Below are 72,089 nucleotides of genomic sequence, written 5' to 3' on the forward strand. Positions count from 1 at the left end.
ATTCCTTGTCCCAAGATTTCCTTTTATTATTATACCATCTGATACTTTGTCCATATAAATATGATTTTAAAGCATCCCAAACATAAACAATGGAGACTTCAGGTGTATTGTTTAAGTCTAAGAAATGTTGCACTTCTGAAAGTATATAATCTTTATAGTCTTTTAGTTGAGTTAAGTATGCTGGTATTCTTTTGATCTGAACATTGTAAGTACATTTTATCATAAACTCAAAGACAATTGAATTATGATCTGATATAGGACACAAAATGATTTAAGAATTAATTAAGTCTGTTACCATCTGGTTAGAAATAAAGACTCTATCTATTTTTGAATAAGTTTTATATCTGTTAGAAAAAAAAGTGTATGGTAATGATTTTGAATCTATCTGATTATTAATATCATTCAAATGATATAAATTAACAAAATCCTTTAAATGTTTTGCATTAGATGTAATTTTCCTTTTCCTATAGTAGTAGTATCTTTTTCATGTAGGATACAATTAAAGTCACCTGCTAAAATAATATCTCCTATAGAAAATGATATGATCTTATTGAGATGGTGTTTCACTGTATTAATGCCAATTCCTGGTATCCAATATAAATTGATGAATGTATATGTCTTTCCATTAATCTGTTTTGTAACCATACAAAACATTCCTTTATCATCTTTATAAGACTTAATAGTTTTAGGTATGGGCATACTTTTATTCCATAAAATAGCCACTCCTCTTTTTTTCTGTGTGTGTTCTGAACTAACCAAGACTGTATATTTATTAGTGGCTAATTTATCAATATCCTTTTTCAGGAGATGTGTTTCTTGAAGGAATACTAAGTTGGCCCTATGCAAATTAATATATCTCATTAAACTTGCCCTTTTACATGGGTTATTCAATCCATTAATGTTTAAAGAAATTCCTTTTAGAGAAATCATTTAGCTTTTATAAACATATAAAACATATAATCAGAATATCAATTAACAAAATAAGTGATATTATGTCTCCTCCTTTAGGTGTACCATTAATTATAGCTGTATTTATTGAAAATCTTATGGGATTTTGTATAAGTTTCACTTTTATTTGTAGTGACAATGAGTTTATAAAATGTGATGTGGATGTCAGAACTATATACAAACAACAATAAACAGGTGAAAATAATATTAGGATTAAACATTGCACCCAGCCTGGAGTTAAGAACTCCAACTTTGAGTAGCACATACCACTCAAGTTATCCCCCTATCCTAAGCAGCAGTACCTCAGCTGCCACCAAATCAATTCAATACTAACTATTATTAACTAAAGTTAACCTCATTTAATTAGATTATCTAGTAAGACAAAGCTAAACAATTTATAAATCAGCTTCATATAAACAAGTAAGAACATTTAGAAACAGCTCATATTACTATGTACATCTATTTTGTATAATACACTCATAATCAAAATAGCATTCTAACAAACTTGATAATGGGAACAGAGAAGAGAGAGAGAAAAAAAAGGGCATATCTATATATTAGTTTATTAAAAGTTTGTAAGAATAAGTTCTTATGTTCATTTGGATTCAATAACTTAGGCTATTATGGTTCAGACATTACATATATTAGGGTATTCCTACTTTCTGCCATAGAAATGCAGTTAACAGTTTTAAAAACTTTAAATTACTTGCACCAAAGCTTTCTTCTCATACTTATTATTGCCAATTAAATAAAATATTTATACTCATACATATGTTTAAAAATCATACTACACAGCAATGTTAATTCCTAGTTATACATAAATCATTGTGATGAAAGCCATCTGTATTTTATATATCTGAACTGCAGCTTTAAAATATGTCACATGACAGTTTCTTCTAAGATATAATCATAATGACACTTGTGTTTGTCAATTAGTTAAGTCAAATGATTTATAACATTATATATGTTTAAATCATAAGTATTTATATACATTAATATGTTGCAGTCATGTAAGCTTTCAAAAACATGTGTATATATGTTTTACCTTCTATGCCTTCTAAAATATCTCACTTGCTTACTATGGCATACTGAATCATTTAAAATCATTATAACTTTTATATTTTATAAATTACATCTTAAATAAGTAAGTTGTTATAAAGAATAACTCACATTTAGATGTCATAAAGTTCGTTTTTCACCACAAAGTCGTATTTACAGCAGTTCTACTTCCTGAAACAGTGTTCTTCTTGAATCTGCGATGTGTCAGTGTGAAATCAGGGGTCAAAGTTCAAAATGACTGCATTCAGCTTCTCTGCGTGTATTCTGAGTGTTGAAGCTTTTAAAATGACTCGAGGACACTATTCACGAGGTAACCCATATCCCAAATTGTCTCCCTTAACATTCTGGCGGGAATTTTAGTAAAAGCAAGTGACTGACATTCATTTAGTAATACAAATGAATCTAAACAGTGCAAAACCTTCGCGAAGTATTTTACAAGTCATTACGGTCTCTATGACAGTGAAACCAAGCCTACAGTTATTTAACATATTATACAACTTATTTTTATATGCCCCATTTCATTTTCTCATACAAATCTTATTATATACATATATCAGTATTATCAGAAGCATATAACTGTACATATAAGAGAGAAAGAGAGAGAGAGAAAAAAAGAAAAAGAAGAGAGAGAAAAAAAAAGAAAGAGAGAGAGAGAGAAGAAAGAAAAAAAGGAAGCTACAAAGAGTATCTACAAAGATATATTACTTGCTGTTTGTATTAATAAAGTTAAACATGAGACATATTACTTACAACTATTTTAGTTCTAATTATTTGCAATTATATAATGACATATTATTTGAAATCATGTATAAGCAATTAAGTCATGGTATAATATTTAGCAACAGTGTTTAAACAGCATATATAATTTTAAAGAACTAATAAGTTATTATTTCACTTATTCCATATTTTTCATCATACTTCTCTCCTTGCCCTCCCCCACCCCTCACTAAATGCATAGTTTAGAAAGAATGTCATTATTTAAAACAAGAAGAGAAAGGAAATGTATCAAATTACTAACCTTAGGTCTCTTTATCACAAAGAGAAACAAGTTGATTCATAGCATGTTATTTGTTCCTCAGAGAGTTTGACTATTTATGAAACAAAAACAGTTCTTTGCACACAGAAAAATAACTTTGAATAAATCTTTAAAATATTTGTGGCTTTCTGGAGATGCAGTAACTGTATTTGAAGAGTTTAAGAGAGAAGAAAAAAAATATATAGAACATGTCATTTGTTTTTTAGTCTTTTTTGCTTCTCTGAAGTCTTCCAAGAAGTTCCTGTTGTCATCCTCTTTAACGAAGGACTTGCCCATTCCATATCTTCTATTTTATCTAATATCTTATTTTTTTTAATATACAGCAAAGCAGAGTCCAAGTCTTCAAAAATTCTAGGGCCATCAGGTAAAAAGATTTTTAGTTTGGCAGGAAATAAAAGGTGAGTTTTGAACTGTGCTTTCTTAAGCTCTCTTATTAATGGCAAAAAACTTTTCTTTTAGTTATTACCAAGGAGGAATAGTCATTGTCAAAATGCACAGTTGCCTCATTAATTTTTATAGGTGCTTTAGCACATGCAAATTTTAATACCATCTCCCTGTCATAAGATGATAAAAAATCTTACGATAACTGATCTAGGATACTTTTTGTTAGAGTTAAAATTAGATAAGGACCTATGGGCTCTTCCAATACCAAAAGAAAATGCTTCTGACAAGTCTAAAGTTTTGGGAAGCCAAGTATTTAAAAAGGAAGTAATGTTGTTACCTTCTATATTTTCTGGCAGTCCAAAAATCCTAATATTATTGCGTCTAGATCTGTTTTCCAGGTCATCAAGTTTGGATTGTAGGTGTGTGTTCTGTTTCAGCAAAAACTCAATGTTAATTTCTTCTTCCTGGATTCTGTTCTCCATATCATTAACAGTCTCTTCTATACCTGTAATCTGAGCCTTCTGATGTTGCAAGTCTTGATGTAACAAATCCATTTGTTTTGTAGTTTTTTCTATGAAGTTATCAATTTTAGTATCCAGTTTGTCCATTTTGGTTGTTAGTTGCTGAATAGTTGATATCAAAGACTGAAGCTCTTTCTTGATGCTAGAATCCTGACTGTTTGCCTTACTGGAACTCATTTTGAACAGAGGTGATGAAAGAGAAATTTCCAAGATGATTTCTGACAGGAAAATTATTTAAATTTTCTTTCTTTTTTAGATATTATTCAAGAAACTGATAATCCAAACATATTTAGAAAGAAAATTATTTCATTAGTTGAATTTTAAAGTAATTATTTCCTGTCAGTGCAGTTAAGTTGGTGGAGCTGAAGAAATCTGCTGCTATCCTGTGTTCATCCTTGGCCACGCCCCCCGGTAGAGAGCGAGCCTAAGCCTTTTGACAGAATCAAATTCTGTCTTCACATCTCAAACAAATGTTCATATTTGGATCTTTAGGATCCATGTTAATGTTATTATGATTAATTTTGTGAAAGTGATTTCTAAATTCATCTAATATTTCTGGTAAACTAGAAACATTCTTCTTTTTCCTTGGAGAGAAAATTTCTTTGATATGATTTTGTTTATTCAACCTTTTTGTTTTATTTTTAAGTCTATGTAAGTATTTGGGACTTATTGAGTAAGACAAAAACTTATATTTCTCTAATGTTATTTTAACTTTATGAGTTAAAATTTCTTTGTATTTCTCATTTAATTTATTTCTTCAATCACTTTTTTGTCCATAATATTTTCTTTATTATTATGTTTGTATGAGTCTAATTTGCTTTGAATATCTAGTAATTCCTTGTCCCAAGATTTCCTTTTATTATTATACCATCTGATACTTTGTCCATATAAATATGATTTTAAAGCATCCCAAACATAAACAATGGAGACTTCAGGTGTATTGTTTAAGTCTAAGAAATGTTGCACTTCTGAAAGTATATAATCTTTATAGTCTTTTAGTTGAGTTAAGTATGCTGGTATTCTTTTGATCTGAACATTGTAAGTACTTTTTATCATAAACTCAAAGACAATTGAATTATGATCTGATATAGGACACAAAATGATTTAAGAATTAATTAAGTCTGTTACCATCTGGTTAGAAATAAAGACTCTATCTATTTTTGAATAAGTTTTATATCTGTTAGATAAAAAGTGTATGGTAATGATTTTGAATCTATCTGATTATTAATATCATTCAAATGATATAAATTAACAAAATCCTTTAAATGTTTTGCATTAGATGTAATTTTCCTTTTTCCTATAGTAGTAGTATCTTTTTCATGTAGGATACAATTAAAGTCACCTGCTAAAATAATATCTCCTATAGAAAATGATATGATCTTATTGAGATGGTGTTTCACTGTATTAATGCCAATTCCTGGTATCCAATATAAATTGATGAATGTATATGTCTTTCCATTAATCTGTATTGTAACCATACAAAACATTCCTTTATCATCTTTATAAGACTTAATAGTTTTAGGTATGGGCATACTTTTATTCCATAAAATAGCCACTCCTCTTTTTTCTGTGTGTGTTCTGAACTAACCAAGACTGTATATTTATTAGTGGCTAATTTATCAATATCCTTTTTCAGGAGATGTGTTTCTTGAAGGAATACTAAGTTGGCCCTATGCAAATTAATATATCTCATTAAACTTGCCCTTTTACATGGGTTATTCAATCCATTAATGTTTAAAGAAATTCCTTTTAGAGAAATCATTTAGCTTTTATAAACATATAAAACATATAATCAGAATATCAATTAACAAAATAAGTGATATTATGTCTCCTCCTTTAGGTGTACCATTAATTATAGCTGTATTTATTGAAAATCTTATGGGATTTTGTATAAGTTTCACTTTTATTTGTAGTGACAATGAGTTTATAAAATGTGATGTGGATGTCAGAACTATATACAAACAACAATAAACAGGTGAAAATAATATTAGGATTAAACATTGCACCCAGCCTGGAGTTAAGAACTCCAACTTTGAGTAGCACATACCACTCAAGTTATCCCCCTATCCTAAGCAGCAGTACCTCAGCTGCCACCAAATCAATTCAATACTAACTATTATTAACTAAAGTTAACCTCATTTAATTAGATTATCTAGTAAGACAAAGCTAAACAATTTATAAATCAGCTTCATATAAACAAGTAAGAACATTTAGAAACAGCTCATATTACTATGTACATCTATTTTGTATAATACACTCATAATCAAAATAGCATTCTAACAAACTTGATAATGGGAACAGAGAAGAGAGAGAGAAAAAAAAGGGCATATCTATATATTAGTTTATTAAAAGTTTGTAAGAATAAGTTCTTATGTTCATTTGGATTCAATAACTTAGGCTATTATGGTTCAGACATTACATATATTAGGGTATTCCTACTTTCTGCCATAGAAATGCAGTTAACAGTTTTAAAACTTTAAATTACTTGCACCAAAGCTTTCTTCTCATACTTATTATTGCCAATTAAATAAAATATTTATACTCATACATATGTTTAAAAATCATACTACACAGCAATGTTAATTCCTAGTTATACATAAATCATTGTGATGAAAGCCATCTGTATTTTATATATCTGAACTGCAGCTTTAAAATATGTCACATGACAGTTTCTTCTAAGATATAATCATAATGACACTTGTGTTTGTCAATTAGTTAAGTCAAATGATTTATAACATTATATATGTTTAAATCATAAGTATTTATATACATTAATATGTTGCAGTCATGTAAGCTTTCAAAAACATGTGTATATATGTTTTACCTTCTATGCCTTCTAAAATATCTCACTTGCTTACTATGGCATACTGAATCATTTAAAATCATTATAACTTTTATATTTTATAAATTACATCTTAAATAAGTAAGTTGTTATAAAGAATAACTCACATTTAGATGTCATAAAGTTCGTTTTTCACCACAAAGTCGTATTTACAGCAGTTCTACTTCCTGAAACAGTGTTCTTCTTGAATCTGCGATGTGTCAGTGTGAAATCAGGGGTCAAAGTTCAAAATGACTGCATTCAGCTTCTCTGCGTGTATTCTGAGTGTTGAAGCTTTTAAAATGACTCGAGGACACTATTCACGAGGTAACCCACATCCCAAATTGTCTCCCTTAACATTCTGGCGGGAATTTTAGTAAAAGCAAGTGACTGACATTCATTTAGTAATACAAATGAATCTAAACAGTGCAAAACCTTCGCAAAGTATTTTACAAGTCATTACGGTCTCTATGACAGTGAAACCAAGCCTACAGTTATTTAACATATTATACAACTTATTTTTATATGCCCCATTTCATTTTCTCATACAAATCTTATTATATACATATATCAGTATTATCAGAAGCATATAACTGTACATATAAGAGAGAAAGAGAGAGAGAGAAAAAAGAAAAAGAAGAGAGAGAAAAAAAAAGAAAGAGAGAGAGAGAGAAGAAAGAAAAAAGGAAGCTACAAAGAGTATCTACAAAGATATATTACTTGCTGTTTGTATTAATAAAGTTAAACATGAGACATATTACTTACAACTATTTTAGTTCTAATTATTTGCAATTATATAATGACATATTATTTGAAATCATGTATAAGCAATTAAGTCATGGTATAATATTTAGCAACAGTGTTTAAACAGCATATATAATTTTAAAGAACTAATAAGTTATTATTTCACTTATTCCATATTTTTCATCATACTTCTCTCCTTGCCCTCCCCCACCCCTCACTAAATGCATAGTTTAGAAAGAATGTCATTATTTAAAACAAGAAGAGAAAGGAAATGTATCAAATTACTAACCTTAGGTCTCTTTATCACAAAGAGAAACAAGTTGATTCATAGCATGTTATTTGTTCCTCAGAGAGTTTGACTATTTATGAAACAAAAACAGTTCTTTGCACACAGAAAAATAACTTTGAATAAATCTTTAAAATATTTGTGGCTTTCTGGAGATGCAGTAACTGTATTTGAAGAGTTTAAGAGAGAAGAAAAAAAGTATATAGAACATGTCATTTGTTTTTTAGTCTTTTTTGCTTCTCTGAAGTCTTCCAAGAAGTTCCTGTTGTCATCCTCTTTAACGAAGGACTTGCCCATTCCATATCTTCTATTTTATCTAATATCTTATTTTTTTTAATATACAGCAAAGCAGAGTCCAAGTCTTCAAAAATTCTAGGGCCATCAGGTAAAAAGATTTTTAGTTTGGCAGGAAATAAAAGGTGAGTTTTGAACTGTGCTTTCTTAAGCTCTCTTATTAATGGCAAAAAAACTTTTCTTTTAGTTATTACCAAGGAGGAATAGTCATTGTCAAAATGCACAGTTGCCTCATTAATTTTTATAGGTGCTTTAGCACATGCAAATTTTAATACCATCTCCCTGTCATAAGATGATAAAAATCTTACGATAACTGATCTAGGATACTTTTTATTAGAGTTAAAATTAGATAAGGACCTATGGGCTCTTTCAATACCAAAAGAAAATGCTTCTGACAAGTCTAAAGTTTTGGGAAGCCAAGTATTTAAAAAGGAAGTAATGTTGTTACCTTCTATATTTTCTGGCAGTCCAAAAATCCTAATATTATTGCGTCTAGATCTGTTTTCCAGGTCATCAAGTTTGGATTGTAGGTGTGTGTTCTGTTTCAGCAAAAACTCAATGTTAATTTCTTCTTCCTGGATTCTGTTCTCCATATCATTAACAGTCTCTTCTATACCTGTAATCTGAGCCTTCTGATGTTGCAAGTCTTGATGTAACAAATCCATTTGTTTTGTAGTTTTTTTCTATGAAGTTATCAATTTTAGTATCCAGTTTGTCCATTTTGGTTGTTAGTTGCTGAATAGTTGATATCAAAGACTGAAGCTCTTTCTTGATGCTAGAATCCTGACTGTTTGCCTTACTGGAACTCATTTTGAACAGAGGTGATGAAAGAGAAATTTCCAAGATGATTTCTGACAGGAAAATTATTTAAATTTTCTTTCTTTTTTAGATATTATTCAAGAAACTGATAATCCAAACATATTTAGAAAGAAAATTATTTCATTAGTTGAATTTTAAAGTAATTATTTCCTGTCAGTGCAGTTAAGTTGGTGGAGCTGAAGAAATCTGCTGCTATCCTGTGTTCATCCTTGGCCACGCCCCCCGGTAGAGAGCGAGCCTAAGCCTTTTGACAGAATCAAATTCTGTCTTCACATCTCAAACAAATGTTCATATTTCTGGAATCATAGGGTTACAAAAGAAGTATAAATGGAAAACCTTCAGCGCAAACTATTTTTATAGTGATATTATTATTTAGGTTCTAAGCCTTAACGTAATTTTTATAAGTCACAGTAAAAACAGTAACAATTACATTTGTAATATTTGTAAACAACTTACAATATCTCAGCAACCACTCAAGTTACACACATACTGTCAGCAGCAGTTTATTCATCTTGGTGAGAGCTTTCATATGAGGATACAGAGTTCTGTCTCTGTTACATGGTTGTTGAAATATTTAAAAAAAGGTGAAAATTATATCTATATAAATTAATATCACAAAAACAACAGTTAATTAATTAATTAATTAATTAATTAATTAATTTTATTTATTTTACATTTGTTGACCGGGAATATCTGACTGAGCCAAAGCCCTTTTTCAGTAGAGTCCCGGGGAGAAAAGCTCCAGTATTTTACAGATTACATTTAGTTATTATACAAATATTGTACAAGCAAAAAGTGGCAAAGCAGCTTGATGTCAAAATCAGCATTTTTTTTAAGTAGTAGTAAATTTAAAAATCTTGGTAGAAGCTGCAACATTTGAGTAAGGTATAATTTTTTCAATTTGTTGATAGAGGATGACAGTACAGTATTGGAGTGAAGAAAGGAAAACATTCATCTGTAGAGTGTAATCAAGGTGGGTTTGATCAGTGGCAGATCCATTGCCCTTTGATATATTCTTTTAAAGTTAATTTGAATTGTTTAGAATGTTTGAGTATTTGAATTTCAAGAGGACGTTTGTTCCATTCAGTAGAGGGATGGTAGCTATATAAGTTGCACCCTGCTTTAGACTTAGGCTTATAGATGTTTAATAGGTCTTGGGAAGAGCTGCGGACATTTCTTGAAGGGGCATAGTGGGAGATTACAGAGTGTAAGGCTGGACAGAAAGATGACTGGTATAGAATAGAGTGAATGGTTTAAAGTTGAGTACGAAGGAGGAGGTTAGGCAGTTCAAGCCAGTTTAGATATTTAAGAGAGAGACAGTGGTGAGTTCTATAGGATTGTTGAGTTGCAAATCTAGCTACTTTGTAGTATGTAGTCTCAAGTCTAGTAAGGGGAGAAGAGTTAAAGTTTGGTAAGGATGTGTGAACAATATGCTAAGCAGAGGAGAAGGTAAGCATGTGTGAGAGTAATTCTTGCTTCCTGAGTGAGAAATGTTTTATTTCTATATAACAGACCTAATTTAAGGTGAGTTTTCCTGATACAGTTATTTATATGGAGATCAGATTTTAGTTGATCATCAATAGTGATACCGAGGAGTTTTGAGCTAGAATCCGCTACTATAGGGGTATTGTTAAGTGACTGGATAGTAAAATAAGTCTTTATGTGGTTGGCTGTTTTTGGGAGGAAGAGTAGGAGTTTTGCTTTTTTAGGGTTGAGGATGAGCTGGTTGTTGGACAGCCATGTTTCCACTGAGTTAAAGGAAGACTGGGTAGCTGATAAGAGTTTGGAGGGAGAGTTTGCTATAGTTATGACTGTAGAGTCATCAGCGTATTGGATAATAGAGGAAAGTAGACAGGAGGTATAGAGCAAGTTGGTAAAGATATTGAAGAGTATTGGTCCTAAGATGGATCTTTGAGGGACACCCATTTTTATTGGAAGGAGAGTAGATAAGGCAGTGTCCCATCTTACTGATTGGAATCTATCTTTTAGATAGCTTGAAAACCAAGCCACTGTGTTTGGGGAGAAGTTGATGTCAGACAGTTTGTTTAATAGCAGAGAGTGGGAAACAGTATCAAAGGCCTTTGAGAGATCTAGGAAGAGACAGGAGATAAGTTTATGGTCATCTCTGGCCAGGGAGATAGTATTGAGAAAGGATAGAAAAAAAGTATAGGTGTTGTGTTTTGGTCGAAAACCATGTTGTGTAGGAGTGAGTAGGTTTTCCTTAGAGAAATGTTCCATGACTTGAGTATGTATGCATTTTTCTAGGATTTTTGACAGAGGAGAAAGGATGGCAATGGGTTTGAAATTAGAGATTTCAGTGGAGTTACCTCCTTTGTGGATAGGTAGGGTGTAGAAATGTTTCCAGATTGATGGCACTTATATCTGTTTACCTGCACTAGACAGATGTCAAATATTAATGCTGTTGAGCTTGCCATTTTGTAAGTTTTAAGAAGAAATCTTTTAAAACCTTGTACATAGCATGGTTTTGGAATTTTTGATGCAACTATGAACAAGCAATATTTGATGCCTAGAGATGTCATTAGGAACTAACTTCAGATGCACCTCGAGGCATCACTTGGATGTAATGCTCTACACAAACTGGTTGATCTCACTGCCAGCATAATTGTAAAATCCATAAAAACACTTGCTGTACCTCACAGAGCCATACCTCTTATCCCAGTTACCCAACAATTCACAAAGCCAGACGTCTTTCACAAAATATCTGTGTGATCACTGCCAGCATTACTGTAAAACCAGTAATAACACATATGTCATGGCACCATTCCTCTCATCCAAACTGTCCATAAAAATCAGAAATCCAGAATTGTTGTCTAAAATATCTGGTTGATGACTGCCAACATTATTGTAAAAACAGTCATAACACTTATCTCTTCATACCATTCCCTCATCCTATCTCCTCACACAAATCACAAAGACAAAAAAACTACCAAAAATATGTTATTGGTTACTGTCAGCAAAAATATTGTAAACAAAGTACTATAAATGCATCTGACTAATACCACTTCTTTGTGTCCTAGAATTCTGCAGAATGCCCTTGATTTTGACCTCTGTTCAATGGGCATTACTTTCACCATGTGTGTGTGTGTGTGTGTGTGTGTGTGTGTGTGTGTGTGTGTGTGTGTGTGTGTGTGTGTGTGTGTGCCTCTCTCTCTGTCTCTATACACATATATATATATATATATATATATATATATATATATATATATATATATATATGGATCTACTTTTCTTTGTCAAAATTGCATTATTTCAAAAAAGAAAAGTAAACGACTACTTATTTGAAGTGTTTACCCTGAGAGATGGGTAAGGATGCCTGTAAACCAGTCCTCACATTATTAACCAAATCATGGCTGATACATTTACAAAACCATTTCAGAATAAATTTGATTTTAAGCCAGAATATAGATAGAACTTCTTTGCAGACATATCTCTTCCACAGGTAACAGACTTAATGAAAGCATAACTCATTAAACCTGTCTCATTGGACAAAGTCAAACAATCCATACTAAGTATGCCGAAGGGGAAATTTGCTGGGCTTGAGGGGTTATCAGCTGAGTTCTACTGTCAATATGTCCCTGAGTTTGGCCCAGATTTGCACAAGTTACTTACTCAGAGACAGCTTTTAGATTCCCATTTTCATCTAGAAGTACATCTATCATATTGATAACAAAAAGGAACAGGCTCTTTCTAATCCATATGGGTGTAGATCAATTTCCATCCTTCCTCTAATATCTAAAATGAATGCTAAAATTCTGGTTAGGCAATTGGAGGTCTTTCTGCCAACCCTGAGCCCTCCACAATCACCCAGGTTTCAAAAAAGGTAAGCAAAGGGGGGGTCCAGATTTAGTTAGGGTTTGGCTCAGTCTGATTCAATGGGCTAAGTTCACCTCAACTTATGTTGGGTCCTTTGAGCTAAATCTTCCCAAGGCATTTGATACGTTAGATTGAGACCTTCCCTGGGACAGTCTAAAAGCATATGGTATTCAAGGGGCTTTTATAGATAAATGCAAACTATTATAGTCTGACTCATGCTTAAATCAACACTAATAGTCTAGTGCCAGTGGCATTCCCTACTTCAAAATGCACCAATCAAGGCTGCCAGCTATCTCTAATGCTATTTGTCATGGCTATCAACACATTAGCTTTTTTTATTCAACAAAGAAACTCTAGGTCAGCTGTTACCTTTCCAGGTGGTGCAACATTCTTTTCCATGGGGTTTGCTGATGATGGGATAATATGGGTATCCGATCTTCACAGTAACTTGAAACATATATTGGAACAGCTAGAAATTTTTGGGAATCTCTCCAGCCTTTGTCTTAACAAGGGTAATTGTTTTTTATTCTAATTAATTTAAGTTGTTAAAGAGGTTAAACATGCAGTAGAAGTTTTAAGGGTAAAAACATTGAGGGGGATTTAATAAAGCCTACATGGTCTCGTTTTCCATGTAGGCATTGTGCAACGCTGTTTACATGAAAGTAAGCAGGTTTTAGATACAGTAAACACAGCTGGGTGGTGCGCATGCAAATGCCAACATGGAAATAACCCTGGCATGCAAATCACCTCATAAGCAGGTGAATTCCATGCAAATGTGTCAGGTAGAGTGATCCAGAAAGCAGATTGGCAGCTCTTCAAATCCCATATCAGTGTCCGTAATGTACACAAAACAGTCCATGTTCAGGAATGTAGACAGACAAAAGGGGTTTGTAAAAATGTAGGTAGATGGACAGAAATGGCATAGCACATACAGATATGAGCGAAACTATCCACTGTGTGTCTGAAACAATAAGAGAAATAAGTTAAAATATTTTTTTAATAATCTGTCCATGTTTGCACAGTTCACCACAGGACCCTGCATGAAGTATCTGCAATGGTGTATTGGTGCTGTTTCCAGTGCAGTAAGGGCTTTGAACCATGTTGTTTCCATGGTCTGAGCATGGATCCCTATGCAAATAAGGTAGAGTTGCTGAATAGCACAAATGGGTATCCATGTCCACATATCCTTTCTGTGTAGGCACAGAACCTTATTGGTGTTCACACAAGAGGTTACTGACATCAAGGGAGGATGTGTCCAATAGCCTCTAAACTAATTTGAGCTTAGCTGCGCCTGTTTGCATGGCATGCCACCATGCTGAGTGTGGAAGTTGGGGTGGGGTGTACACTAAGTGCAAAGCTTTCTTTACCTATGGGGCACATGTTTCCATGTGTTTGCATGGTGCACCACCATGCTGAGCCTGGAAGGATGCAGGGTGTGCACACTAAGTGCTAAGCTCTGATTACCTATAGAGTGGGTGTTTGCATAGTGTGCCACAGTGCTGAGTGTATCTAAAAGGCAATGATATATTAATTTGGTTTGAACCCTGTTTAACTTAAACTAGGGCCATTAAATGATGTTAATGATATACTAGGCAGGTGGAATGCATCATAGGTAGCCAATCACACAGTCAGCAACTACAGCAGAGCACTATAAAGTATGCATACACCCTACAATCTGATTTCCCCCCCATACTCTGCACCATTGGAGTACAGACTTGGGAATTTTAACTGGTATAATGCTAGGGGTTGCTGCAGTTCTGCTACATCTGTATGTGCTGGATGCTGAAGTCAATGTTGCTGCTGCTGCTGACAATAAGCCTAGGGAGAAGGAGAAGAATGTTCAGGCCCAGGGTAACCTTCTAGGAGCTACATGAGCTGGAGATTTTAGAGAGCTACAGGGTGGACAGGGACATATTACAAGAACTCACTGAGTTTTGCCACCCTCAACTCATACCCAGAGCCAAAAGAGGGAATCCCATCTCAGTGGAAACAATGGTATGTGTAGCGCTTAGGACAATATCCACAGGTACCTTGCAAAGACCAACTGGGGACATGATGGGGGTCTCAACACAGGCATCAGCATCCAGGTTACTCCACCATTTCCTGGATGCTGTACTATCACATGCCAGTGAGCACATTTATTTTTCCCTCACCCCTGAGGCGAGGGCCAGCAATATGCAACACTTCTACCATGTAGCACACTACTCTGAGGTACTGGATGCCATAGACTGCAGTCATGTACACATCAAGGCACCACCCAGTGAGGAAGGTCGAATCTATGTCAACCACAAGGGTATCACTCCATCAACTGCTAGGTCATGTGCAATGCCCAGGGCATTATCACGAATGTGTGGGCTGGCAGCCCTGGCAGTTATCATGACTCCCTATCTGGCATGCATCACAGCTGCATCAGATGTTTGCTAGGGAGAACATCCCATACAGTCATTTACTGGGATATGCTGGCTATGGACCGGAACCATGAATAATGACACCCATCAGAAATGCACACACACTCATGGAAGAAAACCATAATGAGGCACACGCACAAACTAGTAACATCATAGAGTGTGTGCGTTTGGGCTTCTGCAGGCATGCTTCCGGTGCCTCGATATATCTGGTGGAGCCCTGCAGTACTCACCAGCCACATGTGCACAAATATTCACAGTATGTGCCATGCTACACAATATGATCCTGTGGAAACAGCTGCAGCAGGATCAGCAAAGGGAAGGGATAAACAGCCTCCATCAGTGCCTAGGTCACCATAGCCATACTCCAAGAAGGACCCCCTGATGATGTCCCTGTATGCAGATGCAGGCATGCCCAATATGCCCTGACTTTGACTAAGAGACAACACATAGCACATGCACTGACAACCTAGGGCCCTAGGGACTGACACCTTACTCTAACTCACATACATATATTAAAAATGATGTCAGGCAACCCACACAAACTGTACTTAATCATGTATTGGCTGTGCACTATGTGCATCAGACAGACTCAGCCCTGAACTACAGTTCTGTCAACTGCTGCATTCACAGAGTAAGTTACTCACCTACACACCACTTGTAAGGAGTACTATAATATGGTATCACATGTATGGACCTGCTGGATGTATGCAAGGGAATATAGTGGGCTATTTGGAGAGATGTAATATCCAGATGAGACTACAGATACCCACTCCAATAGTATGTGTTCTGTGATATTCAGTAGGCCTCATGGTTGGAGTATTCACTATACAACAGTCAAGGGAGATGTTAAACAGTGGGGTCACATGATATTTGCACTACTGTCTGTACCAGCAAATCATATGCTGATATTCCCTCACCCCCAACACATCAGTGTTCCCATAAAAATGCTGTAACAGTAAGTCAGCAATGGTATATCAGCAGACCAGGCAATCTCAGGGCTGTGACATAGAACCCAATCACACAGTGTATGTCTCACATAAAGCAGAGATAACAACATACATATGCATGCTGTTGATTGTGTGATGAAGGACACATCTCTGGCTGGCATTCTGTGTGGCTCAGTGGGCTAGGGATGTTAGTATGGGTAATGGTGCTGATGGTTCAAATCTGGAAGTATGCACAGCTTTTGCATCTGAGGTATTAGTACGCTGGCATTTCCACAGACTGTCATACCTCTAAATATGTTAGTGCAAGAAATTTGGACTAATCCAGGAAGAATGTAGGGACAAAGGCCCAAAAATAGAGACAGACAGTACAGATTTTTCCTATTGACATAGAAAGTTGCTAGTATGAAATCGAGTTGTATTATTACAGAAAATCTGAAGGATATAAAGTCCGACACTCAAATGTTTGCCTGTAGTTAGTACTACTAAGTTACTTTAATGTACAATAATTTACCAGAACACCACAAGTGTATGAGGAACAGACCAGAAATATGAGTCAAAATTCTGGACATTCTGCAAAAATCTGTGCAGTTGAGATGTATGCAGACTGTTAGTCTGTGTGTGGAGTAACAGTATGAACCTCAGTCACATATTAAGTACAGCAGACAGCTGGGGAATGCCATGGACAATTTGAGGGAAATACAGTACTGCAGAAACAGGTGCAGTTGGCAATGTCTGCAACACATAGAATTCTGAACTGGAGTACAGGTAGTTCTTGCCCGGAGTCACCTTGTAAGTACTGACAGTCCCACTGGGCATGTTTCTGCACTTAGTTAAAATGAGGATGATTCTGTTGCCTCATCATCAAAATGACCTGCAGTGTGTAAATTTGTCTGTACATACAGACATATACATATACATATCCATCTGTCCCTATTTTTCTCTCACATGATTAGTATATCTGGTGCTATGTACTGTCAAATAGGTATATACTGATATATATAGTTATATATATTACAGTGATACATAGACTATCCACATATATCTACATAACGCATATACATATATAACATGCACACACAGCTACATTTTTAGAGACATCCCTGTTAAAGACAGAAATATATGTAGATGTATGTATTATCCCACATACCCTATTAATGGTGAGTAAATCTGCACTCACACATCCATACAGTTGCTCAAAGGAATCAAACTAAGGGCGCAACAGTACATAATCCACTCACCTATAGAACCCTGTGCCTGCTGAATGTCACCATGTAGACAGAAACATGTGAGCAGGTGGTGTAATGTATAATGTTTCAACACATGAATGGACAGGGCACAATATCCATGGCCACATGTTTGCCTTTCTAACTGCAATCAGACACATATAGCCATACTGTTAACTGTACACACATACCAAGGATAATAATGGTTATCTTACTGCTAGGATACTAGATGCAGATAACAGTATGAAGCAATATTACTCTGCAGGCCACACATGCTGTGCAACACAAGCCTAGTTTGCATAATTCACAAGTGGTATGCCTGCAATCACTTATACAACATATGCAACCTGTGGCTCGTGGAATAAGTACCGTGAGCTATAGTGTATGACTAGATAGGTAGGGGTCCTAATCTCACTCCAGCCAACCTGGTGTGTGTTACTATGAGCTACAGTGTATAACACCAGATAGGTAGGGGTTCTAACCTCACGTCAACCAAATTGGTGCATATGTGTGTTACTATGAGCTATAGTATATAAGACTAGATAAGTAGGGGTTCTAGTCTCATTCCAGCCAGCTTGGTGCATATGTGTGTTGCTATGAACTATAGTGAATAAGACTAGGTGTGTGTGTGTGTTTTACTATGAGCTATAGCGTATAAGACTAGATAGTTAAGGGTTCTAATCTCACTCCAGCCAACTTGGTGTGTGTGTGTGTGTGTGTGTGTGTGTGTGTGTGTGTGTGTGTGTGTGTGTGTGTGTGTGTGTGTATCCCTCCGCAACACAACAGACATGTCCTCATTGGCTATCCACCTGCAATGGTTATGTACTTTTTGGCCCTGTAGCTGCCAGCTTCCATACTGCTCTCCTCTACAAGGCCTGATGATGTCATCCACCTTAAGACCATTAGCTGACAGTCTATCATCAGACAAAAGCTGTGGCATGTGCAATAATTACTGTGAGATAGGGAGTGGTTCTAATCTCATGCCATTCAACTTAGTGGCATGTGTATAGCCATAAGGCATATGTATACTTTTGTAACTTAAGACATCAGCAGGGTTTAGTATTCTTTTATTTGTAGCAGGTTATGTGGCTCCCCAAATGACTGACCACAACAAGGACTGCTGATATCAACAAGCATTATATGTTCTAAACTGACAGTACTAGCAGACATTAGGTGTGTTGCGTACATCAGGTACTGTGATCTGTAGTGTGTATCAGTACATAGGTAAGTGTTCTAATCTACATACAGCCAACGTGCACTACATGCGTGGCTTTGGTGTGTCCTGTATGCAGTAATTGGAAGTGGTGCTAGCCTGAATGTGGTCTTGTTTGTGTGTGAGGTTGTTACAGCATTTTACAACATGTTACACAGCCATAGAACATGTGAACTTAACTAGCAGGCCAAGAGGTACTCAGGCAGATGCTGTCTGTTGAGATGACATTCTCCCACCTAGTCATACAGATGGCACATACTGAGGTGCACTGAGTTGCTCAGTGTGCCATTAGTTAGGGTCTGTTTCAAATGTGTGATTAAGTCTGCTAGACAAATGTCTCCCACAAGCATGTAGTACTAACATCATATAGTAGGTTAATGTCCTCACAGTGTGTCATCCATCTACTATGCTTCTTACAGATAGGCAGCATATGCACTCCACCAAGGTCACACCTTGCCCTGTATGCAAGGCACAGATCATTGCAGACGATCAGCAGTGAGCACATACTGAAGATGTGAAGTGACCTTGTGAGGAACCATACTGTTGTGTGCAAGTGCCAGTACAGCTTGGAAAGGTACATCAACAAATGGCCACTGCACTTGGATACTGGCATGCTGAGGGAAGAGTATGCAGAGGTTATGAGTATGTCACCTACTGGTGACGGTGGCCTGAGCTATTCCATATGATTCCTGCCATACCACTTGTAGAGACATGGTGATCTGAGGCACATTAGATGTAAACCTGTGTGGCCAGGTCTGTGTGCCCACTTTTCACCCCTGAGTATGTACATCACATGTTGGGACTGATGATGATGATGAAAATTGCATCTGCTTTTACTGTACTTGTGTTTTTACCTACTTTATTTTACTTTTGCATCATCTTAAAAGTACTCAATTGTATTTATTGCTGCTTGGTGTAACTCACTCTAAGCCTTTTGGTTTAAACACTTGGGCTTCGGACCAGTTGTTTTGCACTGAGAGGGTTTGGCCTGCACTGTAGTGGCAGAACAGGTAGCTTACATCCTTCTAGGTTGGGAACTGCTGATTGAGGGCTCAGTGTCTGTTATTCTAAAAGTGTATTAATTCTGGTTTAAGCACTTGGGCTTTCAGGCCAGTTATTTTACATTAAGAGGGTTCGTGGTCTGCACTCTTGTGGGAGGAGAGGCTGGACTCTGCCCTTCTGAGCTGGGAATTTCTGGTTAAAGGCTTATAGTGCATGCATATCTGAACTGCTTCTTACTGAAGTTGGTGCACCTTGTTTGCTGTGGCATAGACTGGATTCGGGCCTGCTGGATCTAGCTTTGTTTGTGTAACTTGAGCACTAATCCAGGCATTCTCTAAAGTATTCAATTGTATTTATTACTGCTTGGTAGTAACTTGATTAAAGTGTAGCTATCATTCTAAGTCTTTTGTATTAAGCACTTGGGCTTCAGACCAGTTGTTTTACATTAGGAAGGTTTGTGGCATGCACTGTGGTGGCAGGACAGGTAGCTTTCATCCTTCTAAGTGGGGAACTGCTGATTGAGAGCCCAGTGTCTGTTATTCTTAAAGTGCATTAGTTCTGGTTTAAGCACTTGGGCTTCAGGCCAGTTATTTTACATTAAGAAGGTTCGTGGTCTGCACTCATGTGGGAGAAGAGGCTGGACCCTGCCCTTCTGAGCTGGGAATTTCTGGTTAAAGGTTTATAGTGCCTGAATATTTGAACTGTATCTTACTGAAATTGGTACACCTTGTTTGCTGTTGCATAGACTAGATCCAAGCCTGCTGAATCTAGCTTTGTTTATATGCTTGTTGTTTGTTTGCTTGTTATTTCCCTGGAACGCTAATTCCACCTAATATGTAGCTTCTCAGCGCTTCTGTGGATCACTAGTGATATCTGCATTGCTTACTGTACTTATTTCCTTGTTTCACTTGAAAGAAAGTTACTGTTTGTCGTTTTTGCATTTAAGTTACCTGTAACACATTGCACTTAAGTTACCTGGCACTTGCTCACTAAAGCAATTATATAAGTCAGCACTAAAAATTAAAAGCACTGCACCCTCACTCCCCACTGGCCCTTGTTTTCAATTATAAAGGAATTCCCAATATTATTCTAGCATGTCCAAAGGTCAGTTGTCAATCTCCTCTCCGGTCCAGCTGGTGAATCTGGGAATCTTGAGGCAATGTTACAACTGCCTCATGTACACAGACAACCCTCTCCTCCTCCCAACAAATTCCAACATATGTGAGAGATGCAACCATATAGCTAAACTGGAGGCTAAGCTCTCTCAACTCAGTACTGGCATAACCAGTCAGAAGGAGAAGGAAACCACACTCACTACAATTCCAGTCTCACATAGACCTACCATGACAGCAAACCAAACACATAATCACACAAAAACATACTCGGAGGCTCTAAATAAAAATCTGCCTAAGCAGCAGAGACCTCCAAAGCAGACACCCAAGCAACCGCTACCCCAAAACAAAACACGTGCAACACATATCTCACAAAGCCAGTGTGCCAAACTGTCACAGCCCTTAAAACTAAACAACACACCTGATACACTTGGAATAGGTGACTCTATCGTCAGGCACACTGACGTCCTGCTCACCAGGCTGAACATGGAGAGGGTCTTGGTGAGCAGCCTATCGGGCGCTAGGATCTGCCACATAACACAAGCACTCAGGTCACTCCAAGGCAAGTACAAATATGACTCAGTCATTGTCCATGCTGGTGTGAATGACCTGAGACGTACCTCCCTGGACTACATGAAAAGAGACATAGAGGAGCTCTCTGAGCATGTAGCCCAGGCCGGTATGACCCTGACCTTGTGTAGCATCTTACCCTCACCAAGAATGATGCCACAATATGAAGACAAGATGATCAATTTCAACAATTGGCTTAAGTACTGGTGTCATTCAAAGGGGATCCAATGCCTGTCAGCTTGGGATGATATGCTCGACAAGCCACGATGCTCTGCTAGGGACGGCTTGCACCTGTCACCCCTGGGCTTTCAGATATTGGCAAAGGCTCTTGCTACCCCCATAGTGCCTTTTTTAGGCAAGGCTCAAAAGACAAACCCACCTCCATAGGTATCACAAGGGATAAGAAACTAAGAGTAATGCTACTCAATGCCAGAAGTCTAAACCTCAAGATGCACGCACTCGAAACTCTCCTTAGCATGGAGAACATCGATATCTGTGCAGTAACAGAAACCTGGTTCAGGGCTCCCAAGAGCATCCCAGCACTACCAGGTTATACCTCATACCATGCTTTTCGGCTGCAAAACTTGGACTGAACCACAAAAGGAGGGGGAGTATCGATAGTCATCAAAGATACCCACACCTCCAGGTTGGTGGTAAAGCACGAAGCATCAGAAACTATCCATGTGCAACTAACAGTGGGTAAAACTGCCTTCCAGTTTATAGCCTGCTACAGACCACCCTCCCAAACCCAGGAACCCCACTCGGCCTTCCTGAGAACACTGGCAAATATGAAGGTCTCTCCAAACACCATTATATTGGGCGACTTCAACTACCCAAACATAGACTGGGAGCATTACTCTAGCTCCAACACCCTAGCCCAAAGGTTCCTAGAATTTATAAACTCAAATGCTATGGAACAACTTGTTACCACTCCCACAAGAGGGGAAAACATACTGGACCTGATCATCACCAACATGGGGACTCTATGCTCCAGACCAGAAGTGTATCCCTCACTGGTAAGATCAGACCATAAACTAATCTCACTGGATATTCACATCCCAACCCTACCCCCTGCCCAGAAAACCACAGTGAAAAACTTCTCTAAAGCAAATTTCACACTCCTCAAAACTGAGGTGGAATCCTTCAAAGCACCCGGGCCTGTGGAAAATATGGCCCAGATCGCAGAATCCTTTATAAACGCATTCTATGAACACCTTCAGGAATGCATGGATCATGCGAGCCCAAATAAAACCAAGACCCAATCCTCCAAAGGCAGACATCCTGTCTGGTGGACCCCAGCCATAAACAAACTATACAATAGAAGGAGGAAGCTACTAAATGATAGAGCAAAATCCCAAAAAGGGAAGGCATCACTGATCAGTATTAGCAAAAAACTACGGGCACTCATAAAATTGTCTAAGGCCAGCTTCAAGAGAAAAATTGCACAGGACACTAAGGATAATTACAAGGCTTTCTTTAGTTATGTTAGGAACCTGGGTGGTAATTCCCAGATATGCTCAGAATTAGTCCAAAATGACAAAAAATACAACGAACCCACAGACATTGCCAACATTCTAGCTGACAGGTTCAGCGCAAACTTCTCTCCCCCCTCCCACCAAAAGGGAAAATATCTATCCCAGCAGAGTGCTGCCCCGCTGACATCTCAGATGCTCAGGTAAGAGCCGCCCTCTCCAAAGCAAAAAACACAGCATCAATGGGACCAGACTGTGTCCTGGGCTGCATCCTACATGAACTCCAAGAAGAGCTAAATCCAAACATAAAACTACTGTTCAATCTCAGCCTTACTACAGGATATGTGCCCAAAGAGTGGCGTACAGCAACAGTGGTCCCTCTCCATAAAGGTGGTGCCTCAACGGATCCTGGAAACTATCGCCCCATAAGCCTGACTAGCTTGGTCTGCAAAGCTATGGAAAGGATCATCATGGACCTCATAAATAAAGATATTGGGGACCTACAGACACTGGATCCTACCCAGTTCAGCTTTGTTAAGGGCAGATCCTGCCTCTTAAACCTGGTTGATTTCTTTGAAACAATCACCAAGGCCATTGATGAGGGGAAGGTGGTCCACACAGCCTACCTGGACCTCGCAAAAGCCTTCGATACAATACCCCACTCGGGCATTATAGATAAGCTCACCAGCTTAAATATAAACCCCTATGTCACTAGATGGATTGCAAACTGGCTCAAGGACAGAACCCACATGGTTAGAATTGCTGGAGCCATGTCAGACTCCAAGCCAGTTACAAGTGGTGTCCCAAAAGGCTCAGTCCTGGGACCTCTCTTGTTCGATATATATTTCTCGGAGGTACAGGCCAACACGGAAGGACTGTGGCTGACCAAGTTCGCAGATGACTGCAAACTGGGCACCATAATCGACTCTCCAGCCGACACAAGCATCCTCCAAAAGGGCCTCATAGAAACAGACAACTGGTGTCAGAGCCATGGCCTCAAGCTAAATGCCAAAAAGTGTATAGTCATCCCCTTTGGCAAAAACAAAATGCCCACAAATTACCACATAGGTGGTAATCCATTAAGTACAGAAGAAGTAATTAGGGACCTGGGGACCCAAGTTGATAGCAATCTCTCATTTGACAACCACGTGGCAAAAGTGATTAGAAAAACATTTTATATAGCCCACCTAATCATGAAGGGATTCACATCTAGATCAGGGGAGGTCATCATGCCTCTTTACTCATCCCTCATCAGGCCCATAATTGAGTACAATGCCCCTTTTGGGATGTACCTTACCAGACACCTGCAGCAACTGGAAAGACCCCAAAAGTACCTCACCAAGAGGATCAAAGGGCTCAAACAGATGCCATATGCTGCCCGGTTAAAGAAACTCCAGCTCTACTCAGTGGCATACCATCTGTTCAGAGGCGATCTGTGCCTGACGTATAAAGCCATGTCCAACCCTGAATTAATGGACATGCTGCACCTCAGAAAATCCAAATCCCATCGTGCTACGCGCTCGACAGACTTGAACCTCAGCACTGAAATAAATAGGACATGCTGGAGGGACAGATTCATAACCCAGAGGCTCCCTTCACTCTGGAATAAAATCCCAGTCCAGGTTAGGCAGAGTCCCTCATTGACTCTCTTCAAGAGGAATCTTGATGAGTGGATGGGAGATCGTAGGTTTACCCCGGGTATCACTTCTGTGTCACTGTTAGTCAGAGGCACAGTATACTAAGCTCAAAAAAGGGCATAGCAAAATATATTTAAAATGGGTGGCGAAAGCCAAACACATTCTGGCTAGGCTTATAAATGCCCTAGGGCAGATAGCCTAGTATGAACCTATGAACCTATGAATCTATGTGCTACTAACTGGGGACAATATTGTAGTGTCCCCACACTGCACACACTTGAGCCATTACACACAAAGGTATGGACACACAGTACTCTACCCTTTGATGGTCACTGTTCATTAGGATATGGGGATGCATTCACTGTTGTACCACCTATACAGACAGGTTTTGGGTGTAAATCTCAGACTGTCACTGCTATACTGAATGTGGCAGCCAGCACACCTATCATTGTGTGAAATGGCACCCTTGCCATGTCACCACACAGGCATATCGTAAAACTGTAGAAGCCACATGGGTGCCATGGTACACCAATACACAGTGTAGATAACATGTCCTATGGAGTCTGTGTCATGACTCTACAAATGTAGTCTCCTAAATGCTTTGAAGCAAATGTGTATGTCCCCATAAGGGGAGCTATCAGATCCCACTGTGTATCTCCCACATTGCCAGCAAAGGAGTCACACATGTCTCAAGTGTTCTACAACATCAACATGGTATACACAGTACATACTGGAGAGACTGCTTTGTAACACAGACAGGCCCCCATGCATGTAAAGCATACATCTGCTGTGGCACACATCATGTGCAGTTAACAATGGAATGCAGAACATGACAAGCATCAGTGATGTTGGCCAACTGTCTGAACTGGACACAGGATATTTGTCGATGGGTCAACTCCATCACCACAGCTTGTAGATGTGTAAGTTCCAAAAACCCAGGTGACACATATCAAGGGTAGTAGACCTTATCACAATTATGAATGCATGAGTATGCTGACTGCTGCCATTGTCCTTGTTAGACTGTTATAAACATATGAACCTAAAGAGCCATGCACATATACTGCTGTATGTTGCTGAAGTTATATTTCTGCTATGCTGCCATGCCATCCTGTGCCACTTTATTGCCACCATTTGTCCATAGGTTATCCCCTCAGACTCCTGGAACAAAAACATACATATGTCAGTGACACAGCTGTCATTGTGTAGCAATACTGCCAGTACAACATCATACAACATATGGTACACAAACGTATGTTGCATTCTTAAGACACATACCAGCATAGCATCTCTTGGTGACCACTACAAGTGTCATGGAAAAACAATACTGCATTACACAAGTATGTGACAAGTAATATAGTCACCCTGTGCATCAGAAACATAGCATAATTTCCCTCCATTGATGAGAAGCATGACAGCGATATGGCACAGATATAATTTGCGCAAGGTGTTGTGTGGAGGTGCTGGAGGTCTTGGCTGGCTCAAACAGTTGATAGCATGTGTGTGAGTCAGGAAGGTGAGCATGATAGATGGACCATGGAGAGGTGCCATGTGTGTCTGTAAGTGACCTACATGTGACAGTGGTGTGTGTGTGTGTGTGTGTGTGTGTGTGTGTGTGTGTGTGTGTGTGTGTGTGTGTGTGTGTGTGTGTGTGTGTGTGTGTGCATGTAGACAGTCAAGCTCAGTGGTAGCCCTGCACATGTGTATGTTGGACAGCTGTGGACCATACATGGTAGAGTTAACAGTTCACCATCTCTGGTTCTGAACATGGGAACTGGCTCTGCGAGGAGTTGCACTGACACCACCATGCTCAATGTCAGATGCAGTGCTAGTACCTGAAGATGACTGCTGTCTACTGGTACCATATCCCCCATAGGACCACACAGGAGCATGAGCCCATGGCCTGCCATGTTGTGGTGTGGGCAGCACATTCCCCTCTGTAGCTCTGAATGTACTGCCACTACAGGAATGCATGGCCACATGGATTCTCAGCAGATGGTGTTGCTGACCTATATCCACAGGTCTGATGCCAAACTCCAACCAGACTGTACAGCATAGACAATGTGCGGTCCAAGACAGACACTGTTTCAGCCCACCGTCTGTCCACTGCATCAGTGAACCATCCAGGGTGTCAACAAAGTGATGGAGGCAGTCATAGATGTCAGACTGTGTTGCATCCATAACGCTAAACATACCTCTGTTGTTCCGTTCAGAACATGCCTGTTCCTCCATGATAGCCCAAAACATGCGCCATGTGACCTATGATGTGACACCTGCAACAGATGGTGGATGGACAGCAGTCCTCCTACAAGCACCCCTGTCAATCTGATAGTGTGGGACCTCACCAGCTCTCTGGCTATGGCCAGTGTATACACTCATTGGAGCCATAGTTGTAACACTTTCTTGTGCAATATCTCCACCCTCTGACTGTCCAATATCTGTGGCCTGTGGGGACTGAGTATTTGTAGGCATACTGACTGTGTACAGTGACAATGGGGCAGAAGAGGGATGTACACCTCTGGAACAGATTCAGCCCCTGACAACCCCACCTATGCATCACTGTAGCCACCATCATCATCACAGTATGAAGAGACATTGACATCAGATTGTGTGGGGGAGAGACTCCAACCCCCCACCCCCCGGTCACCTGGGAAAACCAGGACACATGCAGTACATTACCACCTGCACTATTATGTATGGAAAATCCACCAAGAGTCATAATAATAAGAAGCAATAGCTGTATTATCAGTGTTACATCTTCTCACCTCCACCTTCATGCACAACAGACTTCCTCACAACAAAATACATATTTAACTCAAGGCCTGTATAACAAGCACATCAGGGAAATCAAGTGAAACTTGACCAGTACAATTTACCTTTTAGTTATTTAGTATAAGATTATACTTGATAAACCACCACATAACACCTAGTACACCTGTCTTAACAAATATATACAAATACAGGTTTAAATGCTTAAGGTATATACCATAAACCTTTCGGTTTTTAAAAGGCATGTTGGATTAAATGCCTCATGTAAACCAGGAGACTTATTCACTCTTAACTATAACTGCAAAAGTGTTTCTGTTTATTCAGCTACACTCCTGTGATTACCCACTCTAAGAACCTTAAGTAAAACTTCCAGAATGGAACATACAAACATTCTACTCTGGTTACACACAAACTTAAGTGTACACAGGGCATTATTCTGGCCCTTAACTTTAATAGCATATATATGTTCCATAACAAAACAGTATCAACCTTACCAGATGCAGGGCCATAGCCTTAGGCAACACCTGACAGACCTGTAAAAAGTTGAGGGTGAGGTACTGTCAGTACCCCTGCAACAAGGTAATGCATGCATATATCTCACTTGTACAGTAGCTACTGTTTCACTTGATGTATTGGTGACGTTCTATGCATGAGTGTACAACTGAGCTTAAACCCCACCCCCCAAAGCAGATAGATCTGACACCCACATAAAAGTATGTACAGCCTGACACAATGGCTGGTACAGTATTACAATGGTGATCACAGTAAGCTTACCTGCACGCTCCTCTGCTGTGGACACTGTGGCACCCATCACCACAGTATGGTGTGATGGATGCCTGGGAGCTGTCGTGTGTTCCTAGGTTCACCAGGAATTCCTCAGTGGCTGAGAGTGGTTGTCCCACTGTAGGCCCTCCACTGGTAATGGCACAGTCCTTGGCTACATCACCTGCCCTTCATCATGCAGCAGTCACCATATTTGTTGTGTGGTGTTGGTCCTGCTTATATGTCCTGTCCTGTCCTGGTGGCCCCTGGCATCCATATCCTGGACAAAGTGTCCCCACAATACAGCCCACTGTTCCCTGTTTTACCTCCCCCCAGGATAGCAGAATGTGATGATGCTGCCTTAGTCCTTCAAGTATTATTTCATTCTCTGCATCTGAGAGGAGAGCATGGCATCTACTATACATTAATCTTGAAGGACAACACAAGAGGAATACATTACAGGATCAGATACATGGACATCCAGTATGTAGAAATACAGCAAGGACAAAATAGCCAGTACTATCAACTGCTTGCTCACACATCATACCCCAAAGTATGACAACATAATAGGTGTGTGGCTGCAACTGAGATAGTATCAATGCTGAGGTATTTCCCTGTATGCCATGAGAAATTCTGCTGTATGATCATACAGCCAAACTCCAGTCTATTGTGGTGTGTCCCCTCTGGCCAACCTTCCAATAATATGTCATAAGACCAGTGCCAGACACATAGCAGTGTGCTATTACAACCACTATAAAGGGACAGTCCAACAACACCGGTGTGCCACAATGACAAAAGACAATGCAACCTTGAAGTATTGTGTGTCCTATTTAGGTGTAAAACAGCAGGATATCAATGACATGTCATTACCACAAGTCTAAGAAAGGCTAACTGCTGTAATCCCTATTATCCATACCTCTATCCTCCAATCTGTGTTCTATTATACACAAAAGACAGTTACATACCTGGTAGAGTGCCGTACTTCTCTGTTCAAATGTGTTACTAGCAATGTTTCACAAAGGTGTGCTCTGTGTGATGAAAGTCTCATACAGAATGTTTATTCATAGACAGCTGCTTGCATTTTTAATATGCTTCTCATTAACAGGTAATTGCCTCTAAACCAATCTGTGGCTCTGAAATGCTAATTGTAGCCAAAACAGATGAATTGAACTATCATTAGCCAATGATATGCAATTGCAATATATAAGTCCTTCATGTAGACCAGGGCCCCTTTTTTAGCTGTTGAGATGGACATTACTGGGGTGAGGAGACTACATTGTTGCTGAGGGTAGGTCTGTAGCAGAAACTTTTACATAGAGCTGTGTGTACCACAGGCTGTAGCTGCTACTGCAAGTAATAGGCATAGGCAGAGAGTTAACACTTTGGAGGACAACAAGCTGTAGGTGTATCTGTGTTAGCTGTGTCAGTCTTGCTGTAGAGGTAGAGCCAGGGTGAGGGTACCCTTTACACTCCAATTAAGGATTGTATTTAAGGTACGTATGTAAGGTAACTGTGTCAATAACAGAGTACTAGGCGACATATAGTATTGCTATACAGATATGTAAAGTGTGTCCTTGCCTGCAGGCCTGTGACTTCCAGCACTGAAAATCAGTTATTTAATTTGCAATAATATGTATGGATAAAGAGTCAGTCATTAATTCCTGTCTTCACAATAATGTAATTGAAATGCAACACAACACTAGATTTGAACCCAGGACTATGTGGGGCAGAATGTACTACATGCAAGGCATTTAACAGACTGAGCTACTGAGTCACTGCTGTTGCAGCTGTATTTGCAAGATATATGTGCACACATACAGGCTGTGGCAAACATTTTCTATATCCATCAATATGCACATGGCTTTATATGGATGTATTTCTGCACCAGACTCCTAGTTGAACATGTATTTTCCATTAATACTTTAGCAGGTGACTTTCTACATGTTGCTGACAAAAGGGCACATTTATCTGCTATTACAGGCCTCAGTTACATCCATTATCATATCTTTGGCTGTCTATTCACCAAGGATATTCACACCACCAGGCTAGTTGCCCAACACAATGCGTCTGAAATTCTTCAGGTGCAACTAATACTAGGTAAGACTGCAATCCAAATTGTAGCTTGCTACAGATCCCCCACCATGACCCAAGATTCTCACTACACCTTTCTAAACATACTGGAAAATATTAAGATACAACCAAACACCCTAATACTGGGTGATTTCAACTACCCTGCCATTAACTGGGAAAACTACATATGTACCAACACCTTTGCCCAGCGGTTCTTGGAATTCATAAATTCCAACGCCCTGGATCAACTAATCCATAGTCCCACCAGGGGCTCTAATATCCTAGACTTGGTCATTACCAACATGGGAAATCGATGCTCCACACCTATGGTCACCCTCGTTGGTCAGGTCTGACTATAAGCTAATCACCCTTAACATCCACATCCCACCCCCACACCCCAGTAAGGAAACCTCCATAAAAAACTTCGCCAAAGCCAACTTCATGCTACTCAAGTCAGAAGAGACAAACTTCATAATACCCATGCAGATGGGAACTGAAGGTTCAACTGCTGAATCCTACACTAAGGCACTGTACGAGCACATCCACTCATGCATGAATCATGCCATCCCGATTCCCAAATAGAACCAAGATGCTCTCCTCCAAAAAAAGGAAGTCAATCTGGTGGTCACCTGCCATAAACAAACTTTACAACAAAAGGAAGAAACTGTTGCAGAAAAGAGGAAAATCCCAGGATGCAAAAAACTCCCTTACCAGCCTCAGTAAGAAGCTGAGATCCCTCATAAAATCCTCCAAAGCTAGTTATGAAAATAAAATTGCCAAAGATTCCAAAGACAACCACAAGGCATTCTATAACTATGTCAAGAATCTAAATGGCAATGCTCAGATCTGCTCTGAGCTACAACAGAATGGCATTAAATATACTGATCCCAAGGATATTGCCAATATCCTGGCAGACCAATTCAGCACCAAACTCACCCCCCTCTCACCCCCTAAACGGCCCATCTCAATATCGGAAGATTGACATATTCCGGTAATATCCACACAGATAAAAAACACACTCTTCAAAGTTAAAAATACAGCATCCATGGGACCAGATGACATCCCAGGCTGTGTATTACATGAACTACAAAATGAACTGGCACCTCACCTAAGTGTCATGTTTAATCATAGCCTCACCTCAGGCTTCATGCCCACTCAGTGGTGCATAGTTACATTTATCCCACTCCACAAGGGGGGATCCACCTTGGATCCTGGGAACTACTGCCCCATCAGTCTGACGAGCCTGATCTGCAAGGCTATGTAGCATATTATCATGAAACTTATAAACAAAGACATTGGCATCCTTCAAACACTGGACCCCACCCAGTTTGGATTCGTGAAGGGCTGAGCTTGTCTCCTAAATCTAATTGATTTCTTTGACTCAGTCTCCAGAGCCGTGGACGAGGGTAAGGTGGTCAACACAGCCTATCTGGACCTCGCCAAGGCCTTGACACCATCCCCCACTCTGGAATCATAGATAAACTTACTAAGCTGGGCATTAATTCCTACATCACTCGATGGGTTGCCAACTGGCTTACTGACAGAACCCACACTGTAAAAGTAGCCAACTCTAAATCCAGCTCCAGACAAGTGACAAGTGGGGTACCTCAGGGTTCAGTCCTGAGACTGCTCTTGTTTGGCAACTACTTCTCTGAAGTACAAGTCAACACTAAGGGACTCTGGCTAACAAAGTTTGCAGATGACTGCAAACTGGGAGCCATTACTGAATCCACAAATGATGTGGATACTCTACAAAAGGGCCTTACAAAAACAGATGCTTGGTGCCACAGCCATGGGCTCAAGCTCAATGCCAAGAAATGTATAGTTATCCCCTTTGGGAAAAAACATGTACCTATGAATTACCACATAGGTGACAATACACTAAACACCAAATGTGTGATAAGAGACTTAGGGACACAGGTGGACAGTGGTCTCACCTTCGATAACCACATCGCCACAACAGTCAGGAAATCCTTCTATGTGCCACACCTCATCACTAAGGGCTTTTCATCCAGAAAAAAGGAGGTCATTTTCCCACTGTACTCATCCCTCATTAGACCCATTATAGAATACAACACCCCGTTTGGTATGTTCCTCTCAAGACATCTGCAACAACTGGAAAGGCCACAGAAATACCTCACTAAAAGAATCACAGGCTTAAAGCAGATGCCCTATGCTGACCACCTTAAAAAACTCCAGCTATACTCTGTTGCATATCGTCTACTCAGAGGCCATCTCTGCTTAGCATACAAGGCCATGTCAAACCCAGAGCTTTTGGACATGCTCCACTTCAAGAAATTCCAATCAATCAGAGCCACACACTCCAGGGATCTAAACCTTGTCTCCACAATAAACAAAACATGCTGTAGGGATAGGTTGGCTTAGTGCAGGGATTTTGCCAGGTTGTCCTACAATATTCAAGGCAATGACAAGCTGGTGATAGCTTAGTAGCTGGGGAAGTTCTAGCCATTGTAATTCCCTTAAAGCCTGGCAGTGATGGGTTATGAAGGTGGAGTTGTTAGCAAACTTGACTATTTTATTATAACATGACTCAAGTCTGGCAAGGTCAAGTTTTCTGACCTGGGTAAGATTTGGCACGGTATACATTAGAGTGGCCAATAGGTGACTTTGGGCAAGGTTAATCCATGCTTCATTTGTGAGGAATTTCCTGTGTCTGTACAGTGTTCACATTTTTTGGACCTTTTTTATAGTTTGTGAAATATGGACATCAAAGAGTATTTTTTTGTCAATTTCTACACCTAGGAGTTTGGTGTGGTCAGAGGGAGAGATGATAGTACCATTATTGGAGGAGATAGTTAAGGACAGAGAGGTGGACATGGTTTTGTTGGGGTTGAAGAGTAGCAGTTTAGTTTTGTTAGGTTTAGGATTAGTTGGATCTTATTGATTCAACTTTCCACAGAGCTAAAGGATTCCTGGGTGAGTTGTAGAAGGGTGGCTAGTGAAGGAGCAGCACAGATAAGAGTTGAATCATCTGTGTACTGTATAAGTGAGGCCTGCTGTGTGGTGGTATGGAGATTGTTAGTAAATATGGAGAAAAGAAATGGACCTAATATTGAGCCTTGTGGTACACCTATGGTAATTGGAAGTAAGGGGGATAATGCACTTTGCCATATGACAGATTGCTGCCTGTCTGACAAATAGCTTTTGAACCAGGCTATAGTGGAAGGGGCGAAGGACAGGGAAGCTAGGGTGTCTAGTAGTATGGAATATAAGACCATGTCAAATGCCTTGGAGAGGTCTAAGAATGTAGCAGATACAAAGTAATTGTTATTTCTGTGCTGGTTGACTTGATTAGTAAAGGACAGCAGAGCAGTTGTTTACTATGGTATTGCCAGAAGCTGTGTTGTGTGGGAGAGAGGAAATTGTGTAAGTTTAGGAAATGCATAACTTAAAAGTGTATACATTTCTCGAGTAGTTTAGCTAAGGGAGATAGAATGGTGATGGGGCAATAATTTGAATATTCCTAAGAATTTCAACCTTTATGTAGTAGAATAATGTATGATACCTTTCAAAGTTGTGGGATATATGCTTCCTGTATTGAGTGGTTGATGAGAATAGAAATAGGGTAACATAAGGATTCAGCAGCTATTTTTAGGAAGTTGGCTGGTAAATTGTCAATGGCAAGGGTGGTAGGTTTTAGATTTAGGAGGATTGTTTTAATTGTGGAAGTAGGGACAGGTAAGAGAGTAAAGGAGGGGATGTTGTCGGGGCATTTGTTTGGGGTATATGTAGGGTTATTTTTGGTTAGATGAGAGGACAAAGTTAAGATAGATTCAGTGAAGTGGTGATTAAACTGGGATGCTATGTCCTTAGTATTGATAGAGTTGGGAGCAGGAGTGGTAGTTTTGCCTGGTTTAAGTAAAGAGTTAGCAGCATGCCAAAACTACTGGGGATCTTTTGAATGCTTATTTTGGATACCAAGGAAATAATTCTGTTTATCAAATTTGGTTTGACTCTTGCCCTGGTTTCTGAGGTGTTAGTAGTTTTGTTTGGCTAGACTAGTATTATCCCTCTTCCAGATTGTCCAAGCCTTATCTCTAGATTTTAGCAGAGCTATAGTATCCCTACTTAGCCACGGTGCATAGTTTGCCTTGGTTCTGATTTTCCTGATGGGTGTGACTGTATTAAGGACATTAGTGAGAGTACTGTTAAAGTAGTCAACAGCTTGGTCTAAGCCTAGGGTTAGTAATGGCTTCCAGTTACTATGTTTTAAAACATTGTTAAGTTCCTGTATATTTAGCTTGTGATCATCTCTTACTTGTCTAAACATGATGGGCTTGGCTTTGTTGGTCCGTTTGCGTAGAAGGAAAGTGGGGAGATGGTCACTAAGACCATCTGGTAGGCAACCTGTCTGGTATTTTTGTTTGGGACAGTTGACTAGTGTCCAGTCTAGAATAGATTGTTTATGGGTTCTTTTATCAACTTTAGTGGGTACTTGAATAAGTTGGGAAAAAACTGAAGAGATTAATATGTTTTGGGGGGTTGTTAGTGCTACAGGCTAACCAGTCAGTATTTAGGTCACCAAGTAAGATGGTTTCTTGTGGAAGGTTATCTGTGGTCCATTGTAAGATTTCTTCAATGATGGGAGGGCTATTACCCGGGGGGATGTAACAGCAGAGAATATTGATATTTTTGGTGTCATTGATGTTTAAGGTTGAACCTAAGGTTTTGGCATTCTGAAATTTAGGTATGGGGGATTCTAGAGGTTTAATGTTGAGTGTGTTTTTAAGAGAATAGCAATACCACCTCCCTTTCTACCCACTCTAGCCAGTCTTAATATATTATATCCTGGTGGGAGATTTCTTTGTTTTGGGTACCAGGTTTTAGCCACGTCTCAGTAATGGTTAGTGTGTCTGGGGAGTAATATTTTATAAATGAGTGTGGTTCAGGAAGTTTGTTGAAAATACTCATGATGTTGATATTGAGGATTAGAATGTCAGAAATTTGCCTGGCTGAGAGTAGAGTATTATGTGGCCCTGAGTTTAGGTATATGTCTCCTGATATAAGTAGTCTCTTTGTAATAAACAATATATGTTTAATTGTGTGCAGTATTTCTATATTGGATCTAAGTGATATTTTTCTAGTGCAAGATGTTTGTTATGGAAGCTTTATATATGTGTAGTGGTAAGCTGTCTTTAAATAGTGTAGGAGAGACTGGGAAGTGTGTGTGTGTGTGTGTGTGTGTGTGTGTGTGTGTGTGTGTGTGTGTGTGTGTGTGTGTGTGCGTGTGTGCGCGTATGTTTTTGCGTAAGTATGTGTTGTATGGAATGTTGTGTTTACTAGAGATGTGTTAGTATATATTGCTGTGATGTTAGTTAGGTAAATGAGGGTTAGGAAGAAGAATCCTAGGATGAATGGCATTTTGTGAGGGAGTGGTAGTTAGATGCTTATTGCATTGCAGATTATATCCCTGAAAACAGTGGTAATATTAACTCTACAGGTGTGTATTGTCAGTTTTGTATACAGTGACTACAAGTCTGCTATAGGTGATGTAGCGCATACATACCTCTCAAGCTGTTTCAGGGGACAGTATGGGTCAAGCAATAACAAATGCAGGTACACAACTAGACAGAACACTTGCACATCATGTAGACTTATATAACTACCAAGGTGTTATGTTAGCAGATTTGGTAATACTTTTCATTCCACATAATCATTTCTGTGGTAGTCCTGTAACAGATGGATTATGCAATAGTAATTAGAGTACAAGAAATCATGACACTTGAGGCATGTTTGTGTACAGTTCATAAACTAGACAGCCATCATGCCTTAGTTGCCAGGCATGGGAACATAACCCAATAGCTGTGACTGCAGGGTACATCTGCAAATAATGTAATAATTGACGGGAGTAACTTAATACAGACATGCAAGGAATACAGCCATACTGGAAGTCAACAGATTTATTTATGAATCAGCAATGCTGGTGAAAACATTATTCTTATTGATTTTAAAACTCTGTGAAATCCAAACACAATATCTGCTCATAACATGGGCTGCCCCGCTCATATACCTTTTGTTCCTGGGGAAAGAGAAAATGTGAGCATTATGTGACTGATAGTGCGCTGGAGATAACCTTGAACCAAACTATGGGTTTAACCATACATGTTACATGACATACGTTTTGCATTCTACAACTATTACAGTGTTATAATTGACTGGACTGACAGTAGAACATGCATAGAATACAACCATTCTGCATATATTAAAACAGCTTTATTTTAGTATCAACAATGCTGGTGAATATTTTATATTGGTATTGCTTTGAAATATCTGTGAAGTACACACACAATATCTGCCCATGGAGTGGGATACCTCACCCATATACCTTTATTACCTGAAGTAGGAGGTACAGACAGCATTATGTGACTGATATTGGCCTGCAGACAGCCTTGGACAGTACTATGAGTTAAGCAATACAGTTTGCAGGCCATTCCTTTTGCATTCTACAGCTATTACAGTGTAACACTAGACTGCAGAAACCTTACTATTGACAAGCAATGCATACAGCTCTACTGCCATGGTTATGACAATACAATCCTGCTGAACACAATTTTATTTACTATTACTGGTATTGTTTATTGTTTATGGAACTTCAGTTGTTATTGTCTATGTATTGTACTATAACTCTAATTGCCCATTTATTGCACTACAGTTCTACTTGCCCATTTATTACACTACAGTTTTTCTTGTGCATACTTTATTGCAGTAAATGCTTTATTGTTTCTTGCTTATTGCACTATAGTTAGCATACCAAATCCATACTTACCATGCTCATGGTGCAACCTAGCCAGGTGCCCGGCATGGGACTAAACATTTCAGAGCCCTCTCAGCTGCAGATGTTGGAAGAGAAGCACACAGTTGTGCATAACAGTTTTGCAGACATTCAGCTTGCATATTGGTAAAACAGAGGAAACATTACTTACATATTTTTGGGGCATTCCCTGCTCTAACCTCACAATGGTGATGACACTGCTCACCTGTGCGGGCAATACCAGTAACACTGGTGAGTTCCCTGGCCAACTGGTCCCAGACCTCTGCCTTAAACTCCAAGCCCTGGAATTCACCCTGCATCAGCCAGGGTTCATTGTTTTTAACCAAGAGCCCAACCATGACCCTGGGCTCCTAAATACCCCAACTCTGTGCCCAAAAGCTCACACCTTTGCCAACACCATGAGCCATACCAACAGCTGATTGAACTCTAATGAATGATGCATAATTCTCACCTATTGTTAGTAACGCAAGATGAAAATATTAAGCCTGTTATTGCTGAAATTAAATGTTGACCATTATGCTTTAAGCCTTCCATTTATTTCTATGATCAGTGTCTTTAAAATGCTTTATCTACCTGGATTTATTTTTATACAGACACTTGCCTAATTTATGCACTACCAAATACCAACAAACTTTCCAAAAACTGATGAGTTATCTCAGCAGAAATGCTATGCCCAGAAGTTCTCATAAAAAGTGATTAATTTTTTTAATTTTTTCACACAAGGATTTCTGCAACCTCCTGATCTCTTACCTTACTCCACAGCAGTGAACCCAACCCAAATAATGTAGACAAGGAGAGCACCAATGCAATTTTGGCTTATCTCTAAGGTTATCATTTTTATTATTCATTCTCTCAATGTCCAATAACACATGCTGATAGGAAAATAATGGTACCCAAGTGGGTTTGAAAATTGAATAGGTAGGAGGCTGTTAGGCAAGAAACAAGGTCCCATTTCTTTGGTCTATGGAACTGGATAGAGGACCAAAAGCTATATTTGGTGAAGGGCAAGCCTTTGTTTGGCTTGACTGAATGTCCAAAGGATGTTTCTTTTTGAAGGATGTTGTTCAATGACATTTTTGTGAGTTTCCAGAATTTCAGAAATGTTTAAGGAATGTGAAAAGTTCAAATGCTAATTCTTGACAGTTGCCAGAACTCAGATTAATTTACAATAATACCAGGATTCACAAACCTCCCAAAGGGATACTAACCCTATTAGGGAAGACTCCTAATATGCTGTTTACAAAGGAGTAGTTGGGAAAGGAACTATTGCCAACATTTACTGGTCCTTGATTAGCATGGATGAGCAAACCTGCTTTGACTACAAAATAAGTGAAACTTAGAGCGGAACTTAGAGCTAGGTTGGAAACTGACATTATATGCCTGAGAACATAACCTAGGACAGTGGAGACTGTTTCAAGCCATCCCTTACCAGGGAATCATATGGTATAAGTTGTTAGACCAATGGTAGAAGTTCCTTTCTTGACTGCTTAAAATAAGTTACATGGATAACAATAGATATTGGAGATGTTCTATAGCTAATGCAAACAATTTTCATATGGTATGAAACTGTCAGAAGATCAGTAAAATCTAGTCTCAGATCATTGAAGTTACTTCATATGCAATCAGGAAAAATTTGCCTGGCCTGAATACTCAGAATTTAGGTTACTCAGTCTAAAAATTGAACCATTTATATTTAGTGAGGAAAAAAATGGACTAGAATTGTAAGTCTGATTATGTTTATCACTATTTTGCCAACTGGAAATCTGACTCAACAGATGTTTTCAGTCTTTTTGCTACTTATGAGCAAACTGTTTGATCTTAATTCCAAAATCATAAATATTATACTACTTTTAAGGATTTGGAACATTTTTTATTTATCTTGGTATAGTAGCATGGGTGATTACTAATATAATTGCAAATGCTATGTAATGTATGTATATGTATTTATATATATATATATATATATATATATATATATATATATATAAAAAAACACTGTTCTTCTCATTATTTCTGTTTTGTGTGTATTGGGTCTTAACATCTTTTTATGTTATTAATAAAGGAACTATAGCAGCCAAAAAAAACAGAAGTGACAGTTATAAAAGGTCTGACTTTTTCAAATCCTTCTGCAGATAACACCTCAGTGTGTTCTTTCCATTATGACCAAAGGACATAGAATACAGGAATGTTTTGCATAATGTCAAGTATTCGGAGTTGCTAATCCTGGTTTATGGACATCTTCTGCTTTCTACAAGAGAAACCTCCCCTACTGCTTTATTGCTACCATATAATTCTCCTATCATGTACAGTACAGGTTTCTCTCAGCCTTTCTGTATTTTTTTACTCTATGGTGGCTTGTAAATTACCTGCTCATCTGTTAGAATGAACAGTTGCTGGCTTTAGACTGTTTTGTGCTGTTTTGACAAGTTTCTCCTTTCTCCAATACTGTAAAATGTTGGCATATATAAATTCATGAAGGTTATTTAGGCTTACTCTCTATAGGTGGGGCAGGTAGCTTGCCCTTTATAAAAATGCATTTAAACTGTACCTTTAAAATGAATGGCATTGGTTTGATTTGACCTGCTGTGCCTGTTAAAGTACTTGCTGATTATTTTCCAATCTATCAGAAGTGCTGCTCTATTTACAGTTTACTTAAATGACTAAAGTCCTCAGTTAAATTATATGGAAGCAGCTGTGACCCTCTGCAAGAGCACAATTCTCAGGTCTACATATAAAATACATTGTATGCACACAAGTTTAACAGGAAAACATTTTAAATGTGTGACTAAACCACACAAAACATATCAGTACTTCACTGATGTCCAGTGTATCTCTAAAGGCTGCTAGTGTGTCTTCATACTTAATGCCAACAAAGCCATCATTAGAATAAAGCCAGAGTCCTTTGAAACAAAAGTCAGTTTTATAACTTCAGTCAAACAAGACAATTCTTTAATCTGTTTAATAGCTCAGAAGAAGGAATATGGTCTGGCACATACAGTAAGTATAATGAAACAGCTGTGATGACTTTCTTTCAGTAGGCACATTTTAAAATAGTTTTTATTTGCTAATAACTTTTTCATACATCTGCAGCTTTACACTCTCATATCTAAACCCCTGCACCTCAAAATTTTCATTTTTTTTTATTTTACCAACATGTCCTATTTAAAAATAAAGAAAAAAATTCACACACTTGTTCAGATTATGGAAATCAGGAAATTGATTTTATCTGCCTGTGCCTGATTCATTAGTGCCTTTGCTCACACATCATTTATTTATTTCAGTTTGATGACTGGGGAAGTCCACTGGGTCTAAAAAAGCCTGTTTTCAGTGGAGACCCGGGGAGAAAAGCTCCAGTAACAATGACAAACATATTAGCATATACACATATAAAGCAAAGAAGTCATAAAGCTTTATGTAGCATTCTACAGTAAAAAAAATCCACATTCTACAATAATAATAATAATAAAATCTAGCAACTGTACAGTCTAAGAGTAATTAACAGTGAGTTACAATTGAAATTTTACATTCCAGAATAATAGTAGTAAAAATCTAGCAACAGAGCAGGCTAAGGGTCATTAACAGTGAATTAAAATTGAGCATGACATATTGTTGGAAATAAACTATTAACAAAATTTGGAGGTTAAGGAGGAGTAGGAGGGCAAATGATGTGAGTGCAGAGATGATGCATAGAGTTAGAAGGTGGGTTTTGATATAGGAGGGTCCTATGTGGGGAAGGAGCAAGGGCATTCCCACTTTGAAGCTAGGTGGGAATGGGGAAGGGATTTAAAGTTAGAGTGGTTATGAGCATTTCTAAGGGAGGGAGGACGAGAGTTCCATAGTTTAGCTAAGGAGCAGGATAGCGGTGTGTGTCCAGATGGCCATAAAGGTTTGTAGATTTTGAGGAGGTTCTGATTTTCTGACCTAAGTGAGTGATTAGGAATATAGGATTTAAGGAGGTGGAGAGAGAGGGACATGAGGATGGGTTAAATATGAGCTTATGGGGTGTGGTGAGTTTAAGGAGGTTCAGATAGTTGGGAAGCTTGCATTGCAGTAAGTGGAGAGAGAGATGCGGTGATGGGATGAGTTCCTAGAGTTGGTGGCGAATTTGCACATTTTATTGTAGCAAGCTTCTAATTTAGTTTGAAGGCCGAGCTGAAGATTGAAGAACAGAGAAGAGCTATATATTACAGAAGGTATGTGGAGGCAAGGGTCTTTCTGGTGGAGGGGGTGAGATAACAGTTAAGCCTATATAGGAGTCCTAATTTTTGGTGTTTTTTTATGTTATTTTGGATGTGAATATCAAATTTAAGATGTTCGTCAATAATAATGCCTACCATTTTGGTTTGAGGGGCAATTACAACGAGGGTGTTATAGGTTCATAGGTTAGTACTAGGCTAACTGCCCTTGTGAGTCATTTTAAGCCTAACCAATTATCCCTTGTGAGATTGGTTTTATTGGCATTAAGGGTTATGTGGTTGTTTTTCATCCATGATTCAAGATTTCCGAAAGGTGACTGGGTTATCTGCAGAAGCTCAGAAGGGTTGTCAGCTGAGCAGATGATTGTTGAATCATCTGCATACTGGATTAGTGTAGAATTGGAGATGGAATGGTGAAAGTTGTTGATGAATATATTGAAAAGTAAGGGGCCAAGGACAGAACCTTGGGGGTACCCCGGTAGGGCTGTATAGAAAGGAAGAGGTGGAATGTTTCCATTTAACAGTTTGTTGTCTTTTGGAGAGGTAGCTTCTGAACCAAGCTATGGTGGAAGGGGAGACACTGAGGGAGGAAAGTTGTGATAGGAATATAGGGAAGGAGATGGTGTTGAAGGCTTTGGAAAGGTCTAGGAACATGGTTGATATGATTTTGTCAGAGTCACGAGCATGGTTAATGGACTTGAGGAAGGAGAGGAGTGCAGTGATGCTATTGCAAACTAGGAGACATAATTGAAACAAAAGGGTCTCACTGAGACAGATCCCTGATGTTAAAGCAATGGCCTCAAGCTCAATGCCAAAAAGTGCACTGTCATCCCTTTTGGTAAAAACTCTGTACTCATGAACTACCACATAGGCGGTAGTCTACTTAACACCAAAAGTGTGATAAGAGACATTGGGACACAGGTGGACAGTAGTCTCTCCTTTGATAATCACATCACCACAGTAGTCAGGAAATCCTTCTACGTGGCACACCTCATCGCAAAAGGTTTCTCATCCAGGAAAAAAAAAGTCAGTGTTCCTCTCTACTCCTCACTCATTAGACCCATTATAGAGTACAATGCCCCTTTTGGTATGTACCTCACAAAACATCTACAACATCTAGAAAGGCTGCAGAAATACCTCACAAAGAGGATTACTGGCCTCAAACAGATGCCCTACGCAGACCGTCTCAAAAACCTCCAGCTTTACTCTGTCGCATATCGACTACTCAGAGACGATCTCTGCCTAAAATACAAAGCTATGTCAAACCTACAGCTGTTGGACATGCTCCACTTAAAGAAATCCCAATCCCTTTGAGCTACACACTCTAGGGACCTAAACCTTGTCACCACAATAAGCAGAACACGCTGGAGAGACAGATTCCTGTCCCAGAGACTTCCCATACTATGGAACAAACTACATATATATATATATATCAAACAAAGCTACTCATTAGCACTCTTCAAGAAAAATCTTGATGATTGGATGCGAGATAGGAAATTCACCCCAGGGATCACTTCTGTGGCTCTGCTCGACAGGGGCACTGGAAAATAATTTTCTCGGGTGGCGAAAGCCAGGATACCATTTTGGCTAGGCTTATATAGGCTCTAAGGCCAATAGCCTAGTACCTACCTATGAACGTATGAACTGTGGCCAGGGCAGAATCCATGTTGTGAGGGGTTTAGGAGGTTGTTTTGTGTAAGATAAGGCACCAGTTGTGAGTGAATACATTTTTCCAGGACTTTTGAGAGTGGGGAAAAGTATGGCAATAGGACAGAAATTAGTGGTGCCAGTGTTTTTACTGTTTTTATGGAGTGGGATGATGAATGCTTGTCTCCAAAGTGAGGGAATATAAGATTCTTGGATGGACCTATTTATTAGGATGGTGATAAGGAAGGCTATGCTGTTGGCCAGATAGTTTGAGGAATGATGCAGGTAAATTATCTAATGCATTAGAGTTTGGTTTCAGTTGGAGGAGGATTTTTTATTAAGTTTTGGGCACAGGATTGAGGCTGAAGGAAGGGGTAAGTGTTTTGAGATCAGAGGGGAAGGTATGGGGGGGATATTGGAGAGGAGCTGAGGAAGTTGGCAGTAAGTTTGGCTATACATTCCACAAAGAAGGTGTTAAATAGAGAGGCTGTTTCTTGATCAGAGCAGTTATGGTTTGGGCATGGTTGACTTTACTACTGGGGTGAAGGAGGGAGGAGATAGTATTTCAGAATTTTCTAGGGTTGTTAGTATGCTCAGATTGAAGCTTAGAGTAATATGTTTTGTGGTTGCTGGTTATTATTTTTTTATGGCATTGCAGAGTTGTTTAAATTCTTGTAGGGTATTAGGTTGCTCATTTCTTTGGTTTTGTTCCAACTTTTTGTCTCTCAGGAGCATGATCTGTTTAGTGTCCTTAGATAGCCATGGAGAAGTTATAGCTTTAACTCTTTTGGTCTTGAGAGGAACAAGGTTATTGAGTAGGTACAGAAAAATTTAATTAAAGTAGTTGATGGCATTGTCAAGGGGCAGAGTTCTTAAAGGTGTCCAGTCAGTTAGTTTATATATACTTTTACAATATATATATATATATATATATATATATATATATATATGTATGTATATGGTTTACCATCATATGGTCAAGCTCACATTGCTCAACCATACATTTTACCGACTTTTCTCCGCAAATCACGTAATGCCAAATGGTCGGAATGTCATAAAAGCACCAAAATTGACATTTCTGACCACTCTACACGTTAAAATGACTGCTAACTTGGGTCAAAAAGGGGATAGGATTTTGCAATTTGCAACCCTTGCAGTCGCATTTTTCAGATGTTGCTGCACTCCTTTCGGCCATACCCGCTAGACTATCCACCGGTCGATCCTATGCATGTACACTACATATATAGCTATACATCTATATATCTATATAGCTATATATCTATAAAATAATATATATCTACATATATACATATATATATATATATATATATATATATATATAGATATATAGATATATAGATAAATACATATATACATATATATATATATACTTTTATGTGCATACACACACAAATACACGCATACCCACACACTCACATGTACAGATATGCACACACACACACACACACACACACACACACACACACACACACACACACACACACACACACACACAAACTCACACACACATAATAACATGCACATGCACTTATGCCATACACTCACTTCAGGTGAATCTCTTACTAGAGCATCTGCACATAGTGTTTTAAAAAATGTCTTTAGGGTTCTGAATTTTAACTCCAACAATCTAAGTGAAATAGAAGATTGCAGATCTTTGTCTTTTCCTCTGTATCTATCTATATATATATAATAATCTATATACATATGGGTACATATCACAAGATCGACAACTTAAAAATGAAAATTCACACTTCCGCAACAATAAATAACCGAAATCACAAATCACGAGCCAGACTAAGGGTAGGTAAAAAATTGTAATGCCTACCATGGTTTAGTAAGTGTGGCAGTGTCATGCAACCATGGTAGGCATGAGTAGAATTTACATCCCTTACCTGGTTATTTGAATTTTCGGTGAAGTAATTGTTTACATTTTAAGTTGTCGATTATATATATATATATATATATATATATATATATATATATATATATATATATATAAATATATAGATATATAGATATATACATACATATATACATACACTTTTATGTGCATGCACACACAAATACACACACACACACACACACACACACACACACTCACATGTACAGATACCCCCCCCCCCCCACACACACACACACACACACATAATAAAATGCACATGCACTTATGCCATACACTCACTTCAGGTGAATCTCTTACTAGAACATCTGCACATAGTGTTTTAAAAAATGTCTTTGTGGTTCTGAATTTTAACTCCAACAATCTAAGTGAAATGGAAGATTGCAGATCTTTGTCTTTACCTCTACCCCCAAAGTCAGGGTCTGTATAAAAACATGCCTTCAAACAAAAGATCAATGTAACTTCAAAAAGTCAGCTGCCTTTTGTTACATTACAGGTGTCATTCCTCTTAGTATGGAAAAAGAATATCTCATAATACCTGTATTCAAAGAGCCCAGAATAATTATATTCATTAAATCATACTTCAGTTATGCAAAAAGTTGACTGTGCGGTCTTCTTTTATTAAAGCATGTATGTTGTTCCATAATTTATCTTTCAAGTCATGCAGAGCAGAATTAATAGTAACATGTCCTTTGACTCCCACATTAAGGCTGGTATGCCACAGGCATTGGTCCTTGGGGTATTTATATCGGAAGAATGTATACATTACTTAATCTTGTATAATACGTATGTATGACACCTTATGCCAATAATTGTTATTCACTGGGTATTTTCTCTATAATGAATTAATAAAATTATACCCAGCAATATTTTAATAACACTTAAGGTGCTTGATAGTAAATTTCTGTATAAAACCTATGTTAAAACAATCATAAACTTTGTCTGGCATAATTTCACATCCCAAAGCTCAGTTCTCCCTTCCTATCTGGGGCATAATTAATCTCAGTGATGTACAGCTAAAATATGCCCAGGATTAAATATTTGGAAATCTGTTAAGATCCTTCCCTTGTTTAGATAACAAGTATAGAATGGCTAACAATCTAATACTTATCATAAAATCAACCACTTCTTACAACAGAGCATAGGAAATCCGAGGATAATGGATACTTGTTCTACAGCTACACTACATATAACTAGCATCTGCCTCTATGACCTCTTAGCCCTGTAAATATTGACCGAAGCAACATATGCAAATTTAATATGCTGTCATCAAAGAATCCTTCTGTCTGTGTCACATTGTTCAACTTGCTTATTTATTGCTTATGCTGCTTTATTAGTTAGACAAAAACACAGGCTGACAATCAAGAACTACTTAGAAGATCTTAAGATTTATGCATGATTTAGCTTAAATTATCATCTAGAAACAGCTGAAAGGCAAGATCAAGATGGTCTAATTATGTACAAAAGGTATTTTGCTCACCAATACAGAAAAACAAAAATACAGCTTCTGTATTTCTGCTTCTTATTTTGTCTTGCTGTCCCAGGCCAGATGTCTGTCTTGAACTTGATGGTTTTGACTAAATAAATAACAAATAATGAATTTGTAGAATTTGATGTTACACAACACCACAGCCTTGGTTAAAATGAAAGAAAATTACAATGTAATACTTATAGGAAAAAAGGTATAAAGTAATGCTAAAGGGTTATAGAAAGGTGACTGTAGTTTCTTGTTGAAAAATGTATATTGAAAGGAAATGAGGTATATAGAGCTTCATCAAAGGAAATGACACATTAGGTTGGGGTTGCCTGGAGCAGAAAAGCTAAGAAAGACCTCTGTGCATTATAATTAGTTCTACATTGGATTAAACAATATTGTCTGAAATGGCAGTTTCGAAAGCAAACATGATTCTGAGTTGCATATTGAGGCAAGCGGTCTCAGGATGTGTTGAGGTTATTTCTTTGTTTGCAAGATACTTATACAGTTACAATGAAGCACTGTGAAAACATCTGTCATCACTGGGTCTATATCACATCATTGAATGCTCTAAATTTCAAACACCTCTTTGTCAAACCCTACTTGTTGAAACTTCATCTGTTGAACAATGGTTTCAGTGAAACTGTTTCCCACGGTAAGTAAAACGCTGGCCAACCTACCAACTGTGACAAAAACAACATTTTTAAAACCCACCTCCCCAACTAAATATACTGACTCTGAGATCACACTGCAGTGTGGAAAATGGCAAATGCCTGATAATGGCCCACTGGTTACTTACCATGGGAAAAAGTTCACTGAAACGATCATTCGACAGATGAAGACTTCGACAAATACTGTTCAACAAAGAGGCATTCAAAGATTAGTGAGTTTTGACTAACTGAAGTAGACTCGTCATCCATATAGGAAAATTTTGATCAAGCAGATCTTCATTAAGAAGAGTTACTAAAATGATGAGGAGAATGAAGGGTCCAAGATATGGTGAAATAGAGTGGAAGTGAGAGGACAAAGGGGCACTATGTTATAGGTACACCTTAGGATTAGAGGGCATGTAGAACAGGTGAGATGATAAAGCAAACCAGAGCTGATAGAAAAAAAAAAAACAACTATTAGCTGGAAAAGGGATGATTTAAAGATTAGATAAAAAAACTACTACTTCACAGAGATGATGTGGTAAAGCCACACAGCACATTTCTAATGGCAGCCAGTAAAGGGTTTCAAGGGTCCATGAAAGAGATGAGTGAACGCTGTGGATAGATATGAGGCAGATGCATAGAGACCACTTGAAACTCTTGTGAGGAGGGTGCTTTCCTCACCATCATTGCATTTTATTATCCATGTACTCTTTTAAGAAGACTTATTAAAAAAACAAGAAAATTATAATTTCTCTTTTTACCAGTACCTTAATTAAAAGTGCATTAGTCACTGCAAATGTTATTATTTCAGCTTATATGAACATGGAACTCATTCGAAAATATTAAACTTGCTTTTCCTAAATGATATTCGCAAAAAATTTTGATGGGCAAGCTTTTTTTAGGGCTGAGAAATTATTTGACAGTTGTCTAGAACCACTGTAATGTATTCCTCTCTGGGAATGTTGATCATTCATAGTTATTATCTGGAATTGGAATCATGCTGACTTTACAGCCCCTGGCTGTTTAACATTTCTAGTGAAACACTGCAGTGTGTTCCCTGCAGCTATTAAATATCCATTTCACGCTGTTTTCCATAAAATACTTCTTAAAGTTATTCAATTAGTAGTTTAGCATGTGCACTTTTTTATGGTACCTTCTAAATGCTAACTGAAAAGTATATGTCACTAAAGATGCTGTAATAGTTTATCTGTCTGAATTATATTTATTTTAATGAAGCCAAGACTAATACATATTTGAATTAATATTGCAAACTTTTTATTCTTGTTTACTAATAATGGTGATATTTCCATTATGATTATTATTATTATTATTATTATTATTATTAATAATACATTTAGAGCACATACATAGATATTCTGCTGTGGCATCATTTAATATATATTGTACTTCTGTTTTGTGAACAACTGCACAATTTATTGCTGTTTTTAGAATATCATTATGAAAATATCTATATGAAAATGCAGAGTGATAATACACTAGTGCTCTTAGAAAACATATAAATCAAAATAGAGAGCAATATGTGGCTGCAGGTCACTAAAATAACATAATATGTAAATGATCTCTTTCTTCAACCAATCGTATATCAGCTGTGACTACTGGCAGGAAATGTACATTGGGTACATAACTAAGAAAAAAGTGCTAAGATATATATAAAAAAGGTGATCATTCTAAAGAATATATCATCCTTATGCTGGTAAAATGACTAGAAAACTCTCAGAGAGAGGTAATGAACATGAATATGCCATACATAATTTCCAAGCTCCTGTTCTCACAGATGGCATTGACAATTATACTAAGGTATACACAAATGCCCTGTACAATCACTTATACAAATGTATTGACACTGCTGTACTTTATAAGATTAAAACAAGATCCTCAAGAGAAATCAAGCCTTCCTGGTAGACTTCTAGCATTAGTAACTTGTACAACAAGAGGAAGAAGTTGCTAAGAATAAAAAGGAGAGGTCCCAGCTATGGAAGAACACCGTCGTCTGTTTGAACAAACAACTTGCAAAATCCTCTAAGGGTAACTTCGAAACAAATTAGCAACCATAGCTAAGGATAACCATAAGGCGATCTTCAGCTATATCCATAACCTAAAAGTTAGGACCCAGACGTGTGCTGAACTAGCTGTTGATGGCATCACACACACTGATCCTGCAAAAATAGCTAACCTCTTAGCGGACAGGTTTGGCAAAAATTTCACCCCCCCCCCGTACTCCCCCAAACATTACACAAAGCATTCCTTCTACATTTCCCCATCCTTGCATCTCCAAAGAGCAAGTCATTAATGCTATCTCCAAGACCAAAAACACAGTTCCTATGGGACTGAATGGCATCCCAGGTTGCATTTTAAATGGTCTAAAACATGACTTAACAACTCCATTAGATACCCTCTTCACCCACAGCTTGAGTACTGGTTTTGTCCCTGTTGAATGGAAAATAGCAACCATCACCCCCCCCCCCCCGTCATAAAGAGGATACAGCAACAGACCCTTGGAACTGCATATGTTTAAGCTTAACCAGCCTTATCTGTAAAGCCATGGACCTTATAAATAAGGTGATCTCCAAACCCTTGATTCTACACAGTTTAGTTTTGTCAAAGGTAGGTCATGCCTGTTAAACCTGGTGGACTTCTTCGAAAACATCATTACAGCCATAGACAAAAGCAAATCTGTGCATACAGCCTACCTTGACTTAGCCAAAGCCTTCACCACAATTCCACATTTGGGCATCATTGCTAAACTCTCCCAATTGAATATCAATCATTCGGATTTCAGTGGAAAGAATATAAGTCAGAAAGCAAAGGAGAATAGTATTGCTGAAATTGAAGTCATCCTCAAGTCTTGGTGAGTACCTTCACAAGGTAGACCCTGTTTTTCACAAAATCTCACCAAGATGACACTGATGTATAAACATTATTTATATAGCATAAATCATGGACAGAAGTAGGTCAAAAATTAAAAAAAGATAGCTGGGTGCAGAAGACCCAGGATAAAAAAAGTGTCTAATCCTGATAGGCACACTGGTGCCAAGACTGGAAAAATGACAGCGTAGAATCTTCAAAATATGGAAACATTCCTACAATGGGGCTAGGGCAGGCCCAGAGGGAGGATGCCCCCCCTATTGTAGAAGGAAGTAGCAGTCCACAAAAATCACAAGAACTGATAGGCCAAAGAAGGGCCATAAAGACAATAGAGTAGACTACTGATGATAAGAAATAAATTATGTATTGTAACTATTATGCAAAAATCCCAGAATTTTCAGATACAATAAAAACAAAAAGACTAAGAGAGAAATTAGAGGAAAGAAAAATACTTCCACAAGAAAACCTGTCAGAGGCTTCAAATAAAAAAAATGTGTTTATTAATATAACAGATTTGTGAAAAACATTATATAGACCAAAAAACATTGATCTGTTTGGGAAAAGAAGCATCTGAGGAAGTGCAAAATATAAACAGCAAAACCTAGAGTTTTCAAAAGTATAAAAACGAAATATGGACATGGAAAAGAAAAACAGATTTGGTATGGTGCAATATTTATGCAAAGGTGAAAGCCAAATTAATCAATATAAAGAAGGCAGTCCCAGAGATATTCAAAGAGAAATACAGGCAAAGGCATCCAGATATGGAAAATTTCACAATAAAAAAAAAATAATATTACAGAGAAAGACTGTAGAAAAAAAGATTAGTAAAGTAGAAGTTAAAAAAATAGAAGTTGAAGTTATGGAGTGCCTGTGAAGTGGAGGATATGGTGTAGAAGGTCTAACATAGGTTACATCACAGCATGATGGAATGAGTCCCCAAAGTAAGGAGAAACTGGAAGATCAGTAGACATCTGAAGAAGAAATATGGACATTTGGACCTCAAAGCCTTCTATAGTTATATCAAAAATCTCCAAGGCAATACATAGGTTTGCTCTGAGTTACTGCACAATGGTACCTCCTATACTGAGCCAACGGATATTGTCAACATACCAGCTGACAGATTCAGTGCCAACTTTACCCCTTTCTCCCTCCCTAAAGGACCAATCACAATACCAGAGGAATGCTAGGCACCCAGCATTACTGCAACACAGGTTAAAGCTGCATTGTCCAAGGCCAATAATACAGCTTCCATGGGACCCGACAATATCCCTGGATGTGTTCTACATGAACTACAAAGTAAACTGGCACCACATCTGTGTGCCCTGTTCAATCACAGCCTTACCTTAGGCTCTGTCCCTTCTGAATGGTATACTGCTACAGTCATCCCTCTCCATAAAGGGGGAGCGATTACAGACCCTGGGAATTATCGCCCCATTAGCCTGATGAGTCTAATATGTAAGGCTATGGGGTGCATCATCATGGACCTAGTTAACAAGGATATAGGGAATCTCCAAACTCTAAATCCCACGCAATTTGGTTTTGTGAAAGGTAGATAATATCTGCTCAACCTGGTTGACTTCTTTGAGTCAGTCACCAGAGCTGTGCATGAGAACAAGGCAGTTCATACAGCCTACCTCAATCTGGCCAAACTCAGGAGTTATTGATAAACTCACCAAACTAGGCATCAACCCCTATATCACTAGGTGGGTTGCAAATTGGCTCCCAGATAGAACCCACAATGTGAAAGTAATGGATTCCAAGTCAGACTGCCAACCAATCACATGTGGAGTCCCACAGGGATCAGTCCAGGGTCCTCTCCTGTTTGGCATCTACTTCTCAGAAGTCCAGGCCAACATGTAAGGACTCTGGTTGATCAGGTTGCAGATGACTGCAAGCTATGAGTCATTATAAACTCTCCAAGTGATGTAGACATCCTCCAGAAAGGCCTCACTAAGACCAATGACTGGTGTTGAAACCATGGCTTTAAGCTTAATGCCAAAAAATGCGTCGTCATCCCCTTTGGAAAAAATTCAGTTCCCACTAATTATCACATTGATGGGATCCCACTGAACACTGAAGGCGTTATAAGAGATCTGGGGACACAGGTTGACAGCAACCTCTTCTTCGACCACCACATTGCCACTGTGGTCAGAAAGTCCTTCTATGTGGCACATCTCATTACCAAGGGTTTTGCATCCAGGAAGAAAGAGGTCATCATCTCTCTTTACTCTTCCCTCATTAGACCAACCATCGAGTATAATGCCCCATCTGGCATGTACCACACTAAACACATATAACAGCTGGAAAGGCCACAAAAGTACCTCATGAAGAGTATCCTAGGCTTTAAACACGTCGTACATGGACAGACTCAAAAAGCTCCAGCTATTCTCTGTCTCATATCATCTACTAAGAGGCGATCTCTGCTTGACTTACAAAGCCATGTCGGACCCAGCTCTGTTAGAAATGCTACATCTAAAGAAATCCCAATCCCTCTGCACCACATGCTCCAGAGACCTCAACCTCATTACCACAATCTACACAATATGCTAGAGGGACAGGTTCATAACCCAGAGACTGCCCATGCTCTGGAATAGACTTCCCATACATGTCAAGCAGAGTACCTCACTGCCCTCTTTAAGAGAAATCTTGATGAGGGGATGGTAAATAGAAAGATCACCATGGGGATTACTCCAGTGGCTCTACTTGATAGAGGCACTGGGAACTAACGTTGGGCGGCACAATGCCAGGGCATTTCTATGGGCTAGGCTTGTAAAGGCTCCAGGACCATTAGCCTAGTATACACCTATGAACCTAATATGGCATAATACCTATATAAAGGAGAAAGCAATACAAAAAGAGCAGCACCAAAGCTATTTGAATAGAAATACAGACAAAGGAATCCAGACATGGAAAACGTTACAATACAAAAAAATAAGAAGACAAAGAGGGAAAGTAGAAAAGGAAATTAGTAATAGAGAAGTTAAAGAAATAGAAACTGAGATAATGGACTACCTGCACAGTGAAGGATTCAGTGTAGAAAATGTAATTCAGAAAGCACCACAACAAGACAGAGCAATGGACATCCAAATTAAGGGGAAACCAGTGGAATGGGAAGGAATTGGTCAGGTGCCAAATGAAGATATTTTGAAGCCTTCCATTGGAAACCAGTATAAATGTTCACTTGAAGCTGGAAAGCAAGGGAAGGAACAAGAAACTGTGGAAACTCTGATGCAGTCAGTGTTGAGGAGTAATAGGCCAGCGAGTTCCCATATGACATGAAACAGTGGCAGACCACTTTGCAATTAAGCCATGATAAAGGACACTATTATTCCAAGGATGAAAATTCAAAGGGGGATATTCCAGGGTGACTCTGTCACCACTGCTGTTCTGTCTGGCCCTTAACCAATTGCGCTGTCTACTTAACAAATTAGGTCATGGCTATAATTTGGCTCCTAGAAAACAACAAAGTGCAAAGACTTCTCATCTTCTCTTTGTCAATGATTTAAAACTTTATAGTTCATCAAATGAGGAACTGAAAGCACAACTGCAAGTTATGAAAACTTTTTCAGCTGATATAAGAATGTCATTTGGTCTTGATAAATGTGCAAAAGCAACCTTTAAAGCAGGAAAACTGCAGCACCAAGAAAACCTCAGTTTGGGACAAGAAAATGATATAAAAAAACTTCAGCAAGAGGGAGTGTATAATTATTTGGGAACTGATGAAGGATAACAATAAAACATGAATAAATGTGAATAAAACTTCGTAAGGAACACTTTAGAAGACTTAAATTAATCCTGAAAACAGCGTTGACGTCCAGGAACAAAATCCAAGCTATACACCTATTTGCTCTTCCTGTCCTAACTTACAGTTTTGGGGTGACTGACTGGCCCCAAAACATGTTGGACAGATTTGACAGGAAAATAAGAAGAAGGCCTCATGCTCACCAGATGATATATAAAAATTAGTGCATGCCAAGATTATATATTCCCTGTTCTGAAGGAGGGATGGGTGCCCTTGAAATTGATTACATGTATAGATCTGCAATTGTGGGATTGCATACATATCTTCTGACCTCACAAGACCCAAATGTAGTGAAAGTTTTTAAAATATGAGGAGAATAAATCTAAGATTACTTCCCTCCTTACTCTAGCAGAAGCATATTGGCATCAAGCAGGAATGCAAATCAATGCATATGTAGATAAAAATCATCAACAAGTGAATGTACCAAAAAAACAAAAGAAAGAATATCAGGTGAAGGACCAGATGAGAAGGCAAGAAATATGGAAAATGCATAAATATGGTTGCAAGTATGGAAAACTTCTGGAAAAACCTGATGTTGATCAGGATCGATGGTTAAGGAGAAGCAAATTCAAACCAAGAGATGAAAGGTTAATATCGGCGGCCCAAGATAGTAAGCTATGTAAATGTTGGTTTACAAAGTCCATTGAATATGTGGGAGAAACGGACAAATGCAGGTTTTCTAAAACAGATTAGGAAACAGTTGCACATCTCATTGCTGGTTGTGACATATTAATGGCAGAAGGACTGTATACTGAAAGGCATAATAATGTGGCAAGAATGTGGCACTGGGAATTATGCAAACGTTATGGTACTGAACTGGCTGAAAAACACTGGAAACATGAGCTACAAAGCATCACAGAAAATGATGACGTCTACATCACATGGAATCACCCATTACCAACAGTTCAAAAGATAGATACTAGAAAACTGGATATAGTGGTCCATGAAAAGAAGACAAAAGTAGCATTGATCATTGAAATTGCAACACCCAGTGACTACAGTATCTTGTGTACAGAGAGACACAAAGGCATAAAATATCAGGATTTGCAGGCAGAAATTAGAGCAATGGGGAAGAAAGATACCTAGAGAGTTGCAATAGTAGTAGGAGCAACAAGTCTTATAAAAAATAATCTACAATCATATTTAGATATGTTACCAATACATGTAACTCTGTATTATTTGCAGAAAGAGTCATTACTGGGCACATTGCGGGTGCTACAAACAGCACTTTTGGCTGACATCAAAGATTGAAACAATACTAATTCATACATTTTAATCATACTTTGACTTAGGAATGGGGTCCATTCCTGTCATGGTTTTAGAAACCCAAAAGATTTGGAGAAATTAAAAAAATTGAATATCAACCCTTATGTAATCAGGTGGGTTGCTAACTGGCTCACAGACAGATCACACTCGGTCAAAGTTGGGGACTTAACCTCAACCGGCCGACCTGTCTCTAGTGGGGTTACACAGGGATCAGTTCTGGGCCCCCTATTGTTTGGAATATACTTTTCAGAAGTTCAGGCCAAAACAGAGGGTCTGTGGCTGACTAAGTTTGCTAATGACTGCAAATTAGGTGCAATAATTGAATCCCCGAGCGATGTCAATACACTTTAAAAGGGACTTACACAAACCATTGATTGGTGCCAAAGCCATGGACTCAAACTCAGTGCTAAAAAATGCATTATCATCCCCTTCAGTAAAAATGATATCCCTGCAGACTGTCATATAAATAATAATATCCTAAGTAACAACTGAGTAGTGAGAGATTTGCAAATGCAAGTTGACTGTAGCCTAAACTTTGACTACCATGTGTCTACTGTGGTAAGGAAATCATTCCATGTTGCACACCTCATTAGCAAAGTCATTGCCTCAAGAGTGAAAGAGGTCATACTCAGCCCTCATTAGGCCAATAATTGAGTATAATGCCCCCTTTGGTATGTATGTTACCAGACACCAGCAGCAACTTGATAGACCCCAGACATTTCTAACCTAGAATTTTCAGGGTCTCCAGCACATGTCATACATTGACAGACTGAAGTCAGTGTCATTGTACTCAGTTGCCTACAGACTACTTAGAAGAGACTTGTGTCTGACCTACAGAGCAATCTTGGATCCAAAGTAGACTTTTCTCTATCTGTTAAACCTAGCACTTGCTCCTAAAGTACTTATTACCTTGATACGGCACTCTTATAGATAGCACCCCAAAAAGGCAAACCCCCATTTCTCGGTCACCCACGTCCCCCGGAATCTCTTTTAAAGTTTTTTTGTCTAGTCCTTCTAGCATGTCGAGGGATCATTTGCTAGTGTCCTCTCCTGCTCAGCTGGTGAACCTGGGAATATTGAGGCAATGTTACAATTGCCTCATGTACACAGACAACCCTCTCCTCCTCCCACAAAACACAAATACATGCGAGAGATGCAACTATACGGCCAAACTGGAGGCTGAGCTCTCTCAACATAGGACTGGCAAGACCAGTCAGGAGGAGAAGGTTACCACACACACTATAGACCCAGTCTCACATAGTACCATCACAACCTCAAATCATACACATAAACACACAAAGACATACTCGGCGGCTCTGATCAAAAATCTACCAAAACAGCAGAGGCCACCAAAGCAGACACCCAAACAACCACCACCTCAGAACACAACACCTGCAACACATAGACCTCACAGTCAGAGTGTCAAACAGTCACAGCCCTTAAGGCCAAACACAATGCCAGACACACTAGTCATTGGTGACTCCATAGTCAGACACACTGACGTCCCGCTCACCAGACTGAGTAAGGAGAAGGTCACAGTAAGCTGCCTGTTGGGCTAGAATCCGCCACATAACGCAAGCACTCAGGTCTCTCAACAGCAGGTACAAATACGACTCAGTCATTGTCCACGCTGGTGTAAACGACCTGAGACGTACCTAATTGGACTACATGAAAAGAGACATTGAGGAGCTCTCTGATTATGTAGCCCAGGCAGGTATGACCCTGACCTTGAGCAGTATCCTACCTTCACCAAGAATGATGCCACAATACAGAGATAAGATGATCAGCTTTAACAATTGGCTTAAACTCTGGTGTTATTCAAAGGGGATCCAATGTCTGTCTGCCTGGGATGACATGCTGGACAAGCCACGCTGCTTTGCAAGGGATGGCTTGCACCTGTCACCCCTGGGATTCCGGATATTGGCAAAGGCTCTTGCCACCCCCATAGTGCCTTTTTTAGGCAAGGCTCAAATTCTAAACCTACCACCCTAGAACACAAAAAAGGAAAAAAACTAAGGGTAATGCTGCTCAATGCCAGAAGTCTAAATCTCAAAATGCACGCACTCGAGGCCCTTCTCAGTATGGAGAACATCGATGTCTGTGCAGTGACAGAAACCTGGTTCAAGGCTCCTGAGAGCACCCCAGCACTATCAGGTTTTACCTCTTATCATGCGTTCCGGCCTCAAAATCCGGACAATACCAAGAAAGGGGGGGGTATCCATATTCATCAAGGACACCCACACCACAAGACTGGTGGCAACGCACGATGCATCGGAGACCATCCAGGTGCAATTAACCATAGGCAAGACTGCTCTGCAAATTGTAGCATGTTACAGGCCACCCTCACAAACTCAGGAACCTCACATGGCCTTCCTGAAAACACTAGAGGGGATAAATGTAGCATCAAACACCATCATACTAGGTGACTTCAATTACCCTAATATAGACTGGGAACACTACTCAAGCCCAAACACCCTAGCCCAAAAGTTCCTGGAATTCATAAACTCAAATGCCATGGAACAACTAGTCACCATCCCCACAAGAGGAGAAAACATACTTGATCTCATCATCACGAACATGGGAGCACAATGTTCAACACCGGAAGTATACCCCTCACTGGTGAGATCAGATCACAAACTAATCTCGCTGGAGGTCCTCATCCCACCCCACCTGAAATAAAAAGACCACAGTAAAGAACTTCTCGAAAGCCGACTTCACACTTCTAAAGACTAGTGTGGTCTCCTTTAAGGCCCCGAGCGGCGGAAAACAGTACTCAAGCCGCTGAATCACTTACAAATGCCTTCTACCAGCACCTGCAGGACTGCATGGATAAGGCAATCCCAAGCAAAACAAAGACTCTTTGTACCAAAGGCAAGCGTCCAGTCTGGTGGACCCCAGCCATAAACAAACTCTACAACAAAAGGAGGAAGCTACTACAAGATAGAGCAAAATCCTTAAAAGGTAAGACACCCTTGATCACTATAAGTAAAAAACTAAGAGCTCTCATAAAATCATCCAAAGCAAATTTTGAGAGAAAAATAGCTAAAGACTCAAAAGACAATCATAAGGCCTTCTTTAGCTATGTTAGAAACCTGGGAGGAAACTCCCAGATATGCTCAGAACTAGTTCAAAATGATGTGAAGATTACTGATCCTACAAGGGAGGTCATAGTCTCCCTATACTCATCACTCATCAGACCAATGATTGAGTACAATGCCCCATTCGGAATGTATCTGACCCGACACTTGCAGCAGCTGGAGAGGCCACAAAAGTTCCTCACCAAAAGGATAAAGGGTCTCAAACATCTGTCCTATGCTGCCCGACTGAAAGAACTCCAGCTCTATTCAGTCGCTTACCGCTTGCTCAGAGGTGACCTTTGCCTAACATACAAGGCCATGTCAAACCCAGATTTGATGAATATGCTTCACCTCAAAAAATCTAGATCCGTCAGAGCCACAAGGGCGGGAGACTTAAACCTCGACACGGCTATTAATAGGACGTGCTGGAGGGATAGATTCATCACCCAAAGACTCCCTATGCTGTGGAATAAAATCCCGGTATATGTGAGGCAGAGCACCTCGCTGGCCTTGTTCAAGAGAAATCTTGACCAATGGATGGGAGATCGCAGATATACCCCAGGGATTACCTCAGTGTCACTGCTCAACAGAGGCACAGCAAAATAATGGGTATAGTTCCCCATACTAAAGGGGTGGCGTAAGCCACAAAACTATGGGCTAGGCTTGTAAATGCCCTCGGGCAGATAGCCTAGTATGAACCTATGAACCTATGAACCTAAACCTAATGGAAATGTTGCACATCCACAAGTCAAATGAGGCAAGGGTCACCCAGTCCAGGGACCTTAACCTGGCCTGCTGCCTGCAGCATAAATAGGACCTGATGGAGAGACAGATATGTTTCTCAGAGGTAGCCACTCCTCTGGAATAGTCTACCAATTCACATCAAAGAGAGCTCCTCTATGACCCTGTTTAAGTGTAGCCTGGATGACTGGATGGGAAACCATAAATTCCTGCTGACAATTTCACCTATGGGCCTCCTAGATATGGGCAGTCATTGCTTACTAAGATCTTGAGTTTTAGCAATATCCTTTATATTGGGTTTCTCTAGTATTATATTGTGTACACATGGCTAGGCTTATAAAGACCTGTGGGTCAATAGCCCAATAACCACCTATAAAGCTATGAAAATTCCATTTTAGAGGAAGAAATTGTGAAAAAAGGTAAAGATTATACATTTTTATAAAATATCCACTTTTTCCATTGTGAGAGCTCTAAGGTATTGAACAAATAAAACAGTACATTTATCATTAATGAGATGCTGAAAGACAAGATTAAAACAGTCCAAACTATACCGAAAATGAAAAAAAAAAAACAATAAACTGTAAAAATCACAAAAAAAAAAAAAAAAAAAAAAAAAAACAGCCAGAGTTCAAATCAAAACTCTTATTTAATGAAATACAGTGAAGCACTTTTTTGTTTGTAAAATAACAAACTTCATCACACTAAAACAGTGTTAAACCACAACTGAACTTCTTAAATAACATTTTGTAAGCCCGCCCTATACTAGAAAGGAAATGATGTCATGAACGAAATTTTCAATTTTAAAAAATATAAAGCGCATATATATAAACTACACATACATAAAATACATTAACTAAATTCCTTCATTAGTAAATAATCTAAAGACATCCTAGTTGATTGTTGTTAATTAAAACATTTCTTGTTATAGAAAAATATATATATAAAAAATATATATATATATATATATATATATACATATATATATATATATATATATATATAAGTAAATATACTTATTAAATCACTACCCTAACACATGTCAGCAATAATTAAAACCAGCTTACAAATTATCTCACCTAAGTAATGCTTTTAGCCTGAGTATACTATTGATTGCACAGTAGTCATTCAAACCCGGCCATACATAAGAATGTAGTTTTAGTTGCCAGACTAATTCTGCTCTTTCTAAATGTAGCATCCATGGGCCCCCCCTAAGTTGATCATGGACCTGCTGGATACCACAAAATTCAAATCTATGTTCACCATACTCCTATATGTGTTTTGCAAGTGCATTTGTTAAATTAATCTTTCTAATGGCATATAGGTGCTCATATACTCTTTCTTTTAGGGTTCTAGTAGTCTTCCCTATATAGTTAGCTGGACAGTGCTTACACATTGCCACATATACCAGCCCTTTTGAATTACAATTTATTTTATCATATATATTATATTTCTGACCATTAATTTGAACATATTTACCCTCATGCATACGCTTACATAAATTACACATTCCACATTTTTTCATGCCTTTTACTTGGTGACTTTTTTTGTTATTTTACACATTTCAAGAAGAGTTTTTAAATTCTTGCCTCTCCTGGCTATTATTTTGACACCATCCTTAAATTTATTAATAACAGGTGCTTCAACCTCGACTGAATGCCAATTCTTTAAAATTATTGTTTTTATCTCATAAAAATGAACGTTAAATGTTGTAATGAAGGTTGCATTATAATCTATACAATTATCTTCCTTTTGTATATATACCTGGTTCACCTGTTGATTTAGGATTGGTGAGAAATGTCCATTATTCCTTTTATGACTAACCTCAGTATACACTTCATGCAATAAACTAACAGGATAACTAGGATAACAGAGTGTGCTCTGGGACAATAATCTTTCCAAGCATCTCCCTATTTCCCTTGGTGTCCCTCAAGGCTCTATTCTAGGCCATCTTCTATTCTCAATTTTCATCAATGATCTAATTACAGCAATTCCTCAAGCGACTTGCATACAATATGCTGATGATTCCACTTTATTATGTTCTGTCACTACCTCATCTGAACTCCAATCCCTCACCCAAAGTGTGTTTAATATTGTTGAAAACTGGTTCCAACGTCGCTGCCTTTTCATGAATCCCCAAAAAACTAAATTACTGCTCTTTACTCCTACACAAAAATCTTCCACAATAGAATTCACAGTTACATCTAATAATGGTACTGTCATATCACCTGACCCAACAACTAAACTCTTAGGAATAAGCATTGACCACAACCTTAAGTTTGACACTCACATCAATGCCACTATAAAAGCAGTTAGCAGAAAACTAATCTCTCTTTACAAAATTAAACCATTCCTTACTCCTCTAGCTGGAACTACTATCACCCAAACCCATCTTATTTCCAACCTCCTCTATGCCTCACCCATCTATACTAATCTATCCAAAAATAATCTCAACAAACTGGCAACTGCCTACAACAGCATTGCTAGATTTGCCACTAGCTCCCCTTCTAGAGCCCACCATTGTCATAACCTTAAACAACTAGGATGGCTGGAGCTACCCAATCAACTTCTATTTCATCAACTTACTATCACCCACAAGTCCCTCTATCATCCTACTAATACTCTAACTCTCACTAGCCTTATCATTCCCTACAAAAATCTTACAACTCTACGCTCAGCAAACAAACTACTAGTATCTATGCACAAATCCAATAATAAATCAGGGGATTCACTGTTCTCAAATACCGTGGGGAAAGCCTGGGAACCTTCTTCCTACTGAACTTACATCCCTCACTTCGACACAACCCTTCGAAAAGTGACTCAAAGAATACCTTAAAACTCACTGGCTATGCCCATGTACTTATCCAGACTAATAATTTGCTGCCTCCTTTTGTCCACTGTACTCTCTTATCACATCTTTAGCCTCAATGATAATGATTTGTAAGTGACCTAAAGTTTGTTTGCTTTTTTCTTAGTCCTTCTCATGCACCTCTGCAGATCACAAACTTCCTTTGCAAGATTACTACTGTAATGAATCATGTTTCTCTGTTTTCATTTTGATTGTATATGTAAGTAAAATTATTACCATACTCCTATGTAAAATTGTCTTTTAGCCTAAAATTTGAGTGTACTCATTTTAATATTATCTGTTTAGCGGAGCTTATCTCCCCAGACCTCTACTGAAAATGGACATACATCCAGTTAGACTAACCCGGTCAACAAATGTAAATTAAAAAAATAAATAAAAAATAACCCCTACTTATAAACATCTCTGTGAGATGCCTGCACTCAAAAATTAAATATGCTTCCAAGCTAACCATTTTAGCAGCACGGACAAATTGTCCTTTTACTACTGCTTTCTTATTCGATAAAGGATGGGAGCTTGTAAAATGCAGGAAAGAGTTAGATTAAGTTGGCTTCCTGTGTATTTTTGCAATAAATCTTTGGTTAATTCTATCCTTACAAAGGTTAACATCCAGATAGTTTATTTCTTGCTCATCTATGGCATGTGTGAATTTTAAATACTGTGTCGTGTTATTAATATATTCTAAAAATTGTTCCACAGATTGTTTGTCAACTTTCCACAGGATAAATATATTGTCCAGATAATGGAGATACAACATAATGTTATCAGCATAATTGCCTCCCAGGACATATTTCTTTTCCCATCCTGCCATAACTCATCATCTTCTTTCGGCTGTTCCCGTTAGGGGTCGCCACAGTGGATCTTCCATTTCTTCCTGTCCTCTGCATCATGCTCTTTCACACCAACCGCCTGCATGTCCTCTCTCACCACATCCATAAATCTTATCTTAGGCCTTCCTCTTTTCCTTTTACCTGGCAGCTCCATCCTTAGCATCCTTTTCCCAATATACCCAGCATCCCTCCTCAGCACATGTCCAAACCAATGCAATCTTGCCTCTCTTGCTTTGTCTCCAAACTGTCCAACCTGAGTTGACCCTCTAATATACTGATTCCTAATCCTGTCAATCCTAGTCACACCCAGTGCAAATCTTAACATCTTTAACTCTGCCACATCCAGCTTTGACTCCTGCCTTTTCATCAATGCCACCGTCTACAACTCATATAACATAGCTGGTCTCACTACCCTCTTGTAGACCTTCCCTTTCACTCTTACTGGTACCCGTCTGTCACAAATCACTCTTGACACTCTTCTCCACCCATTCCACCCTGCCTGTACTCTCTTCTTCATCTCACTTCCACACTCACCATTACTCTGAACTGTTGATCCCAAGTACTTAAACTCATCCACCTTTACCAACTCTACTCCCTGCATCCTCACCATTCCTCTACCCTCCCTCACATTTACACACATATATTCTGTTTTAGCCCTGCTGACCTTCATTCCTCTCCTCTCTAAAGCATATCTCCACCTCTCCAGGGTCTCCTCAACCTGGTCCCGACTCTCACTACATATCACAATGTCATCTGCAAACATCAGAGTCTACGGGGCCTCCTGTCTGATCTCATCTGTCAACCTGTCCATCACCACAGCAAATAAGAAAGGGCTCAGAGCTGATCCTTGATGTAATCCCACCTCCACCTTAAACGTATCTGTCACTCTCACCACAGTCCTCACCAATGTCACACTACCCAAGTACATATCCTGTACCACTCTTACATACTTCTCTGCCACTCCTGACTTCCTCATACAATACCACAACTCCTCTCTAGGCACCCTGTCATATGCTTTCTCTAAGTCCACAAAGACACAATGCAACTCCTTCTGACCTTCTTTGTATTTCTCCAACAACACTCTCAGAGCAAATATTGCATCTGTGGTGCTTTTTCCTGGCATGAAACCATACTGCTGATCACTAATCATCACCTCCCTTCTTAACCTAGCTTCCACTACTCTTTCCCATAACTTCAAGCTGTGACTGATCATTTTATCCCTCTGTAGTTACTGCAGCTCTGCACATCATCCTTATTCTTAAAGATTGGTACCAAAACACTTTTTCTCCACTCCTCAGGAATCCTTTGACTTTCCAAAATTTCATTAAAAAACCTGGTTAAAAATTCCACTGCCATTTCATCTAAGCACCTCCATGCTTCCACTGGTGTGTCATCTGGGCCAACAGCCTTTCCATTCTTCATCCTCTTCATAGCTGCATCCGGCGTAAAACCTCTGCCAAATTACTTATGCGGAGAACATTTCCCATCATGCCATAACTAAATTGGTGAAAATGGTCCCACAATGTGACCCGTTTGCAACTCCTACCATTTGAAGATAGTAGCTATTATTAAATATTAAGAAGTTATTGGAAAGTACAATGTCAAGCAGATCAGCATATAAATTGATTTCTGATTGTGGCACAGCTTGTTCAGATAGAAACTGAATAGTAATCTGAATACCCTCCTGTTGGGGTATGACAGAAAACAGATCCTTTACATCCACTGTCAAGAACAAAACCTGATCAGAATATTCAATACCATTCATCAAGTTTAGAAAGTGCCAAGAATCCTTGCAGATCTGTACTTGCCCATCCAAAAACTTCTTTAATCTACTATCAAGAAATTTGGCACAAGAGTATGTAATGGAGTTGCAATCATCCACTATAGGTCGTAAAGGTGGATTGCTTACATCCTTATGTATTTTTGGAGTACCAAATATAGTCAGAATACTGGGTGAAATAATGTTTAAATAATTATAAATTTCAATGGTAATTCTATTTTCCAAAAAACATATCATTCAGAGACACAGATTCTCCTATAGGCTATATTCAACTCATTTCTAGTAACTTCTTCATACGTGTCAATGCTAAGTATTTCATATATTCTTTTGTCATAATCATGGATGTCCATGATTACAAGCTCATCCCCTTTATACAGCTTCGTGATTGTTATCTTCTGTTGCAATAAATAAGTAAATAAATCCCTTTCGTTCATATTTAAATTATCCTGGAAAGTACTGTTTTTCTGAGTTAGTAAGTGTCTAATATCTACCTCACATATTTTCTCATAAAATACCAAAGCTGGATGCAGAGGTGGGTTGAAGGTGCTGCGGATACTGAATTCTACATTATCTTGACCATGTCCTTCCCCGAACATGATTTTACAATTTAACTTTCTTAAGAAAAGTTTTAGATCAATGAGCACTGAGGGCAAGTTGGCACCAGTAGCTGGAACAAACGTGAGTCTCTTACTTAATAAATTGACGATTTCTTCATCAATAATTGTTTCAGAGAAATTGTAAACCTTAAAATCTCCCTCTGTATTCATAATAATAAAAGGAACGTGCACCACCATGACTACTGTGACTACTATCAACATTACTTAAATTAATCAATAATTCGCCCTCCAAGACAGTTGTGCATACAGCCACATGCACCTCATGCAACATCTTTAATTTTGGCAAAACTACTAGAAGACTCTCAAAAAGAATTAATGAACATGAATATGCCATATATAATGAAAGCACAGAATAATGTACTTTAGAAATTTTCAGTGATATGCAACAGTGTCCAGCCATTCTTGTTTCTTTTTATAGAGCAAGTAAGGAGTATTACCTGAACAGTTTACTTGAAGAAAAGAGAGATTATCGGTCAATTGAAACCAGGTTCATGTAGCCCCCTGTGGTTAAGTCAGATGACACAAGATTTCTGGGTTGCACTGTAGAACAACTGAATATTATAGCAATAACCCATGCCTGGGTGTGGGTAATGCGGGATTTACCCATGGTTGGCGTGGTTTGGTCACAAGGGTGAAGCCCGAGGGACCAAACAAAGACAACCGTGGGTAAATCCCGCATTACCCACACCCAGGCATGGGTTATTGCTATTATACTATGACATTATTTAAGAAAAGAAATAATTACTTTTCTTAAATAATGGCATTGTATAATGCCTCTTTGCTGCACTTCCGCAGCTGTCTGGTATCCGCGGCAGTTATGATGTACTGCGCATGCCTACGCAGTACATCAGAGCTGTGGCCAAAAGCAACGGAGAAAGCAAGATCTCCATTGCTTTTTACTGTTTCGCTATGTTAAATGGGTTTAACATAGCGAGACAGCTTTAAAATAAGCAATGTTGCTTATTTTAAAGCTGTCTCGCTATGGTTAAACCCATTTAACATAGCAAAACAGTAAAAAGCAACGGAGATCTTGCTTTCTCCATTGCTTTTTTTTTTTAAACCTGTCTCGCTATGTTAAATGGGTTTAACATAGCGAGACAGCTTTAAAATAAGCAACAGAGATCTCCATTGCTTATTTTAAAGCTGTCTCGCTATGTTAAACCCATTTAACATAGCAAGACAGGTTTTAAAAAAAAAGCAACGGAAAAAGCAAGATCTCCTTTGCTTTTTACACACTGAGTCGCTATGTTAAAGGAGTTTAACATAGCGAGACAGCTTTAAAAAAAGCAACGGAGATCTCCGTTGCTTTTTTTAAACCTGTGTCGCTATGTTAAACTCTTTTAACATAGCGAGACAGTGTTTTAAAGAGACTTATACTAATGGAAAAAGTCCAGGCGACCGGACCTTTTTCCATTAGTATAACTCGATTTACAACGTGCACACTGGCCAATCAGCGTGCACATTTTGGAATATTAATGGGGGGTCATGGTATAATTTGGCTTAATGGAATTTGGACTGATTCTGGCCTATTTCTACACATGGGTCCTCAGCACTGTTGTTCTGAGAGCTACATTGCATTTCACAGTACGCTTCTATAACTGCTTGTTTATATAGTGAAATGAAAAAAAATAATTTGAACAGATCTGAATCTTACTCATTGAAGCTGTAAGACATGACCATTCTAGGTCATTGTTAGGAAAGGGAAGCACATTTTAATAACCGCCATGTTTATTCCTAAACATATAGCTGAACATGCATTTTACTGTTTTCCATTCTAAATGATAGAATCAGGAATAATACTGAAATGTTTTGCTAAGGAGCTTTAAAAGAAAAGCATTCTATTTTCAGATGGATGCATATTAGTATATAACTCAAATGCAGTATAAATGTGTTTATTTTATTACATTTTTCTGAAGTATATGGATTTTTGAAACTGGGGAATTTCTATAATTGGCACTACACAGTGATAAACTGTTGTTCCATCCTTTATCACTCTGGACAAAAGGTCATAGAACAACATTGGTAGAATGATCTGACTTTCAAATGTTAGTCTGAGTTCTCTTTTGGCAGTAAATGTAAACATTCATCATTTTATGATTATGAACCCGCAGTAATGAAGCTTACTAATTAAGTGAATATTTATGTAAAAAAATCATGGTATATATTTACAGTGTACCCAGGCTTATACATAAACAATAAATGCATTTCTGTTTAATGCTATGTTTTGGATGTTGGGTTTAGCATATGTATACAAGACAGACTTCCGCTTCATGAAAACGTAGAAAATTCTGTGTAATCATGTAAAGTTAATGTATGCTATACATTCTATAGTTATGGAAATGAGCATATTACAGTGTATATCCTGGTTCAAAAAGTGATCCATTAGCAAACTAACTGGTCACCAACTGAACTATGACTAAGTAAAGAGCTGACATTCTTGTACTGAGTAGATTAAGTAGCACAGCAGCACAGTAAGATGTTCACATTCACATGTATTACAAACAGCATCAAAATGTACTGATTCACTGGAAGACACTAATGTGAAGGCAATGCCAACATATATGGAAAAAAACAAGGATATGATGTTAGCGCCTAATTTGCCATGAAATACTGGATCACTCCAAGGATGACTGGTGTATGATACACCAAAAGGGCATGACCTTATAGATGCCCTGCAGATAGCCCATGCAGCAGGAGCCAACATAGTATATAGTATTGTGCTTACTAACTTCATGAGACAGTGCTATGGCCTACAAGAAGGACCATAAGATATAACCCCTGGGCTGGCATGCAGTATGCTACACAGCATCTGCAACAACATGTTGCTGTTTTGTTTTGTTTTTGTAGTTGGAACAAGTGCTTCTTTTTCTTTTTTTTTTTTATTTAACATATTTAACATATTTACAATATATACACAGGAAAGGAAGAAATTCAACATCATATACTGTTATACAATGTAAAGAATATATTGAATCATCATGTTAACCTTTTATAGTTGATACATTAAGACTCTTGGTATTTTAATAGCTACATTTCATGGTTATCCCAGCCACTAAAAGTCTTAGTATTATTTATAGATGTTATTCTAAAAACTTCTTTGTTTCAGTTTTACATTGTATTGCTGTAAAGTTAAAAAAATCTTTAGCATAGTAGCTGAATTCAAGTTCCATTTTTTTGTAATACCTTTTCTAGCTACTGCCAGGAGACTCCAGAATATTTTTGTTGTTTGGCTTTTTACAGATAAAAGAAGTAGAAAATGTTTAGTACTACTGATCTAGTTAAGTTACTGTTTTAAGTCTTGATTTTATATGTGCAGATTCTAAAGATTGAAATGAATTTCTTTCTAAGGTAAATTTTATTAACCAGAAAAAAAGTTTGTTACATATTTCTAAATTATCATACTTGATAAACTTATAAGAATTTAGTATAATCTGCTCCTGAATGTTTTCCATTGACTAGTGTAAGTTGAATCTATCTAGAGTACAATAGAGTTAAATTTTGCAGCAATAGAATAAGATTCTACATCTGGGAAGCTAATACCACCACACTCCTCAAATCTTATATGATGTCTATAAGCAATTCTCAGCTTTTTAAGATAGAATAAGAATGAAGTTAAAATTTTTCCACATTCTTTAAACGTTTTTTTTTTTGTCAGGTGTTAAAGTTATTGAATGCAACATGTTTATAATCTTGGGTAATATAATCATTTTAATAAATGCTAACCAATCATAGAAAGTAAAAAAAAAATCATCCCATTTCCTAATAAGAAGTAACATTTCTTCAATTGTTTTTCCAAAATTATTATTAATAATCTTATTAACATCTTGACAGATTGTTATTCCTAAATATTTACTTCTTTGACTTCTCAATTATATTTATATTTATTTATAAATTTACTATCTAGTAACTGATCTAAAACTATATTTTCAGTTTTACTATTATTAAATTTCAGCAGCGATACTTCTTGAAACTTTTATATTTCATCTGTTTCTTCAATTGAATAATTTAAATCTCCTATAGTTAGCAAAATATTATCACAAAAAGATTTATTTTAGATTGACAATCCTTGTTAATCCTTGTTAATTGAAAATGTATTAGTTTGTCATTGCTGGTTTAATAACTAATGCAAATACTAGAGGGGACAATGGAAACCCTTGCTTTGTGGCTTTGTTTAAACTGAATCCTTGAGAAATGTAAGATCTAATTTAAACATATGCTTTGGAGTCTCTCTGCAGCCTTTTTTAATATTCTGATAAACTGATCTGGAAATGCAGATGCTTTGAAAGTTTTAAACAAGTAGTTCCAATCTACAGAATCAAAAGCTCTCTCAATATCTATGTTAATAAGGACCAGTTTCTTGTTCATTCCTTTTGCAAAATCTAAGATAGTTACTACCTTTTTTATATCATATGCCAATCAATTGACTGTAAATCCTGTTTGATTTTTATTAATGTATCTACCACATCTCTTAATCGTGTTGCATTCAGTGGTGCAGTGGTTAATGTTGTCACCTCACAGCAATAGGTTCTCCGGTTTGATTCTCGGCTAGGGTGCCTTCTGTGCAGAGTTTGCATGTTCTCCTTGCATTCATGTGGGTTTCCTCCAGGTACTCCGGTTTCCTCTCACATTCTAAAGACATGTGTCTGGAGCATTTCTCCCCAGGCCTCCACTGAAAACAGGCTCTATGGAACCTAGTCAGACTTTTCCAGTCAGCAAATGTTAAATAAATAAATATTTTATGGTTTACATTTAATAATGAAATAAATCTATATGAGGAAACTAACTTATTATCCTTTCCTTGTTTATGTATAAATGAGATTACAAAAAATTTGCATGAGGGAAGAACTATTTTGTCACTCTGAATTATCCTGAAAACATCACACAGTAATTTTAAAATATTTAATGCAAGCAAACTATATAATTTCATACTTAAACCATCTAACCCTGGAGCGTCACCATTTTTCCCTTTTTTAAAAGTGTTTTTAACTTCTATTAGGGTAATAGGCTGATTCAACAGAGATAGTTGCTGGTCATTAAGTTTATTAGCAACACTTTTTATTAAATACTTGTTAATTTTGTAATAATCAGGAATATAATTTTTGTCTTTATTAAGCTCATAGTGGACTTTTTTTTAAATATATTAAGCATTTCCTCTATGTCTGAAGTAAGCTTATTAGTGTGAGGATTTCAGGTATTATTGGTTTGTGCCTTTTTTAACATCTTACTTCTATTAACTTATATATGTAGATTTTTTTATGTCATTGCATAACTGCAATTTTATTTTTTTCTAAAGCTATTCCCACTTTGTGTTAAAACTGTTTGATATTTTGTCATTAATTTTTAGTGACTTCAGAATTATCTCATTTTTTTGTTTGTTGTTCAAATCTAGCTTTGTGTATTTCATCTTTTATTTCTAACAACTTTTTATCCCACTCTTTCATTTTATTACTAGCCCATCTTCCCATTCTATCTTTGATATGCATTTTTAAGGAGGCCCATAGTAGAACTTTACTAACCTGACCATTATCATTCAAAGATAAAAAACTATTTTTTTCCTTAGGATAACACTTAAAGTCTTTTAATTTCATTATATATACTGGGATTATATAAATAATCCAAAATTCGCTTACATCCATTAATATATGAATGTGTATTGCATTATGGTTGGATAAAGGATAAGGAATATTTTTAAAATAATTCACTTTATTAAGTAAATATGCCGAAGCAGAAATCCTATCAATTCTAGTTTGTGCCCCATGTTCATAAAAATAATGAGTGAAAAACAATGACTTATATTCTGCTTTTACTGTTAAACAATCTTAAGTATTATTACTAATCCATCTCTTTAGTGCTTTAGCTAATACCAGAATTTTAGCTTTCTTCTGTTCATTTGTATCTTCTATACTAGATATGTAGTTAAAATCTCCTGCTAAAAGTAAACAGCTCTCCCTATGATGTTGTAGTAAGTTTAAGTGATTTTTAACCACTCTTGCACCTATTCCAGGGATCCAGCAAAAATTAGTGTATAGAGTTTATCATTATATTTAAGTATTACAAATGTATACATTCTTTTGGGATCATTAATGGATTCCATGACCTTAGGAACTACAGTAGATTTTCTCCAATGTATAGCAGCTCCTCTCCCCTCCTCATTTTGTTGAAAGAAGCAGATGACAACATTTCACAACCTAAGTTATTTAAATAGTGTATATCTTTATGTATCAATTGAGTCTCTTGCAAGCATATAAGGTCTCCTCTATTCAACTTTAGGTATGTGATTAAATATTTTCTTTAGTTTATTTAATCCTTTTACATTAATAGATCCTATATTAAATCTATCCATACTGTGAAGTTAAAAGATTTATTTTAAAAGATAATATGATACATTTAGCCATCATATTAATTTAATTGCATATAAGACTCTAATGCATTCATCCAGCAATATCTTAACATTTCACACTTTTTGAATTCTTCCTTCCTACAAACAAAACTACTAAAACTCATAAATAACAAAAACAAAAGTACTTACAACTCTACAACTCTATAAGTCTACAACTGTAACTCTATATATATTATGAATAAAACACAACCTACCATGGATACCAAAATTTCTAGTGTGCCTAGTGAATAGACAAACTACTATACTATCTCTCTACCTACCAATAAATAAACATTCATCAAAAAACTAGCTAAACTAGCCAAAAGCTACTGTGACTTACAAATAATTAATATAATATTATATATAAGTGAAAAAAGAGACCTTTAATTTAGTTATATATTTTGCCATTTAAAAACTATTCTCCCATTACTACATAAAAGTTTAAAAATCTCTTCTGTTATTGGATTATTTTATTGCTGGATTACGTTCCGAGTAATGGCAGAACTTTTACATACAGCAGTCACCTCAGTCGTGTTTTAACTGTGGACAGTAATCCTCTATTATCGTTTGATGAGAATGCCATTTCTGCACCCTTAGAATGTCTGGACATTGATTATGCTCCTTTTAAGGTACTGTTTAGATCACTGGAAAACAACATTTATAAATTTAAAAGACTTCAATGGCAAAGGCTGTACCTCAAAGCATGTCTGTTACATAAGGTGGTTCCAAGAGGACTAAGGGTATATAAAATATTAATGTATGGGAACACCTTCCTGGACTTGCTTTGAGACTGGCAGAATCTCAATTGTGAGATGAGTTTTAGATATATTGAGCTGCTGTAAAAGTTTTTTTAACCCCATAGAGACTGCACTCAATGCAGAGGTTGTACGAGACCTTGAGGAGCTTAATGCTTATATGAGTGCATCCACCTGTTCTCAAAAATTGGATGACTTGTTTACAGACATAGGACATTATGAAAAATGTCTCATTGAAATTAAAAAAAAGAAATTACAATGGGATATATCTGACTTTAAGGAGGGGCAGATCTTCTCATGGCCAAAGTTTAAGGTTGACAGTAATTTTGAATGGACCAATGTTTCTACCTCCAATTAATCTGATAAATGTTTTTCACTCCTGATGCTGTGAGTAAACAGCTACAGAATACTGATAATTTATCTAACAATAAGACTAATGATAGTGTGCGTCTAAACATTCTTAATAGTGCAGATGCTTCCG

This window comes from Protopterus annectens, chromosome 3.part0 (genome assembly GCF_019279795.1).
Source record: "Protopterus annectens isolate FY-2018-M chromosome 3.part0, PAN1.0, whole genome shotgun sequence".
Classification (NCBI taxonomy): Eukaryota; Metazoa; Chordata; order Ceratodontiformes; family Protopteridae; genus Protopterus; species Protopterus annectens.